The sequence below is a fragment of the Hesperophylax consimilis genome, chromosome 27, assembly GCF_061612785.1.
Source record: "Hesperophylax consimilis isolate HC1 chromosome 27, BYU_Hcon_1.0, whole genome shotgun sequence".
NCBI lineage: Eukaryota > Metazoa > Arthropoda > Insecta > Trichoptera > Limnephilidae > Hesperophylax > Hesperophylax consimilis.
Genome location: NC_142862.1, coordinates 939,312 through 1,011,400, shown reverse-complemented (window position 1 = coordinate 1,011,400; position 72,089 = coordinate 939,312). Strand labels below are relative to the sequence as shown.

The window sequence follows — 72,089 nt, the reverse complement described above, 5'->3', positions numbered from 1 at the left end:
CAGAAAATAAAAGAATAACATGTTTTCGAAGTTTAGATGTTGCACATCACAACCTAAATTATATTGTTCAATAATCCCGCCTCCAGTTGAAATCTCACGAAATCCGTCAGTCTCTGCGTAACTTTAACATTAAACCCTAAACCTAACTATATAAAAACCTATAAAAACCCTTTCACGACAAGTAGTCACTTTGTATCGAACAATAAATTTTTAAAAATTAAATAGTTTTGTGTCATTGAAGAAGAAGATAATATGTACTAATAAATCTAAACAAAACATGAAACAGAAAATATATAGATATCGTTCTCAACTGGGAAAAGAAACCAGGATCTCTGTCTTACCGGGACAACATCTTTAACCACTCGACTAGTGGGACCTAAATATTATACCTACGTCATTTTTGTCGATTACATATTTCAAAATTCAGAATTAACAATTAACTAACTTTAAAAGACTTATGGAATAATTTTCCAATTCTAACTGTTAACGACAGCTATTCCAATAGTTGTGTCAAATATTGTTTACAGTTACATTACCACAACCTGATTATATACAATATTTGCGACTCCAATACATAATTCCGGGTAGGTTCTAAATAACATGTCAATATAAAGAATAATACATTAATGAAATAAATTAAAACACTTTGTTTTTACCACGATAATCTTTATATTTTAAAAATTAACATGTTTCGAGAACGATGATATTCTAAGCTCATCCCCTTTCCACCTCTCTTAATGAACCTCTCTCGAAGAACCGCCACTGATGCCGAAATAAATATCCCTATCAAAGTTTTCACAGTTAAAATAATTTTTTAAGGCCAGCCAAAACGCCCTAAATCTAAGGATGTCACGTAACAGAGAATGAATTTTATCGGTCAACAGGTTAATAGTCAGCAAAACAAACTGAGCATCCCTCCTAACATCTCTGAACCACCGATTTAGGCCCTTCTTCTACAAGGATACGCAAGTATCCGATACTCAAGTATCTTGGCAACTACCGCTTGCACAGGCACACGTTACTGGCTTTTTGTAAACTCATCGGCGACGGCACACAGTGGGCTGAAAATCGCCTTTCATAGACATAGAGACTTGAATTTTTAAGGGTATTTTTTTGGCCAGAAATGGATTCTGCTGATAATTAGGTACTATGCTATAAAATTTCGTACGAAGCAATTGCGTGTACAAATGAAGGAGTTATCATTTTTTAAAGAAAAATTTGTATGGCACTGACATTAAAAATGATGCTATCTCTGGAATCATAAGGTTTGCCATTCTATCCTTACACACAGATATACTACTATTTATTTGTATTTTTTTGACATACTTCTTATTGTGGCGCAACTTGCGATTTTTATTTTAAAACCTCAAAGTTGAAAAAAACACTTTTTATTGTTGATGATTCATTTTAATGCTTTACATATGAGTACGCTTGCAGTGTAAATAAAATATTGTAAGCCAGACAAAGCATAATGGTCAACCTTATGATTCCAGAGATAGCCTCATTTTTAATGTCAGTGCCATACAATTTTTTCTTTAAAAAATGATAACTCCTTCATTTGTACACGCAATTGCTTCGTACGAAATTTTATAGCATAGTAATGATCAGCAGAATCCATTTCTGGCCAAAAAAAATACCCTTAAAAATTCAAGTCTCTACTGCGACCAGGCGGGCAGGGTTTTCGCCACTAACGGATTCGAGACATTAAACATGGCGTCACTTTTGTCAGACATTTTGTAACAATGCGTGTGCTTTAGATCAATGCTACGAACAAAACAGTCAACAAAGAATTAGAAGAAGAAAGAACCTTATTGTCTAAAAAATAGAACGTTGTACAGCTGAAAAATAACATCAATGTTTTATTGAATTATTTAGTATTTTCAATGACAGTGTTCAATATTACTTAAATATTATCTTTACGTTCATCCGCTCGCTCTTTCCCGAGAGTGATTCTGAGAAACGGTCTATTTTTATTTAGTTCTGTTACTTTGTTTCGCATCTTGTCTGGGTTCTAAAAGAGTTGTTTCTCTATTGTATTGTAATAGATGTGTATTAAAAAGAATAAGTACTTATTTCTCCAGTTTTATGATTCCCAATATTATATTTCTGTTGTTATGAGATTTTCTCTAAAATATTACATTGTAGTTACAGGTTGACACACTAAACTTTGCAGTCGCAATACGAATCTGTGGATTTAGTTAGTTGGTTAAAAATTTCTGCCGATTTATAACGAAGTTCCTAAAAACATATGTGTTGTTTTTGAAGATGATATATTATATACATTTTTAAAGCCGAAGCGGTAATTATATGAAATTACCTCCATAAAATATTCGCCAATTATGCTCCGAAAATTATTAATTACAGTGTATCTTTAAATGCAACTTAGGTATTTGTAGAGAAATTTTCGCTGTATTTCAAGTTATTTTTTATTAAATATTTACACATTTTTTGCTTTATTATTATCATGTTTTAATATAAGCGCGCTCCCTCTAACAATCGAATTTACATACCTCCCTTTCAAAACATTTTCTTCTTTTTTTTGAACGCCTTCTACCTGTAAAGTTGATATCTGTTTGATTTGAGCTCTGCTATAATATCTATTTGTGTTAGGTTACTAGTTACTAATTATTCTGATTGATGATGAACAAAAAATCAGATTATTTGAAGGTGATAAAAACATTTTCTTTTTGCAACTGCCCATTAATAATGGGTTAGATTACCTATTAACGCTGGAGAAATTATGGAATACAGAAATCAAATATTTCCTAAAATGTGTCCGTGATTACCACTACGTTGATAAAATACATTGTCATCGACAACGAACGAGACTATCTGCCGAGTTTCGGCTCGATCCTGTGTGGATCTAATGAAAAAAAAATAGTAAAATAAAAATTACTGATAAAACCTACGTTGCGTAAACAATTAAATATGTAAAAATGAGTGATTTATTACAATCAGGTAGAATATTACTCAGTTTTGTAAGACTCGTATAAAATACAATTGTAAAAATAAAACTATTTAATTTTTTTTATTTGAAAAAATCAGTTACGCTATTCTTATGAACAATTTACATCTCATTAATAAAATATCTTATAGCTCGGTAGGCGAAAACACTAAGTACTCACCCTTACTTAACTTAACCTAGGCTAACATTATCTAACCTAACCTAACCGCCAAACCACAGATGCCGTCAATTAGATTTATATATTTCACTTCCTTTTATAATTTATTAACAAAGCCAAGTCGATAGTTTCAAAAGAGTTCATATTAAAGTTCTTATATAACAGTTTAGGTAGGTACTAAGAATTAAGTACTTGCCCAGTGCCAATTGAATCGTAATTGAACAGCCATAAAAATGCACAAAAAAACAATTAAAAATGGCCGCCCCACAACAGCTGTGATCGCTCATTGTCATAATTTATAACAAACAAAAAATCTGAAATCCATTCTCACCGCCACGCCCCCTTGCGGCGAGCTTTTGAAACAAAAGCGGGGCGACCAATAAGGAATGGGAATTTAAAAATCTTTCTCATTACAAAGGATCGAGTAAAATAATATTGGAATTATTAAAACAATGGTAGGCTTGGCCAACTTCTCAATTTTCCGATGGGGGACGATGGATTATTAGGGGCAGGGGTATGAAAACTATGCGACGCGTACCGCGCTGGTGCGATGGGTACTTACTAACGGTATGCGTGTTACTGCTAAAGGAATGCTAGACCGTGTAAATTGGTATGCGAACATTATATTACAATAAGTGATGTTCAAATTGCAAAGCATGAGCTAGGTTGAACCACGGGGGTCTATACAATGGGAAATTAAAGAAATCATGCTGCTCAAAATTAATATTGAATGTGGAAGATTTAAATGTATTATCTACTTTTATTTTATTAAGATATTTCGTTGCATGGATTAAGTGTGGACTATGGCATCCCCAATGGGGGTTAATTTGAAAGGAACTGGCTATGTAGATCTGGTCACTAAACACGGCTAAAGCTGTTTCAAGCAACTTCGCGATACTTTCAGGTATCTGTCGTTCTGGAATGCTCTGGGAATATACGGTATAGTATTTTATATTACTAAAATGTGTAATAACACTTTTTTTATATTAGCTCCGTACAGAAGGCCCTGAGGAAAATAATTCCTCTCAGTGCCTATGTCATCTATAGGCTATAGGGATTCAATATGGAGGGTATTTTCAGGAAAGATAGGAGAGGAAGTTCTGGGAAAAGGTAGGTATGAAAGGGTGGGTAGGAATCTGGGGGTCAGTGTGTCCAGGAATGACAGACGAATGTATCCTTCCCACTGCGGTGCAAGACGATGTTCCGAGAGAGTCCTGCTGGAGAGATCAAATGGTCTCCCTCAATCAGTCTCTACCGATCCGGCCTGCCACGCAGTCGGTGGGCAGATACATCCACCGCAAAGAAGCGGACAAACCTAAACCCCACGAACCCGAGGATCCCTGCTAAGTCACCAAACATAGCGATCCACTTGGGGTGACCTTGGCAGAGTTGTTGCTTATCCTATAAATGTTTCCCGGGGTGGTGGCACCTATACCCAAATAAAAACGTTCGAGCCGCGACCTCTGCATTCGTCATTAATATGTATTCAAACTAAATCAACTTAAGAAATTCACAAATTAGTAAATAATAATTTTATATTCAACAACTTGACAGATCTCTTCCGACTTTCATTAAAAAATTTGTTCATTTTAGGTACAAACATTATTTTTTGAAATTATAATTATAAGTAGCTACCTACACCGATGCTCTTATTGGTGGGATAAAGGGTATTTTAAAGTCTAACAGAGAGAGATATAAGGTTTATTTGAAATGTGATTCATATAAGATTCTTATTAGCATAATAACGCTTTTCGGAAACTCACCCTGGAAAAGTTTTCCTACCCCTGCATTTGGAGCATAGAGTAGATCCTTTTGTCTATGAGGCGATTGATCCGCGGACAATTGGCCATCTGTCGGTTGGTGATCGAATTAAAAGTTGCCATTAAAATGGCGGAATTGGGTTGCGAATATCGGAACAGGAGCGAATGTATGGGCAATTAGTTTACGTATGAAAGCGCCCATATTTGAGCACATTGGACGAACGAATTAATGTTATCATCGCATAACAACGGAATAGAATACACAAGATGAGCCCAATGACCAGTTGAAGTTACATCAAATTAATAGTACCTACTCAACTACTGCTGACCCTGTAAGTATATATCGCAAGTGCGCCCCACTATAGAATTTGTCAGCCAACTTCTGTTTTGAGCCCCAAAATACTTGAAAAAACCTTTGGCTCGTCCGTTTGATAGATTCCCGGATTTTAATGCTATCCTTGTTTGAATGACTTTCTCATTGATCCTTCGGCATGGCACCGGTGCACAGCAGGGAAACACGTCAAACGCGCGCTAGACATTGACATTTGTACATGTTTAATGCTAAAACGTTGACATTACTGATCGTTTGTACGATTTCTTCTCGAGTTCTACAGCTCGGCTGTGGAACGATTTGCTAGCCTAAGCCCCCGCATTCCGAATTTCTACCAATTTATAACATATTTCCCTTTAACACTTTAATTTTATAAACCCTAGAATAAATGTTATTTTTATCTCCTTACCTTTGCCGAGTAATTCCGATTATAATCATTAAAACATTCGCGTTAACATATCTCCCTTCCAAAGCATATTCTACCTCTTTTTAAATGCTCACTACGAAGCCTTATCCCTCTTCACAACGTTGCACAACCGGGTGGCGAGATAGATTCCCTGTTATTACACTGTACAGAGGGGCGTTCTTATGAGGTGTAACATAAAATAAATAAACAGAATTTTTTTAGTCAATTTATGGCTCTAAGGGACAATCTAGTCTATTATAACTAATACCACTTTGTTAGTAAATGAATATGATTCTAGAATATGAAGCTATGTACTTACAAGCTGCGCTAATATTTCCCGCAAAAGGATATTTACTGTTCAATGTGTGGTATCGTTTAAAACTCGTAACTTTTCAGGTGTGATACCACACAAGAGTTCGGCTGGCAAGATCCAGAGGGTCTATGGCTTCCCTCAAAGGGGCGGAATGAATTTGGGGCGGGGGTAATGGTTATTCTGTCATATTTTGTTGAAGAAGAAACATGAACATGAAACAGAACAAGACACAGAAAATTTAATGTATTTATTGTAAAGAATGTCAACATGCTTAATATTACTAAAATATACGGCTTTGATGGTAAAGAAACAGAACAATTATAAATGTTCATAAATGTTTGATTAGGTAATTAGTGAATGTAAACTAAATATATAAAAAACAGAACTAAGTAACAAATACAAAAATGAAAGTATAACAAATGTAATAATTCTATATAAATGATGTAATGCATTATACAACAGTATTATGTTTTTTTAACTATACAGGACAGAGTGGGAAACTATAGTTTCGGGGTTGTGCGGGATAGGAGAGGAGATGGATGAGGGGATGTTGCCACACAAGTAATGAAATAAACATAACTAATAAATTAATAATAAAAAAGGTACAATTGATTTAATCATCATGCATTAGTGTTGTTATTCGCACGTAAAATTTGATACAATAACTTCTGTAACGGTGGTAACTAGCAGTGAATAGGTATGTCAGAACGTATGTCTATATTTGAAATTTCGTTGTTTGTGCCAGTTTCAGGTTCTTTTCATAAATTCATTTTGATTGGAGTTGGTATTGCATCTGTCAATATAGTCTAGGGTTTTCTGTCTGCTATATCGAAGCGATGTGTGGACATTTATTTTGTTTATCAACTCCGGCCAATCTTTCGAGTAAAGGAGCATCTGATCAGCGACAAGCCTCGTGTTGAGTAGTTTCGTATTGAATGATTTCAATTGAGGAATTTGAGAAATCGCTCCTAAACTCTTTCTAACCAGTTAACATAAACAATGTAGCGTGGATTCCAAACCTCTGAACAGATTCCAGGTGTGAACGAACATGTGAATTATAGAAAATCAAATCTTCAAAATCACGTCTTAGGACGGGTTGTTTCGGAGAATTTTAACAATTCATCAAATTTCAACGTGCATATTCAAGTCCTGCGAAAGAATTTTTCAAGTTCTGTTTTTATTTCAGTTCTTTTAAGCAACTAGCCTATAATGATGTAATAACAGAACTTGAATAGAACTTTCACGGAACCCGTAAATGAACGTTGAAATTTGAACCTGTCCTTAGAGTTGTTGAAGAATTGAAGTACAAAACCTAGACTTTTGGTTGCTTTGATGACAATTGGATGAACGTGTTTATCAAAGGTAAGTTGAGTCCAAAAAAAACCCAAAATCACGTAAATAATCTTTATTAAAAATAAAAACGTAATGGTCTCAACTGGGAACCCAGGATCTCTGTTTTTCCGGGACAATGATATATTATAACATTGATGGATATAACCTTCAAATGTTGTTACAGTTAAAAAAATTGAATATTCATTTAGACTTTTACAAAAATTCTATTTGTATCCCATACAAATAAAAATCGGATATGTTTATCCGAGACACTATCCAGGTTACAAATGATTTTTTTTGAAAACTGTCAAAAATGTGGGAAAAATTAGATAAGATAGTATGATTTATTCTGAATTTGAAATATGAGGTCAACAAAAATGTTATATAATAAATAGGTCCCAATGGTCGACTGAGACCGTGTCTTTTTATTTGTCTGAGACTTTTCTGTTTCATGTTTTGTACAGATTCATTAGCATTATCTTCTTCTCCAATGATATATTATATTGATGAGTATAACCTTCGAAAGTATTAAAGAAAAGTTGTTCCAATAAAAAAAAATATAGGTCTTGTTTCACGTGATACCAAAAGGCATTCCAAATAGCTCGGGGCCAATGAGAGTAAGGCATCCCAAATCGGAATGTGTTGTGAGGCTGAAGGGAGTTGAGGAGGGATGGAAAAGGGGGAGTAGAAGGTCACGAAAAACCTAGACGCTCAAATCTGGTCACCAAATACAGCTAAAGTCATTTCAATCAACTTTTAGTTATTGAATGGTGGACTTTCATCAAGGCGATATTGAAAGAATCTAGGTACCACTCTAGAATCGCAGTGGAAAATGTGAACGAGCATTATGGAAAGTTCATAAGTGTCCCCGACTAATCAAATCTGATTATTAAACATAGCTTAAGTTACTTCAGTCTCCGCTTCAATTCTATATGCCTGTCTCTCACCGGTGGCGGGGGCCAGGGCGATACTGAAAGTAGTTTGTTCTGAACAATTATTTAGATAGGTTAGGTTAGGTTAGGATAGGTTTAATTAGTTGTTTTATCACTTTTCAGTGATTCCGTTCATCGAGGAACAAAATAATTGTCTGCAAAACGGATGTGACCTGCGTCCTGTTAAGTAATCTCGTGTAGACAGTGACCTACCTCCTGTTTAGAAATCTCATGTAGACAGTGACCTGCCTCCAGCTTAGAAATACATGTAGACAGTGACCTGCTTCCTATTTAAAAATGTTATGTAGACAGTGAACTGCCTCCAGCTTAGAAATACATGTAGACAGTGACCTGCTTCCTATTTAAAAATGTTATGTAGACAGTGAACTGCCTCCAGCTTAGAAATACATGTAGACAGTGACCTGCTTCCTATATAAAAAATTTATGTAGACAGTGTACTGCCTCCTGTTTAGAAGTCTCATGTAGACAGTGACCTGCCTCCTGTTTAGAAATCTCGTGTAGACAGTGTACTGCCTCCTGTTTAGAAGTCTCATGTAGATAGTGACCTGCCTCCTGTTTAGAAATGTCATGTAGATAGTGAACTGCCTCCTGTTTAGAAGTCTCATGTAGACAGTGACCTCCCTCCTGTTTAGAATTGTCATGTAGACAGTCAATTAGTCAAACCCATCATTTGGCAAATAATGTTACATGGCCGTGATCGTCTAGTGGTTAGGGCCCCACGTTGGGCGCCATTTTGTAACATTATTTGCGGGTGATGAAATGATTATTATAAATAAATTAATGATGGATCCTAAGATTGTGACATTAATTTGATAATACCATTACAATAATCAAGTCATCTCAACCACGCGCACTGACAATAAATGTATGTGGGTAGCAAATGTAATCTGTGAAGGAAGTTCTAAATAAAAGAAGGTTTAATTATTACAAGTAGCTAATTTATTGAAACAACAATTGTTATAAATTTGATCAATAAAACGAACACGAGACTCTAATAAACTTTATCTCCGGGCGTGTCAAGAATGCACGTACGATAAACGCCATCTCGATAAAATATGACTGATAAGCCGATAACATGAAATTTAAAAAACTCTAAGAATCTTGTAAAGAAATGTTTGAGTGGGCGCCAGCATAGTATTTATTAACTATGCAAGAAGTTAATACAGTAATCCCTATCGGAAATTTAAATTAAATATTTTAAAATATAAGTTAAAAGAAAAGACCTTTCGTGAATTGCAAGAAAGTCCCTCATGTTCAGCGTCGCACGAAAACACAGCGCAAGCTCACGAGTCCAGCCACCAACTAAACCAGTCGAAATACGCTCGGCACCGTGATCTCGAAAACAGGAGCGCCAACAGGAGAAAATTAACCAACTGATTATTTCCTGTTTAGAAATGTCATGTAGACAGTGAACTGCCTCCTGTTTAGAAATGTCATGTAGACAGTGAACTGCCTCCTGTTTAGAAATGTCATGTAGACAGTGACCTGCCTCCTGTTCAGAAATATCATGTAGACAGTGTCCTGCCTCCTGTTTTGAAGACCATGTTTCCCGGGTTAAGTTAAGTTTATTTCATATTGCACGTATTGTTTCATACAAATTAAGTGTTAAATTCCGAAATACAAATGTTAGGGCGGACCGTTTACATCCGCACTGTGCAAGATCCTGTGTGGAATAAATATCAAAATGAACACAAAAAACCTCTCTCAAGTTTTTTTATTAAATATTGAAACGAAAAGCAATCACAAAAAAGTGTTTTCCAAAGTAACCTCCGAACAAAATCATTTAAAACAAACGAAAATATTCATATTGCGTGGAGCGGCGTTGAATCCTTTCATTTTTAATGTCGACGCGGATTTCACTGTCACCGCTAATGTCGGCTGCTAAATTTTTTCAGGAAAAGCGTTCCACAGATAGCTAAATTTAGGGATGGTTGTTTGACCTGCCGTCACATTTGACATCATCGCAAATCGACTCTCAACGCCATTTTTATTTTTTTTATATTTGAACGGTACCTTTGTCGACCATACAGCGGTTTGTAAAATTTTACGTTGCTTGATCAGGCGGCCGTCGACCAAAACGTCATCTAACCTTTAAACCAAACAATGACAGGCCAAAAATCGACTGCAAATGTATGTAGGGTAGTTCGTATCAGTCGTCAAGCATAAAAGTCATGTAAAATTAACCAAAAGCTGACAAGCCGAAATCAGCGGCTTATGGGGACTGTTCAAATATCTAATGATTTAAAATAGCGTTGATCGTCGATTTGTGACGATGTTAAACATAGCAGTCAGTCCAACGACTGGCCCTAAATCTTTTTGCCGCTAAATCAAACAAGGCTATGTCACCACTCTGTAAATCTAAAAAAATGAAAACTTTTCGAATGGGTATACACTTGATGTTCCTTTTCTCGCTAGTAACAAAAAATAGAGGTAAGCACATCATGCTGTTTCTCGGAGACATTTTGAAAGAGTATCGCTGTCGAAAGTATGTGTACATTCATCCCATTAGAGTTGAACTGTGAGAACTTAAAATAACTACAATTTGAGGTCAACGTAAAAACTTCAGCCGTCATTTTTCATTTAAATATCCATAACTGCATAAAATGGTTCAAGGAATTATTGGTTGTCATTGAAACAGAAAAAACAAGAGGAACCCCTCAAAATTTATTCACAGGACTTTGTTGACAGATTGTTAAAAATACATATATTTTTAAAATACCTACTTATGACGTTTTTAATAAAAGCGAAATCGAAATCGAGAATAATCCAAATAACAATCCAAAAGAACTTAGTACAAGAGAAAGTCTGCTAAATATCAAACTAAAAATCTCACATATATAGAGAACCAAAATCGAAGGCATAAACATAATTACTATAAAAATAAAGATTTTATATTAACCAAAGAGCCGTTTCGTGAAAGCACCACATAAAGAGGGCATGTTTGTTTTCCTTGGTTGTGCTTTATTGACACTAAACGATAATATTTTTTGGCTTGACAAATAACGTAATACTTGATATAATTTCCATTCTGACAACAGAATAACGACAATAACATTCGACATTGTTTGAAGTTTGTTGATTTTACTGAAACAGAAATATTTATATCACAAGCCGATAAAATCAAAATTATTGAAATTTAGTACAAAAAACAACTATTTACGTCGGGAGAGATGAAAAATGCAAAAAAATGGGTTATTATTTTGAGTTGTTTAAATAATTTCTGTGGGTATATATTGAACCAGAACCTTTCAAATCGAAGAATAAATTCGAAGCCCAATACGATAGAATTAATACTATATTGATTAAAGTGGTCATCTATGGTCAGTTAGCGATATTTGCGAGCACTTATTTATATCACTTATTTAAATGTTCCGACGGCCAGCAGACAAATTTTAGCGCGTCCTCCGTAGTATAAGATAAACTTTCATTCTCTATAGTATAAGTTAACTATCAATATACACATTTTTTTAATATTGTCGTTCGTTATTCAAAATTACTGGCTTATTAACGAACCGAGTTCAATGCAATGAACAATGCTCTTATTAAAAAAAAAATATTTACGCGCTGAGTTGAATTCTTTCGAGCTTCGAGAAACCAATGTTGTTCACATCACAAGTTTTTGATAAAGACTTCACTAACTAAATAAGTCCCTTCTGAGTGTAAGAAAGTAAATGCGGACTGCCAATGCATTTTTAGGTTAGTATTTCATTTCAACACTGTCAACGTGACGTTCCGCAATTTAAATACAAAGACAATCCCTCCAGTGTTGCCAGCGTATACCGATTTCTTATTTATTTCACTATCAATATTGATCTGGCTATCAACAGCGTGACCGTGCTCGGAAAATCGGCTTACGCCCAGAAACAAATTAACTATCATGGTGTCTAGCACAGTGAAATCAATAACATAGAAAGACTTGACAAAAAAAATTGCTCGTCTATAACAATTAGTAATTTTGGTTGATAAACTAACTAGACTGGTTTTTTTTGTTGTTTGTTTTTGGGGTGTTATGCCGTGTTGCGCTAACTCCTTCTTTAGCCGACGTTTCGGACAGCGTTGCAGTGTCCATCATCAGGGCAGATCCGGTAGATCCGAAGATGTGATCGGATCTACCGGATCTGCCCTGATGATGGACACTGCAACGCTGTCCGAAACGTCGGCTAAAGAAGGAGTTAGCGCAACACGGCATAACACCCCAAAAACAAACAACAAAAATGCTTTTGGCCGTGAGAATCTAAAAGCTTACCTAACTAGACTGGTTATTGCATTATCTACCGCAAAGGCCCATCTTGCATATTCTATGTTCATATATATGGTCATGTCGAAGCTGCCACCGTCAATCCAATGCTAAAATAATAATTAATAACTCCAAACAAACTTTCCGTCGACTAGCACTGGCTTGACGGGTTGTCTGGCGAGGGGGTGGGAGAGGGTTTCTGTTGTAACTGAAGCAAAACTTTGACGGTATACTGTTGTGTCTGGTTAACAATACGTTTGGAAATTAATGGGAAATTCATAGACCATTATCACCATTTTGTAACATGTACAGGGTTAAAACATTGTCAAATCAAATGAATTGTGTTATTTTTTTCTCAAATACATACATTTGAATTTCACTTTTGTTTTCGATAATGAATTAATGCAAATCTTGGAAGCGGAATTCAACCTGTTTCCCTACATGCGGTCGAGCTGAAACTCGGAATAGAGACTCGTTGTGGATGACAATACAACTGTGTACACACACGCGGACATGTACGCATTTCTCTGAAATCGGATACAATTACAGCAGTTAGTATCCGAAATAAATGTCGTTCCTACCCAATCCGGATATGGCTCAGTTGTTAGGTTGACTCCTGTCCCTAGGAAGGAAGGTTCAATCTTCACTAAAAAAAAAATTCAAATACATGGTATTAAGGCGATGCCATACGTAGTAATTCAAAATCATGTGTTTTTGGTTTGAAAATTTGATCGCCTAGAAATGTTTCAGATGCTTTAATTAAATACTGCGAGTAGAATACATCTTGGCCTTTGAAATAATCGAGTATTTTTTAGATTAGTCTTTTTATAAGCCCAGAAAAAAATAATCTATAAGGCCTATGAAAACTGCTTCAAAGTTCAAAATCTCCTACTTACGAACCCATTTTCGGTTATGATTTTATTGTATAATGTAGAAAATTAAGTTATTTATAAAATGATCGAAAAAAAATATTATGCCTGAACATTCACAAAATAAAATAAAAGGCACTTTTTGGCCATGTTTTTTTTGCGTAAATCAAAACAGGCTGATGGTGTTAAGCGGGAATTTAAACCTTATCGCCATCTACGTAAGGGTTGTTATTGATGGCGGCTCAATTTAAAATATTACACGACGTAGTGCATCGCCTTAATAAAAATAGATGTATTAAAGTTTTACTCACTTCATCATCGGTACTTTTGTCAATAATAAGATATGTATTAATATCTGAAGTTTTATAATATTATATTTAATTGTACCTACACAAATTAAGAAGATGGTGATAGCAGAATTGTTATTTTTATTAATTATATTTCACCTTATTTTCTTTCTCCATGTAAGTACCGTTTTACATTTTGTTCTAATAATCAATGGTCACCACCTCACAGTAGACAAATTGAAAATAGAGTTGTGCAGTAGGTACCTACCCGACAAGGCAACCATAGTGCATGTTCACTTGGCACAACTTTCAGCGCCTCTTTAAATAATTCAGTACCTACCTGATCATCTAAATGTAGTAACGAGTACCTACCCCCCTCGCCTTACCTAATAATGGCCGATGTCTACTTTCTGCTAATGAATACATGCAGGGGTGGCTACTGGCCATTGCTTTATTCAAGTGTCTAGATTTGTAGATATTTTTAGAAGTTGAGAATAATTACACTCCTAATTCTTGACCTCTCGGCGTAGGAATAGGTAGAGATAATAATTATTGCAGACCCTTGGGTCAAGAGTATTAAATATATATTTCTGTCTCTTTCAGTTGATTGTATGATTTTTTTTGTTTGATTGTCTATTTCACGGCCTCTGTGGTCGAGGGCTAGAATAGCAATTCGAAGGTTCGTGTTCAAATCCCGGAGTGCGCAAGTAAATTTTATTTTATGAATTTGTGTTATTTGGTGTGAGACCACCGTTCAGAATTGAAATTTTGCTTGAAATAGCTTTAACCGTGTTTGGTGACCACATTTCTCTTCTCCATCTCCTTCCCCTCCCCGCCTTCAGCCTCACGACACACCCCAATTGGGGATGCCATAGTCCCACTGGCTCCGGACGGTTGGGAGCAGTTGGGATTCTTGTGCGGCATTCACATTCAAAATATATATTTTTTAATCAGCTATCAACATCATTTCCATCATGAGCTACGGAACGTGGTATTTTTGTTGAATGAGAAAAAGGTTTGACCAATCAATAATTTGAACTCCTACACCTCATCGTACAAAATCGAGCCATTAGGTAGAATATATTACTTTGCAACAATAATTCCGGGACTAACTACCACAATGCAAATCTATGGACAAGTGAAAACAACAGCTGATTCTGACAGATCCATATTTAATGACAAAAGTAGTGAAATTTAAGCAAATTTAGCAAATAATCAAAGTTGAAACATATAAACTAGTGAAAAATTATTCAAAATAATAGTGTATTACGTAGTGACAGTGCGAAACCACTTTACATATTGCCTTGAAAAATTACGCATATCGAATTCACTGTCATTGTAAGCTACAACCAAGACAATTTATGTTTTTGAATTTTTGAAATCTTTTTGAATTTGTGAAGAGGTTTTTTTTTGTCATAGACAAATAAGTTCAATTATTTTTAACTCAATAAGGGGTAGAACAACTCTAAGAAACCTACCTACAAACTAAGAAATAAATCAACCAAAATGTCTAAAACTCGCAAGGTTTGCAGTGCAAAGAAAGATACATCTTCACCTTTAGCAATCACGTCTGGCCCTATTGATTCACCGTCGGCGCATCAGTCAATGATTAACATTGACACTGACTCATTAATCAATTTTTTGAGTCGAAACTTGAAATCATGCGCACTGAAAACAAGAAAGCTATTGACGCTGTTCAGTTAAAATTAAATGAGCTGTCTAACGAGTGGAAGGACCAATACACAAAAATTCTGGGATGTGTGAGCGTTCTCCAAGAAGAAAACTCAAACCTCCGGCAAGAAGTCCAGTCACTACGAGATGCACAAGATGAGATGGAGCAACGCAGCAGAATATGCAATGTAGACATCCATGGGATTCCCGAAGCAAAGGGCGAAAATTTGATGACATTAATAGAGAAAATAGGATCCAATATTAACGTCCCGCTTCCAAGTAGCTGTGTGGTTTCTGCGCATCGCGTCGCTCGCGGCCACTCCTCGCCCTCCAACCGTCCACGCAATATAGTGGTCCAGCTCTCCACAAAGCGACTCCGTGATGATGTCATCGCTGCAGCAAGGACTCGCCGTGGCCTTACCACGGAACAATTAGGATTTGGTGCTCCCACCACCAATTTTTATATAAACGAGCACCTTACATTGAAAAATAAAATCCTATTTGCCAAAACACGAGCCGCCGGAAAAGCTAACGGCTTTAAATACATTTGGGTGCGGAACGGCAGTATTCTGGCGAAGAGGAACGATCTCTCTCGGGTTTTCACCATCCGCCGTGAGGGAGACCTTCAAAAGATAATCACACATGATCAGCAAAACATGTGACTAAAAACAAAATTAAATGACTTCAAAAGAAAAGGACTGATTAACTGCATGTATATGAATATCAGGGGAATGAGGACAAAAATTGATGAAATATACGAAAACGTCCTTATCAACGACTATGACCTAGTAAGCCTAACAGAAACATGGTTAAAGGAATCTATCTGTGACCAGGAATTAGTAGATAACCGGTATGAAGTATTTCGGAGGGATAGAGTTCACAAAACAAAAAAAGATGGAGGAGGAGTCATGGTTGCTGTATCGAGAAAACTAGAGGCGAAGAGGATGGCGCATTGGGAATGTCAAGCGGAGGACTTGTGGATCCAACTCAATATAAACCATAATAACAGGAGTATCAAACTGAATGTTTGCACCGTATATCTTTTTTTTTTTTTTTTATAGTGAATACCTCACAAGAGTCCCAACTGCTCCCGTCTGGAGCCAGTGAGACTATGGCATCCCCAATTGGGGGATGTTGTGAGGCTGAAGGTAAGTGGGGAAGGGAAAGAGGAAGGTGGGGAAGTACCTGGCTATTCAGATCTAGTCACTAAACACGGCTAAAGCCATTTGGAGCAACGTTTCAATTCTGAATGGTGGTCTTACACCAGGGCGATACTGGTAGTATCTTCCACTCTGGAACGTGCCGCAAATATACTATATATTATTTTAATTAATTAATTGTGAAATAACACAAATTAATCAAATAAAATTTATTTGCGCACGCCGGGTTCGAACCCGCGACCTTCGGAATGGCAGTCCAATGCGTTACCACTGGACTATGCCGGCCGTCTACCGCCAACTGAAGAAGAATCTATTGTAAGCTCATTTTTAAACAATCTTAGGAATGTGTACCTAACAACACCAAACCAACACATCATAATATTTGGCGATTTCAATAAGTCTAACATTCATTGGATTACCGATGAAGCAAGCAATTTATTACCTTTCACCACAAACACAAATATAATAAATGACATAAAAACTACCCAAGGTCAAGTTATCTGCGGGCTTGTTTCTAAGCACTTTCAATCTGTTTATAAACCTCACAATGCAAACTATTCACCACAAATATCTGAAGATTTCTGTAACGAAAGCCTTGGTATGATCACTGTTTCGCCCTTAACGATATTAGTCAAGTGTAAGAATTTGAGAACCAATAAGGGATCAGGTCCTGATGGTATCCCGCCAATATTTTTGAAAATGTGCAGAGATGTTCTTGCCAGACCACTTAGCCTTCTTTATAACAAATCATTACAAGAAGGTGTTTTTCCAGTCAAATGGAAAACGGCTTTCTTAACACCTATATTTAAGAAAGGTTGTAAGAGCGATATAAAAAATTATAGACCTATCTCTAAACTTGACTGCATAGGAAAGTTGTTTGAGTCAATAATATATGACTGTCTATTAGCTCATGTAAGTAAATATATTATCACTGAGCAACACGGGTTTTTCCCTCGGCGTTCCACAACAACTAACCTTCTCGAATACTCCCAGTACATCCGCGATAGCATCGAAAAACGTTTACAAGTAGATGCCATCTACACGAATTTTTGCAAAGCATTTGACCAGTTAAATCAATCATTACTCATCAAGAAGCTGGAAAAGTTTGGCATAAATGGAAATACTTTGAAATGGTACGAAAGTTACATTACAGAAAGAAAACTGCAAGTGGTTGTAGGAGGGTACTCCGCGGATCTTTTTACTGCAACGTCGGGAATTCCACAGGGCTCGCATCTTGGACCTTTGCTATTTTTAATCTTTATAAACGACATAATTTTAAGAATAAAAACATCAAAATATCTTCTGTTTGCCGATGACCTTAAGTTGTACAAAAAAAATACTTCATTAGAAGATTGCACCGATTTGCAAAAAGACTTATCATCACTTCATGAATGGTGTACACTAAATGATTTATTCTTCAATGAAAACAAATGTGCCGTAATTTCATTCACAAAGAACATTAATAAATTCTCAAACACATATCACATTAACAATATCCCTTTACTAAACACAACTTCAATCAAAGACTTAGGCGTGACATTTGACTCGTCACTTAGCTTCAATAAACATGTAGATACAATTTCAAAAAGTGCATCACAAGTATTAGGATTAACGCTAAGAATCGCAAATTGTTTTAAAAGTACAGAATTAACTTTGACATTATATAAATCAATTGTGCGAAGTATTCTCGAATATGCATCAACAATTTGGTCTCCCAATTATGAGATTCATAATTATAGGATTGAATCCATACAAAGGAAACTAACCCGTGTAATTGCTTATCGTGAAGGTTTATCTGGTCAATTTGGAACTTATAATGACCGAATTTTGCACTACAAACTACACTCACTGACGGTCAGACGTAAACTTTCTGACGTACTGCTCCTACACAAAATTATACACGCATCAGTTGATACACCAAACATTTTATCCCAAATTAACATCAATATTCCATCAAGAAAATCAACAAGGAGGATGAACGACATTTTCTATATTAAAGCCTACCACACAAATACAGGATATTTTTCCCCTGTACCGCGAACATTAAGAAATTATAACATTATACATGGCTCTAATAATGTAATAGACATTTTTAATGACCAATTTAAACACTTAAAAAAATGTATTACCTTTAATCATATTAAGCTGATATTGTGATGAAACCCTTTTTTTAATGAGAAGCAACATTGTACCTACCTAATCATTGTCTCACCAGTACAGGTGTGACAATAACAAATCGTTTGTGAACATATTTGTATTTACCTTTTACCCATTCTTATTTGTTATTTACTTCTGCATATTTAGTTTATTCATATTGTTACTATTTTTGTTGTTATTATGTATTTAAACATCCATGTATGTAAATTCTTGGGCACCATGCCTGTTTTATGTACTTAAATAAAAAAAAAATAAAAAAAATATGTGCACCTATAACATGTACCTATTTCTTGCTTTCACATACTGTGTAAGAGAAAAACTAAGTGATCTTTTTTTAGCAAAATATTTTTTACAAAACAAATTCATTAGAAATATGTGACCATTCAAAAACTTAGCTGCCAAAAATATGTGAAAAGAATTACTTTGATAATATTGTTAAATCTTAATTTTAAATATGAGATCAACAAATACATATAACTAGGTCTAATAACTAGGTCCCAATAGTCGAGTGGTTCGATCAAATCCTGGGTTCGATTCCTAGTTGTGACCGTTATGTTTTTTTTGTCTTGTTCTGTTTCATGTTTCGTTTAGATTTGTTACTATTATATTCTTCTTCAATAATATTACATTGATGGGTATAACCTCCAAAAGTTAAAGAAGAGTTGTTACAATCAAAATTAAAATTGAAGACTGCACTTTTTGTATTGTTCACTTGTGAATTGTGTAGCATGAACTTACAATATTATTATATGCCATCTGCAATTTAAAAATTGGTTTTTAAATTTTTCTTTCTCTTTTCTCAATGTTTTATAAAATACTATGTACCTACATTTAAGTGCAACTATATATCCACCATGCCTTAAAATGTTTTTATTTAACTTTTTGTTAACTAAACATTAAAATCTCTTGTTGTCTATAAAATCCTGTAAAAACCCAATCAGGGCGTTTTTGTTGTTTGTAATTGTTACATCCGTAAACTGTTAATAAATTCATCTGTCAATATAGTTTAGGGCTTTTTGTCTGCTATATCGAAGCGATGCGATGCGTGGAAAATTATTTTGTTTACCAACTCTGGGCAGTCTTTTGAGTAAAGGAGCGTCAATCAGCGACAAGCCTCCTGTTGAGTAGTTTCGTGATTCGAATTTTTTTCTCGATTTCGTCGTAAGAGTTATATATATTGAATGATTTTAATTGAGGAATTTGCGAAATCGCTCCTGAACTCTTTCTAACCAGTTAACATAAACAATGTAGCGCGGATTCCAAACCTGTGAACAGATTTCAGGTGTGGACGAACGTGTGAATTATAGAGAATCAAATCTTCAAAATCACGTCTTAGGACGGGTTGTTTCCGAGAATTTGAACAATTCATCAAATTTCAACGTTCATATTCAAGTCCTGCGAAAGAATTTTTCAAGTTCTGTTTTTATTTCAATTCTGTCAAGCAACTAGCCTATAATGATGTAATAACAGAACTTGAATTGAACTTTCACGGAACCCGTAAATGAAAGTTGAAATTTGATTAAATTTGAACCCGTCCTTAGAGTTGTTGAAAAATTCGCATGTGCTCAGTACAAAACCTAGACTTTTGTTTGCTTTGATAACAATATGATCAACCTGTTTATCGAAGGTAAGTTTAAAGCCCAAAAGAACCCCAAGATTACGTATATAATATTTATTAAAAATAAAAACATAACGGTCTCAACTGGGAACCCAGGATCTGTCTTACCGGGACAATTATATAGTATTACATAAATGGATATAACCTTTAAAAGTTGTTCCAGTTAAAAAATTGACTATTCATGTAGACTTTTACAAAAAGTCAATTGGTATCCCATACAAATTAAAATCGTATATGTTTATCCGAGACACTATCCAGGTTACAAATTAATTCTTTGGAAAGCTGTCAAAAATATGGTAAAAATTAGATAAGAGCACACACAGAACTTTTTCCAACATTTTAGTGTATTTTTTATCAATATTGATCAAATTTCAAATTAGAAAGCGCAAAACACCGCCATACAGTACTAAAAAAAATTAATTTGCCTACACTGAAAGGAATGTCAACGTCAATATGCTACACTGACATCACTAGCGGCCAGCGTTGTTGATACTGCCAATACTGCCGATATTCTACTGGAGTTGGACGTATTATTAATATTATTGCTGCCACCACTATAAGAAGAAAATGTTGCTTGTTAGTTAGAGGAGGTAAATCCTCGACGCCTGAGTGGGAATTCATAGCTTTGGACCTTTCAGCTACCTAACTATATTAGACAACTCATCAGCAATATGATTTGATACTTCTAGAAGACAATATCGTAATATCATTATTAGGCCAGCGACTATGACTACCAAACTATTCCGGTAAATAGCCGGCGTCAAAATCTAATCTATGTGAATAAATATGCACGTAACAATATTTACCTACAAAATATTTATTATGTAACTACTAACATATTAGACTGCATAGTTGACTGGGACAATATGAGTGGTCCACCCAGTTTAAACGGCTACACGTCGCACAATAGATTTTGTCAAAAGGGATGACAGGACATTATTTTATGCGGAAATTAATTATGTCTTTGTGACGGGAGGGAACGCCTATGCTAACGTCATTATTATTATCATAATACGCGCGCGTAATTGAATTACTTTTTCGTGTCTATTCCAATAGTTCTAAAACTTTGTAGGATTCACTAACCTATAATAAATTTATATTGATAAAATAAAAATAAAACATTTACCTTTACCGGTTTCAGCCTATTATAGCTATAGCTGGGATAATTACTGCTTTGCTTTGAATGCACAATATTTGGAGGAGGGAGTGGCGGTTCATAGGGATGGTATACAATCATTATACAATGATTTTATTACAATTATATGGATTCTTCCATCTCCGTTGCTATGTGGTATTTCACACCTCAGTTACCAATTATTTAGTTATTACCAGCTGGCCTAGTTACCTCGGTTTTATACATAGATTAATTTACGATTTATTTGGGGAATACCTCACTTTTATACAGTTGTTTCACCCAATTAGTACACATTTGGGTGAAAACCAATAACGTAAGGTATTCCCTAAATAAATCGTAGATTAATCTATTTGTCTTTACCTCCATCCTTGTATTATTTTAGAATCAGAGTGTATAATTAAGTACAATTTTTATATGAGTTTAAAAATGCAAGTGCAAAAGAATATTTTAAATCCAAGTGCAAAATAATATATTCATTTATAAATTGTGTAATTCGAAATAGTTCGAAATGATAGCGGTATTTATGAATTATTTTAAACGTTTAAATGCTCATATATCTCCAAATCGACATTATGTGGCTTAGTAGTATCTTGCGGTGACCGGATAACATTAGGTGGCTTAGTACTATCTTGCGGTGACCGGATAACATTAGGTGGCATAGTATTATTTTGCGGTGACCGGATAACATTAGGTGGCTTAGTATTATCTTGCGGTGACCGGATAACATTAGGTGGCTTAGTACTATCTTGCGGTGACCGGATAACATTAGGTGGCATAGTGCTATCTTGCGGTGACCGGATAACATTAGGTGGCTTAGTACTACCTTGCGGTGACCGGATAACATTAGGTGGCATAGTATTATTTTGCGGTGACCGGATAACATTAGGTGGCTTAGTACTATCTTGCGGTGACCGGATAACATTATTTGGCTTAGTACTACCTTGCGGTGACCGGATAACATTAGGTGGCATAGTACTATCTTGCGGTGACCGGATAACTCATCAAAATGAAAATTTAACAAACCTTTAAAAGGTGATATAAAGTCTTGAAAAGTAATGAAACAAAATCTAGGTTACGTAGCTTAGGTTAACATGTTAGTTTTTTTTCTTTTGACAATAAAGGTGAATTTTCATTGTGTTGAGTTAAAATACAAAAAATCTTGCACGAACCACTTCAATAAAATTTCAGGAAAAATGTGGTTTGTTGTTTTGCGGCTTTCAAAGGGGGCCCTTGAACTTAGTATGCTTTTTTGACTACTTCTTTGTTCCTTTCCTGTAAGCTCTATAAAAGTTTAGTAAGTAGAAAATAGAAAACTGAAATGATCTATTTTTTTATTTATCTGCTGCTACGTTAATCTGTGAAAATTAGTTAGTGCTTTCTGCATCCGCTGCTACCTTTATGCTGTGAGAATTAGTTAGTGTTTTCTGTATCTGTGTTTTCTCGGCTCACAGATTGGGAAGCCATTCTATTTATTCAGCTTACGCGCCCTCGTGAAAATGCGTATTTTATTTCACATTTTCATATTTACTGAACCTTACTTCCGAGCAGCAATATGTAGATTTATATATTGCTTCTTGGAAGCTAGGTTAGGTTATATATATATTTATTAAAAAAAACAATATATATTGTTTTTTTTTAGTCAACAGATTTTCCTGTAAGAATTTATTATTTTCATCCTTTTTTGGGACGAGCATATTGAATGATAATATAGAGGGTGTTAAGGATCGTATTCGACTTATAAACAGTGACTCCTGACATTATTTGGAGTAAAAAATGTAAGCGAAATTTTGTCCACAATGATTTTTTTTTCAAAAATATATTTTTTAATCTTCTTTTTAAATACGAGACGAATAATCGTCAATCACATTTTATTTGAATACCCTAATGATGTTTTTTTTTTAAATGCGATGTTTTAGATAGGTACCTAAATAGTTTATAATTTATACTAACTGGCTCCTGATGTTGGGTTGAGGAAATTCTTGTCAGGTATAAACTATATTAGCAACGCCACCGACTGAAAGTTAATCATGTCAAGCTGTAGGTATCTTATTCCCTGCGGCCCGCGTATAAATTGGAATTGGATAAATTTGCCCTTCTGATTAAAAAGGTTTTGCAGCACTCAGGGCCGGTCCTGAGCAGGCGCAATTGGAGCAGTCCGCTTCAGGCGCCGACTTGCCAAGGCGCCAAAGAGCTAAGGAGCCAAGGCACTGATAATACCTAACACCTTATATATCACCCTTACCTACCCGGATAAAATACAGATAGGGCAAAGGGGTGTATTAGTTCTTATTTTAGGTTACCAACATGTTATTATTAAATTAATCATGTTTGCTAATTAGCCTAATGAATAATGCTATCCTAAAGAATTCTCATAATATTTTTGAAGAGTCACATTTTGGACCTTACTTATCGGAACCATGGATTTTTCTTATTTTATATTTTTACTCTTGCCACCCTAAAGTTCTACCAACATACTGGTGATTCCCATTACCTACTAACTTCACTTCGTGTCTTATCGTTCAAGGTTCAAGTGCTGCCAACAACAAAACGGAACACAAATTTTAATTATATATATTCGTTGTGCGTACTGCGTGAGGGCAGTGCATTTTGTATTTGACATTTTCTAGACTTTTCTATAACAGGTAATTTTTACTATTTTTGTAATTTGAAACCCTTTTTCCATCTACTTTGGGTTGATTCTATACTTTGACAATTATTATGGGACGCATGTTAAAAATATGATAAACATGGCCGCGTTTTTATAGTCGAATTTTATTTTCAGTTTACTTCTTAATTAGAGTAAATGACACACGAATCATGAAAATACGATCGATTTTGGGAATAAAACGTAATGCTATCATGTAATTCGTGTGCACAGCTATATTTAAGTTGTTTCTGGAGTTATTTAGGCTTGTTTCGCTTCCTAACCTTATTGTCTGAAGTCCGCTGAAACGCAGCGGATAAACAAATTAATTAACGCATTTTTAAGTGTTCCTCGTGATTTTCGTATTGGGTCAATCATAATTAGATCATTTTTCTTTCATTTAGTATTCGTTTGCACCATTGACAATTGCAATATGGTATAAAATCTAAAACATTAACGCCTAATTTTTCCTTGCCACGGTATTTTCGTAATATTTGGCCTAATGCCTTATTTCAAGGGAGAGATTCGATTGATGAAATTATTCCAGGTGGAATTTGTTAGCAAACATTAGTCAACATGTGTGTCATGATAGGCAGCAACAGTAATGCCCTGTTATGGTGTCAAAATATCTTGAGAAACATGTGATTAGGTTATTTATATCTGTCAATACTAACTGAACAAGACCTTGTAAACATATCTTCTTTCTGTATCAGTAAGGCATGCCTAGTTCTAGTACCACAGTTATGTACCTGCAATCTTAATTATTTTGCGACACTGGAAAAGTAATAAAATTAAAGAAGAAATGTTTTCTTCTAGTGTCTCTTCTTCTGTAACTGATACATATAATTAGAGGTTAGGACATTCAATGTTGTGGTTATTGTAATGAAACTACATTTTGTTTCAGCATCATGTCAGGTCGCGAAGGAGGTAAGAAGAAGCCACTGAAGGCCCCCAGGAAGGAGGACAAGGAGCAGGACGATGATGATATGGCACACAAGGCCAAGTTGAAGGAGCAGCAGAAACTTCTTTCCGTAAGCATCTCCATATTACTATTAATTAATAACTTAAGATAAACAAGATCAGTGAAAATGCATTGTGTGTGCAGTGTCATAGCCATGTACTCCTGTTGACCATTTGGCCTATAAAATAGCTGAGTAAAGGCTTGTAGATAGTGACTAGTGATTGGTAAGTTTCCGGGAATTCATTCTTCACAAGGAATATTGCGGGAATTTTCATCTAAATGGCGAAATCCCCAGACTAACCTATCTTAACAATGAAATTTCGTGTTATTTACAAATGTATCATATTAATTATACTATATTATACTTTAAATATTATATTATACTTTATTCATATTATATTATACTTTAAACCTACATAATGTACAAATTTTGCTATTGATATTAATAAAAAAATAAAAAAATTAGAGAACGCCGAGGACAGCCAACAGTGTTGATATTTACAGCTGGCCGATAAGTGTGTGATGTCTCAGCAGTACTGGGTCAATCCGCACCAAATCATCCAGGCCATGTCACCCACCATCTCAGATTTTGATGAAACTTTAAATTTTTAATCCTTCCATATAGATAAGAAAATATACCAAATTTTACCTTCCTACCTCAACTCGTTTTTTTTTTATGGGCAGTTGAAGTTTGGGCAAAATAAGCGTTTTTACATATTCCGAGCACTCCGGAAGAGCTTGTACCTTCAATGAAAAAAAATTGTATCTTTGTCATTTATAGTGCAAATGCAATGAAAATTTTCAATATTATCAAGAAAACTATGCTGATTGCAGAAAAAAATAAATAAACCCTTTACATTTATCTACTTGACTTTAAAAAATTACCAAAAGTAATTTTTTAAGTAATTTTTGGGACGGAAAAGGTACTTTACAAAAAAGCAATATCTCGGGAAGGTACAGTGTTAATGAAGTAATTATTTTTTTATTCATATCTACAAATAGCATAGAATCACATACAAAAATAAAATTCATGGCATTTTACTTGCTTCAATAAATAAAATCCATTTTAAACTTTTTTCAAACTTTTTGTAATTTTTTTTTATTCTTATCTACAATAAACATAGTACAACCTAAAAAAATAAAACTCCTGGTATTTTGTGTGCTTCACAGTGTAGAAACGTTTTTAAAATAAGAAATCTTTATCATACAGAATTGTTCTAGGTTTTTTTAAATCTGTAACCGTACAATTGAGTCATGGTACGGTTTACTAGGAGTCGACGAATACAGCTAGAAAATAGCTAGCTCAATTGTATTAACTAGTGCGGTTCATCGCTACTTCATTCAAAGCCACACTGCAAGAATCCATTTTATTCCATCCAACTTTAGATCACATATGCAACATCCGCCGATGGATTACATATGCGACAGCCGCAGAGATAAGATTAAAATTGAAAAAAATACTAATTTTTACTCTCTTTTTCCAGGATGCCAAGACAAAGGCCGCACAAAAGGGACCCCTTGTGACCGGAGGAATTAAAAAATCCGGCAAGAAGTGACGTCAGAATCTGAAAAACAAACAATCCTCACTTATAAATAATATATTTCATTGCGATAAACACTTTTTTGACACGGCCATTGCGTGTTTAACTAATAATCAATAAATTAATTAATTAATCGATACAACTAAACTGAAATATTCTTTAATATGGAGATTCAACTTTAAAAACATATTGATACAATTTAAAATGGTTATTTGTCATTGGGGAATCAAAAACATTAAATTTTTAGGTTCAAAGAACACCCTCTAAATTACAACTTTGACACTTCTCCACTCATATTATTCCATCGTCATGAAGCATATATTAGTTTATTAAAAGTCATTCATAATCCTAAAAGGTAAGGATTATTGCCAAAAATGCGCGACAAGACTGTAAAACATTTTTGAAACCATTAGAGTGCGCACACATGACGCTGTGAACTTATCTATATGTGATTATGATGTTCTACATTTGTAATTTTGATATTTTCAATAAACGGTAACCAAAATAAGTTGTTATAATTTATTACACTTCTTCACCGAACAATGACCGGAGAATGAGAAGGTGTTTTTGTCTACCACATTCTGTCCCAACTGCTCCCAACCGTCTGGAGTCAGTGAGACTGTGGCATCCCCAATTGGGGTATGTTGTGAGACTGAAGGAGATGAGGGAGTACCTGGCTATTCAGATCTGGCCTTCAAACATGGCTAAAGCCATTTTAAGCAATGTTTGAATTCTGAATGGTGGTGATCTGGAACGTGCCACAGCCTATATGTACTATACTGTTTACTATTTAAAATTGGGAAATAACACAAATTCGTCAAATCAAGTTTACTTGCACACGCCATGATTTGAGGTTGTTGGCCTCATTGATCCCTTCATCATTGACTCGCGCCAAACGTTTTATACACAGTTAACAGTCACATGAGAATGGGTTGCTTCTACGGTTGTTTAACAGTTTGGCTATGGAATGATTTGCCAGCTTCTGTCTTTCTTCCCTTCTGCAACACGGATCTCCTCAAAACCCAAGTTCATTCCTTTGAAAGACCCACCGCACAGCATCTCCAAAGATGACAGGCCAGTTATAACGTGTGAATCTATGTTGATTTGACAAAAACCTATGTCACCAATAAATACCTTTTGACTCCTAGACCAGACAGTTGAATGAATTGATTGTTTGTTGAAGATATAATTTTGAGCACAGACACACCCCCGCACCTCTTCAATGGGCTTCTCTCTTCAGTGTTCACAGGTGTAGTACATATTGATAAGATACTTATGACTTATTGGTAACTAGCTGATGTGTACCCCCCATTGCTCGAATGCTTTGGAGTAAAGTTTTGAAGTTGTGAATTCTAGTGTACCTAGTGATGTAGGAATATTAGGAATATTCCCCGACCTGAAATAAATTCCCGAACACGGGGAATTTATTTTATTTTTAATAAAATGGTTTCTACACTTCTCTTGGATGCTTTATTGAGTGTTAGCATGTAAAGTAAGCCTGCAAACATTTGCAGTAAACGAAGCTGCTTCATCTTTACCTCGTGATATGAAGAACAGCCTGTTGGACGATGATGTTTACTGGACAAGAGTGACATCATTAGCCGATGTTCTGCGACCGATTGTTTCCTGGATTACACAGCTAGAGGGAGACGATCCACTAACACACAAAGCATTGTATGCTTTTGAGGATATTGAGAGCAGTCTAAGTAAAACTCTTCCAGCGTCTCTACTGTCACATGCCGAAGAGAAGCAAATACTGGAAAAGGCGGCGCAGCGCAAAGAATTTGCTATTGCTGCAATACATCTGGCTGCTGCCCTACTAGATCCAGGTTCCCAAGGACATCTGCTAAGCCACGCACAGAAACTTGAAGCACTTGAATTCATTGACCAAGTAGCAAGTCATATGGAGACTGTTGATAATGCAAATGTTCTTGTTGATTTAGCCAATTATAGGGCTAAAGAAGAATCATGGAGCAAGGCATTCCTATGGAAGTGTGTCGATAAAATCACGCCAGTGACCTGGTGGAAGGGGATGTGCGGATGTTCTGGTTTGTCACAGGTTGCCATAAGAATATTGACTGCTCCCATTACTTCAGCAGCCACTGAGAGATCTTTTAGCACGTTTAGTCGCATTCATACAACACGGAGGAATCGTCGAACAACTCAAAGGGCAGGGAAAATAACATTTGTGGCACACAATTGGAAACATCTTTCCTCTGAAAGAGGCCCTCAAGTTGCTCCCAAGAAAACCCTTTCTTCCGTGGATGAGCAGATTGCTTCGCATCATAACGTTTCAAACCTATCTGGTACTCGCAAACGCAAATATCCAATTGACTGTGCTGAGGAAGAAGAAAACGTAGATAATCCCGAGTCGGCAACAACTTCGTCCGGGTCGGATAAAGAAGAAGAAGAATATTTTTTCTTATTTTTAAAAGAAAGACAAACATTCCCAGGTTACGAATAACCCAACAATGTTTGAAAATCTCCTACTACCACCACAGAAAGCCGAAAATGTTGCTTGTGTTGTGATGGGGGCCGAGGAATCGAACACGCGACGCTCGGGTGAGACCCAAGCGCTATGCCCACTCAACCACTGACCGGTCAAAATATGAAGGTGAAAGTGGAAGCAAAGTTGATAGTGTCAGTGTCCAATCGGTATCATCAGATGAACAGTAACGATCTGTGAAGTTGTGTCATTTTTACAGTTTTACGATTGATTTTTTATATGTACCGTTTACTAGCATAAAGTGTATATAGGCTACTAATACTGTACAGTATACAATTATATAGAGATACTACTTACTTTAAAATAATTTTGATTGGTGTTTTTTTTTATTTTTCACTTGGATCCTATTCATATATATATATATATATTTATCCCCTCTCCACAGACATAGGAATTAATAGACGAGAAGATAATGGCGAGGGGTAAAATCAACTGTTGAAGAACGAAGGGAGTGAAGCTGACTGTGATTCGTCAATAAATCAATCTGACAGTAAATAGGCATCTCGCATTATAATATCACCATTTACTTCTTAAAAGTAAAATCTGCTTTTGAATGAATAGACATTTTTACATGGGAGCGCAAATTACTCGCCACGTTATGAACTAATTTGCGAAGTCCAAATTCGGCAAAAAAATTCGGTTCTATTTTCAGAGTCGAATATTTCGTTTAAGTATTTAGTTAAGACACTTTTATAAATGTTCATAATTTACTTCCCAGCAACCAACCAGCTTTGTGTTTCGCGTCCAGACGTTTCTCGATGTGATAGTAACAACTGATTCATATTATACAATGTGAATATGCTTAAAATAAAGTAAAATAATGCTTATATATGGAATGTAATACGACAATTGGGTTTATTCTCTTTTTCACATCTATTTTTACAAGTTTTCATAGTACAAGTCAACATTTTGCCATGTTATTTCGTAAAATGAACCGATGATGCCTCGACCATAGTTCGCACAAGAATGATGACGTCACGTTTTCAAATTTCACTTGAGGCCATACGCGAGCACAGCCGGCTCCAATGGAACCGGTATGGGGGTGGGGATAATACGCTTTTAATCACTTAGGGCAGGTCTACTAATATTCATATGTCTATGCCCCTCTCGTACTTTGCTGATCTCGCGCGACGGTACGCCAGGTATATGTTGATCCGTTTGCATTTGTTGATCCACCTCGGATATGTTGATCCATTACCCAAGCTGGCATACATATGTAAATCCCTACAGATCAACTTGTGTCATCGAGATTTAGCTGTAAGCCACGCCCATTTTTCGGTCGCATATACATTTTACACGATTTATTTTGTTGATCTATATATTTCTGACAAACTTGACGCCTTGCATGCGTTGTAACTTGTAACCGCCAATTTCGCGCGCATTGTGGTACTTATTAGATTCTGTTAGAACATCCATATTCTATGAAAATGACTTTGTACTTAAAGAGGATAGACTGCCTCACGCGTATTTATATTGAAATGGAACTTTCGCAAACGTCAAATCCATGCTTAAAAAATCTTTTGAACTTGATTAAACAAAAATGTAACTTTAATGCATCATTTACTACGTTTCGTGACTAAGCAGGGGTGCCCGGGTTCATGGCGTGAGGTTCATTGAGTCATTTTAAAACAGAAATTTTGAACATTGATTGAATCAAATTTTATTTTAATGTATCTTTTACCATATCTCCCGACGTAAGTTTCTTGTTTTTTTTTTTTTATATTAACTCCACACAGGAGGCCCTGAAGAAAATAATTTCCCTCAGGGCCTATGTCATCTTTGGGGATGCTGTGTGGAGGGTCTCTTTCTGGAGAGGAAGGAGTGAACATGGGTCTTGAAGAGTCCCATGTTGTAGGAGGGAGGAAACACAGAGGCCGGCAGTTCGTTCCACAGCCGAGCTGTTGAACTTAAGAACGAATCGTAGAAGCGACCCGTTCTCATGTGACAAATGTCAACCGTGTACAAATGTTGGGCGCGCGTTTGGCGTGTATCCCGACTACGCACCGGTGCCGAAGGGATCAATGACGCTAGTTCCTCAGAGCATCTTCCATTGTAATACCGATAGAACAAGGACAGCATACCTACCTGACGCCTGTGCTCTAAAGATTGCAGTCCGTTTGTTAAGATTGGGGAATCTATCAAACGGACCACCCGTTTTTGCACAGAGTCAAGGGTTTTTTTCAGGTATTTAGGGGCTCCGTACCAGAGATGGCTGCCAAATTCGACAGTAGGGCGCACTTGCGATTTGTACAGGGTCAGCAGTTGTGTATTATTAAAGTATCTGCGGGCCCTGTACAGTACGCCCAGCTTCTGAGAGGCCAACTTTACTCTGGCTTCGATGGAGCCCCCGTACCTGAGCTGGTCACTTATAGTTATACCAAGCATATCAATGGAAGGCCTGTTCGGAAGATTGCTTCCGTTGAAGGAGACTAGATTATCATTTGGATCCCTTTTAGACGTAATCAGACAGGATTGGGTCTTTGAAACATTAAATTCGACGAGATTATTTTTACCCCAGGAGGAAATACTCTCGAGATAACCGTCCATTCTCTGCTTCAAAGCCCTCCGGGCCGTTGGAGTTTGTGTGCCCTTTGGGGGCTTGTCAAACAAAAAGCTATCATGAACTGTACTGTCATCCGCGTAACAATGAATCGGTGCACATGTCAAAAGGTCATTGATGTGCAACAAAAACAAAGTCGGAGACAGAACTGATCCCTGTGGGACGCCAGCATTTATGGAGTGCGAGGAAGAGGTGAAACGTAATGATTAAGTTGAAACAAAGCGTAATATCCATAATATATGCCTATTAAAATTGCGGTGATTAGATTGGTGAGAATTTAATTTTTCAAATTTTTAATTATAATTGCTGAAAAATTTATTCCAATTTGTTTTTTATTAAACATGGCTAAAGTCATTTCAAGTACCTACCGATTCCAACCAACGATGTTTTAGTATATGTTCGTCAATCAACAGGAGCCATAATGTCTGTACATCAGAGCCCTCGAGAATTATTACAATTATGTGTACCGCCGCCCCGGGAACCATTTATTAGATAACCAATACCCCTACCTTTAGTCACCGCCAACGATTTAGCGAGATAGTTGTTTATTTTTTGTATTTTTTTACATCGTCTCCACACAGGAGGCCCTTAGGAAAATCGTAACCCTCAAGGCCCATGTCATCTTTGTGAATGCTGTGTTGGGGGTATTTTGAAATAAAGGAAGGACAGTGAGTTCTGGGAAGGAAATAGGTATGATGGGTGGGTAGTAATCTGGGGGTCAGTGTGTTCGAGTGATAAACATAAGAATCCAACTCTCCTACTGCGTTGCAAGGCGATGCGTTGAAAGAGGATTAATCGATCAGACCCACCACGCATTTAGTAGGCAAGCGCATCCGCCGCCAAGAACCGAACAAACCTCACCCCATAAACCCGGGCACTCCTGCTAAGTCACCAAACATATCAAACTACTTGAGGTGGCTCTCGACTAGCAATCCGAAGGTCGCGGGTTCAAATAAATTTTATTAAAATTAATTTGCACTATTTTACAATTAGTGTTTGGTGACCATATCTGAATAGCCAGGTACTCTCCCACCTTCCTCCTCGTCATCTCCTTCGAGGTCTCCTTTGAGGATGCCATAGTCTCACTGGCTCCAGACGGGAGCGGTTAGGACTATATGACTCTGGTGCACAAGTTTTTATTTGTAAAAAATGAAAACAGAAATATTGACAATATTATAATCAGATATCATATTTCCTAAAAAAAGCTACAGCTAGCTTCGTGAAGTTGAATAAAGTATTTTTAGCACAAACATGGCAGAAGATGAACGAACACACATGCAGTTTATAGTAATACCAACTAAAAGATAAGATAAAACACTTCAATATATTTTATTTAAATTTTGATAATTCCTTCATGCTTCATATTAGTGTTTCATAAAAAAATACAAATCATATCACACCACATCTTAACTAAAAAGCCGATATGTTTTTATACACAAAAAAGGTTTATTTGGATATTCTCTGTATGAAAACTAATTTCGTTAAAAAATAATACTGTATTGAAAATGTGATCAGACCAAAACTTCGTTGTTAAGACAATGCACCTGCAGACTGGCCGGGATGTGACAACACCCCGATTAGAATACATTTAACCCATATAATAATTATAATTTAATTGTTTTGTCTGATAATCAACGGCTATGGAATTCTACGTCTTGCCACCGCGTTTCTGGATACTATTGATTACTAAACATGGCGAAATATTTCAAAACGACTTATTAACGATTCCAGAATGTACTTTATTCACAATTGTTTTAAGAATTTATCTGTTTCTTTAGACAATTTTTTTTTAAAAGTGCTTACAAAATACATTTTATTACTTATCCACTGGAGCGATTTCTGCCATATTTTGCCAATATTGTGCAATATCTTAGTTTTACCTCTAGGTACACAATAGAGTGGGTACTTATGGAATCTAAAAATATGGGATTATTGATTAAATCTAGGTGTATTCGTTAGCTTCAACCTTTTACCCGCTAAAAAATTATACCTAAGCGGTTGCCTCCACACGGCACATTTTTTGTTTATGAATTTTTTGTCGAATGTTATTTTCATATCGACCATTTTATGTAAACAAAATCATAATCTGAATTATTAACTATCATAAAATCTTCCTCCAACATCGAAGTATCAATAAACATTCACTTGAGATAAACTGAAATAAAGATAATGCCATAATTGTGTTAATATAAACACACTTAGTGATTCCAACCGAAACAAAGAATCCCTCAGATGGCCGACTATAGCGACGTACGATGTAACATATAGGTACCTACCTACTTGTGTAGAGAAATACGAGTCCTTAGGCGGGCCACTGAGCCGATGCTCTGGTTTAAGTTTATATTTCTTTTTTCACTGACTTCACTTAGTTTTTCTTTAGTTGACATTTTATTGACGTTTATGCTGTGAAATTATTATATATTGTTTTCACTGCGATAAATTTGCAATAATATGAAGGTACACTCACGACAATAGTAAAAAATATATACAAAAATACACTTATAATTTTTAAAAAGTTTTAGTAGTTTTTTTTTTCGTGGTAAATACGGAAACATGGGTAAACACATAATGTCACATTACACTCTGAGCACATATATCTTGAATATTTTTTTACTTTAGTTTTCAGTTTGGAGTTGGTACATACACGACACAGCCGACATGGGTTTGCACGTTTTGCCGTTGAGGGTATTATGTCTGGCATGTGTTTCGCTAATCCTTTGGCTGACAAACGGAGTGGATCATCAGAAAAACGTGACGTAAATTGAGATGGTTCACTGTATTTTTCTATTAATTGTCTTATAACTTTCAATTGAAAATCTGCTAATGTAGTATTTTTTCCGGTAACCTTGTTGAAGAGCGTGTGCGAATTTAATAAATAAAGATCTATTATATAGAAAACCACTTTTTTGTACCATTTTATTGACTTCCTCATGCATTTCAAACTGCTCAACATCATGTCGGTTTTGTCGACTGCGCCCATATGTAAATTGTAATCCAAGATACATTTTGGTTTAAATATTGGTTCATTTGTTTCCCTGTTAACTCTTCCTATTGGAGATGAAGAGCTGTCGTGTATAGTTGTGATCATATGAATTTCACGCTTATCTTGCCATTTTAAAGCTAACAGTGGTCCATGGTGTTTTGCCTCTATTTCCCCCTTTTTTAATTTTTCGAAACTTGGCATGGTCTTTCTATTTTTGCGCACTGTTCCACAAGCATTAGTTTTCTTGCTATGAAGAAAATCAAATAGTTTTGGGCTGCTATACCAGTTGTCGACCCAAAGATTATGTCCTTTACCTAAATAATTTTCGAGCAATGTCGTTACGACAGCTCCCGAAACGCCAAGGCACTGATTGTCTGTTATGTCTGTACCTTCACCAACGTAAATAATAAAGTCTAAAACAAAACCAGTCTTACAATCGCACATGACAAACATTTTTATTCCGAAACGGTGACGTTTAGAAGGTAAATATTGTTTAAAAGCTAGCCTACCCTTAAAAAGAAACATGCTTTCGTCGATGCACAAGTTTTCTTCGGGTACCAATGTCTCTTTGAATATTTTTCTGGTGTGATCAAATAACATTTTAATTTTATGCAATTTGTCACCAGGGATTTGTGTTCTAGAATCACAGAAGTGTAACATTCTATGTAAAATCTCGTACCGATCCCTTGGCATGGTTTTTCCAAATATGTTATTCGACATCAAAGGATCGGTAGACCAATGCTCTTCTATCATCAGATTACGATTTCTGGTCATTAACATAGTCAAAGCAAAGTAAATATACATTTTTTTAACCGATGTCCCCACCCATCTGTTGAGGCGAGAATGTTTGGATGGTGGTCCCTTTTCAAGAACAGCCAGATAAAATTTATTAGTCTCTTCAACAATTTTCTCCATTATCTCATTATTTAAAAAATATTCAAAATATGCAACTTCTTCTGAATTATCTGAAAGTAATCTAGACGGATTAACTCCAGACAAGAAGTCATCAAATTCATAAACAATTGGTATAAAAGGACCTGTACTCCAATTGTTAACTATTTCTTCAGGAATAACATTTGATGTCTGTAATATATGGAAGTGAGGCATGGAACTGGCAGAAGAAGGCTGAAAGTAGACTGAATACTGTAGAAATGAGATCCCTGAGGCATATGTGCGTAAAACCATAATATTATTCTTTTTGAGGTATTATGTTGTTAAAATCAAAATTCCCCGTCCAGGGGAATATTCCCCAGAAATATATTCCCGGGAATTTATACATCACTAGTTATGACTAGAGATGGCAAAATTTAGCATTAATTTTCAGATTTTTTAGCATTAACAATTGGAAATTTAGCGTTTTATAGCATTTTGAGGCATAATTTAGCGTTTTGTAGCAAAATAGAAAAAAATATATTTTTTGAATTTTTTTAGCTCATATTAAGTATTTTTGGTAAAATATAGGTTTAACCTTCATTTGCAAGTATTTCCATGTGAAAGATTATAAATAATTAATTTTAATATTAAATTAATAAGGAAGGAAACTCTAAGTACGGGTCGAACACAAACACAACAAATGCAGATTGCGATTAACATCAATAGGCGTAATTTATTTCGCACAAATTGTGTAATGTCAAAAAGCAATTTTAGCCTATAGTACAAAAATATTAAATATTTACACATAAAATAGTAACAATATTATAAAAAATCGTAGGAAAGGCTTCCAAAAATGAAATAAAGTAGGCATAATACTTTTCCCTGCACATTCACATGAAACTACCTTCCTTATGCATTTTTCTCAATTCTTCTTTAGTTGTACTGGACTAAATATTACTGTATCAGCTTCTCCAATTTGTATGGTTCTTTGACTTCTGAAATACGCTATATTCTCGGAAAGCGTTTAAATTCAGCGTACAGTATAAATTAAAAATATTAAATATTTACACATAAAATAGTAACAAAATTGTAAAAAGAGGTAGGACAGGCTTCCAAAAATGAAATACATATAGTAGGCATATTTGAAATACAGGTAAATACAAAAAACAATGGAAAAGGCACTTTACTGATTGAATGATAGCATTGCGCACGTTTCAATAGTGGGCTCCTTCATTCTCGTACGCCTGTCAGTCAATACCCTGTATTTTCGGGAAATTCGCGCCTATTTTTCTAAATAGAATAATTTAGCTGAAATACGGCCAAAATAACGTTTTTCGCGTTAATTCGCGAAATAGAAATCACTGGAAACACTTTCAAATGCCTTGAAACGCAAAGAAAACTTATAAATGCCCTATTTTCGAACCATAAATATTTTTTCGCGTTTTTAGTTAAAACGAAATTTTGCCATCTCTAGTTATGACACATCAAAACTGAGATAAATTATTCTTTACCTAACATAAATAAATAATCACATTTTTTTCATGTGAATACGGTGCAAAAGTCCTAACTGCTCCCATCCATATGGAGACAGTGAGGGATGCTAGCATCCTTGATTGGAGTATGTTGTGAGGCAGAAGGGGTAAATTTTCTTTACTCCGCTACTCACAAATTATAACAAAACTTTGTTTCAACTTAATTACCACAAGAAGCAACTATTTACATCTGGAGAGATGGTAAAAGCATTTAAGTTCCATTTTTCCAATCAAGTTCATAGGTAAAAACAAGTTACATATAAATAACAATATTTTGTTATTAATATTTCTATTTTGTGTTTGATGTCAAGATTAAGCGTTGGCAACACGTAATTTCATAACGAACCACTCGGCCTTTTGCTTCCGATTGACAAACGAGAGCTACAAATCGATGGATATCTCGCTAATATTGGATAAACAATATATTAAAATCCGCCAAAACTAGACAACGGTGTAGTTCGAGATCAAAATATCAAACCACTCACAGTTTTTTCCAAAGACATCCAGAGTTTTCATTGGTGGATAGGCAACAATATGATGTCACAAGCCATGGAGATTACCGTGTCTTTTCTACGGTTCCAATTTTTGATCAGAGTTATAAACCCCTGCTCATCTGGTAACTCCAGGAAAATTTACAGGAAATGAGGTTTAAATTCTTCAGCTGGTACAGACTTATCTGTATGGTTAGCGCCTGTTTGGTTACCAGTACAAATATATTTAGTTCCATAGATAATGGAAACAAGGAAGATGGGTCGTGATCCATTGCAAAAGTGCGCACACAAATACATGTCGCCAACGGTCCTCACCGGTACTACTGCAAGTCATACATACCAAATGCATAACTTTCATTGGCTCCGCCGCTTTTAGGTCCGTGCAGTTTGGTCATAATTCGGCGACAATCAGCACGCTTCGATGCCACATCTCCCTTTGATTACATTATCTACGGAACTAATTGAAAGTTTAATAGTAAATAATAATACAATTTATGTTTTCCTTTTGTCAGTTTTATTTTAATTCGAGGTTTTATACAAGTAGTAAAGTTTTTGATAAAAAAGTCTTCAATTATAACATAACGTGAAACGAAAAACATTCAAAATTAGCCATTCCTTCAGTCTTTATCAGTTCAAGGCCAACAGTGACCATATAAAACCAGAAGATATGGTCGGACAGACGAGTTTACGCGAATGTTCGCAATCATCAAATATAGTGCACTAGAGATGGGCGTTTCAGTTTCAAAATAACCAAAACTTTTTCAGTTTCACAAAAGAAACGGTTACTTGAAACTATATAAAAACAATATGATAAATTCTCAAACACAATCCTTATGTTTTAAGTTATTTCAGAAAACATCATTTTGAAATAATTTTTATTGCAATTTTTTTGTTCCTACAAAACCTATAAACGTAGCTTTATAATAATACATTGACCCCATAGCACAGTTGGCACGCTTCATTGCAATTATTGAAAATACATAATTCATTTAACATGTTCTAAAAACTGCTGATTTTCTCCCATTTCGGTTTTAAGAGTATTTTGGCATTGCATAAAATCAAAATAATTGGAATATTTCTAAATGTATCCGAAAATTAAAAAGTGTTTTTGAAAGGTGATGGAATACGTTTTCAAATTTAAATACATATTTTTTGAAATATTAAAATTTTGATGGTAAACTTAAGGTGTACATTGTAATTCTTCTATGGTTAACTTCTAGATTATGATATAAAACATGTTGTTTTCTCTTTCCGACAGTAAGGTAGACAACAATCTCTGTGAGACCATATGACTTGTTCCCAAAAGTGAACAAATAGCCTGAGGGGTTACATATACTAAAAATGTTCCTTTTCTTACGTTTTCGTTTTAATGATGCGGTGTAAGATTGCACTGAAAGCGTTTGGTTGTAAAAAGTTATTAAGGTGTTTCGCGTGTACGGACGGGTGTTAATTTTTATTGTAACAGTTTCTAAATGCGTTGTTCATGAGGGTTTTATTGACGGTTTGCGGAGGATTTACGTTTACATCAGCATGAATACTTTTATAAATTTTGTTTAAGTCAGGACAAAAGAATGATTTTTCTCGTATGTGAATACGAAAATGTACGAAAAAGAATTACTGCAGTCAGAACACGAGAATGGTTTCTCTCCGCTTTGAATGCGAAAATGCATTTTTAAATCAAATTTTTGTGAATAGCGACACGAGAATGGTTTTCTCCGCTGTGAAACTGTTGCAACCATTTTGGAACTTAAAACTGTGACAAATAAACCGTTTCACATTATTTTACCCATCTCTAATTTACACCAATGCTATCAACAAAATTGTACTGTTAATAGTTTTGAAATGCGATGAGTAACAGGTAATATTTAAAACTGCTGAAACGGTTTAAAAATAAAACATTACATTTTTGATAATTTCTTTTGTAGGAAAAATTAACCACAATACAACGTCTACATATTTATTAAAAAAAAATAAGGAAATTTAAGGCCTTCCCTCTTGTCTTAAATTATTTTAAAAAAAAACACTCCAGGTGGGCAGTTGTTACATAAAAACGAGATAATTAGATGTTTGCTGATAAACAGGTAGGGTTGTCGCATTTGATCGAAGATTATTAGCACTTTGAAATTTGAACAGTCCCCGTTAAATGCGGATTCACTGCCTGTTTCAGTGTTTAGATCAGCCGTCAAGCATAACGTACATGCTGTTACGGTCGATCACGATGATCAGAATGTTTATCGATGGTTAACGGACACGGTCCAAATGCCACTAATCAATCGTTGATCAAATGTGACGGAGGTTCAAGCAACCCGACCCTAGAATAGGAATTGAGTTCTGGTCGTTAGAATTAGTCATTTACACCAGTCAACTTACGGCCAAATTCCTCGAAACATTTGTCTGTTTTTCTCTGCCCACACTGTAGTGGTTCTTATTTTATGTACAAGATTAAAGTATCGCAATAGAAAAATCTTTTTAATTATGTTGACGTCGGTCCTCTCATTTAACTTTATCCTTTTTGGAAGAATTCGCCAAGTCGGGGGTTTTTGATGACTGCAAAAAGAAGAAAAAATTATTAAGTAGGGAATAGAGAAATATGCAGGAGAATAATAATTTGCACGAAATCCATATTGCCGATCGCTTGGGATGTTGTTATTCTTTAGGTATGTGAGCAACTTTTTATCAACCACCCTTTCCAATACCTTTAAAAGTGTGGAGGTGATGGCTATGGGGCAGTAATTGGAAGGATCGGAGCGGTCCCCTCGGAGGAATTGGGTGGACAATGGCCTTTTTCCAAACATCTGGCACCTTTAAACTTATGAGTGAGAGTTTAAATAATTTTGAGGGCAAGTTTATAATGAAATTGGTTTTTAACCTAGATAGTGTCTCGGATAAACACATCTGATTTTTATTTGTATGGGATACATAGTTGTGACCGTTATCGTTTTATTTTGTGTGCCTTGTTCCGTTTCATGTTGTGTTTAGATTTATTAATATTATCTTTTTCAATGATAAATATGCATTCAAAAACCTTTAAATAGCTCTAAAAAAGACAAGATACACAAAAATTAACAAAGAATCATATTTAGGTGTAATACATACACATTACTACGCATAGATAATAGAAACAAAGCGGGCCATGAACCATTATTTGTATTGCATCCAGTGGCGGCTCGTGACTTTTGGGTGTTCTAGAGTGCTAATATTACAAAAAATGGCATTATTGATGTTGTTGTAGCTGAAAACCATTTTTATTTTTTTCGAACATTCGATTTTTTGTATGAAGATTGTCAAGAAATTTCAGTTTTGCCGTGCGCTGCATAGATTTCCTGAAAATCTTCATACAAAAATCGAATTTTTGAAAAATAATAGAAAATGGTTTTCAGCTACAACAACATCAATGATGCCATTTTTTGTAACATTAGCACTCTCATCATCATCATCATCATCACTTTTGGCTCTACAACCCCTGGTGGGTCTTGGCCTCCTCAAGAGTCTTCCTCCACTCATCTCGGTCCCGCGCCAGATCTCTCCAGTTTCGAAGCTCCAAGGCAGACAAATCTTTGAGGAAGTTGTCGCTCCATCTTAACCTTGGCCTTCCCAGGCTCCTTCTCCCTATCGGTCTTGAGCTCAGCAGGGACTTTGGTTCTTGATGCTCGGTCATTCTCTCCACATGAATATTAGCACTCTAGAATACTCAAAAGTCACGAGCCGCCACTGATTGCATTGTGCGCAGTCTATGTACACATCAAAAGCATAACTTTCATTGTATACTCGCTTTGATAGTTTGTGCAGTTTGGTCTTAGCTCGCTGACAGTCCACACACTTCCATGGCATATCTCCCATTGTTTCTATTATGTATGGCTTTATTGTAGAATACTTTAAAAAAGTAAGATAAAATAATGCCGAATTATGTACTTATCTGTTCCCTATTTTGAGATATTAAACATGAAAGATTCACAGCACTCAGAACAATATAGCACTTGTAACAAGAGCGTGAAGAATTTATTACCTCTTGGATGGCATTTTCAGTAGACTCTGCTGCTAGCGCATCTGCGGCAGCCTTCATCGTCAGGAAGTCGGGTGTCCAAAATCCTGGAAAAATAAAGTCACAATATAAGTAAAGACAGATGTACCCTATGTGATATAGACCATTATCATCTCTCCAACACGCAGATGACTGATTCACGTCCCACACAGTTCTGCGAGAGTGGTAGTTAATCATTGCGAAACGTTGCTTAAAATGTGTACTTCCACAACTCCTCCTACCCTGGTAATGTGATGATAATGCACGGTTGGTTTTGACTGAAGAGCCGTAGTTTGAATGGTACCGACCTGAGGGTTCCTCGTCCAGCTCCAGTAACTCCAGCTCCGTTAGGCCCTGGGTGCACTTCTTGAAGCGCAGCACCAGGTCAGAGAAGTACTCAAAGAAAGTCTTGCCCTCGTCCGGAGTGAAGAGAGCCTGCAAAAATAATATAGTTAACATTTTTAATTGAACAGAACTAAGTCATCTTCTGTGTGAAGAAATGTAGAAAACGTCTAATTATTACTCCAGGGTTGTTGGCATGTCTGTGTGTCCAAAGTACAGTAAATTTTACGTCAATTCAGGTGAAATTGATCAAAGATGACGATTAAAAACCATAATTATTTCTTGAACAAATGATCAATTCCGTTGGTCTGTCTGTGGCTTGGGAGTCGAGAGGTCTATGTATGTAAATTGGGACATAAGTTTTCTTTCAAATAGGAGTAGATCACACTTCTAGGGATTAACTGTTCTGTTGCACAAATACATTCAAGCATGTGCTCATTCTGGTATCTTCCGTCTTTCCGATTTCATACAAGATGCGTGAGAAGAAAAATTTTAGTGGATGACGTGCGTTTGACCTCTCTCTTGGACGGTAACCGACATTTTGATCGTAAGCAAAAAGATTGTATGCATAAATTGCATATAAAAAGGTTGTAACTATCATTTGATCGTAAATTTCTATTGGATTGTATTATTTGCCAATGATCATTTTGCTTAGGATCATTTAATTACAATCATTTTGTATCCAATAATTTTGTTTACAATAATTTTACCAATGTATTTTATAGTAGTCCTCTGGGACTGTGACAAAGAGATGTGGTGTTCTGTGACAAAGAAAGCCTTCTGACTGATCTATTTCATAGAATGAGCCATTGCCCAGATAAATTATAGAACTGCTGCTTGAGAGCTGCCGGGCTAGGAACTAAAGCGGTCCCCTCTTCCTCTGCTCCGTGCCCTTCTCCCTCCCTCGTGAGTTCTTGCCAAGGTTCTTGCCAGGTCGTACGGTTAATAAGAAATACTACAAGGAAGTTATGCAACATTTGCGTGAAGCAATATGGCTCAAACGATCGAAATTGTGGAAAAATAAATCATGGATTTTGCATCACGATAATGCACCAGTTCACACATCAATGCTTGTTCGTGATTATTTTGCCAAAAACAACACCGTAATCATGCCTCAACCACCGTATTCACCAGATTTGGCTCCCGGACACTTTTTCCTATTCCCGAAACTGAAGAGACCAATGAAAAGAAAGCGTTTTGCCACAATTGATGAGATAAAGTCAGAATGAGCTGATGGCCATACTGAAAAGAAAATTCCAGAAGTGCTTCGAAGATTGGAAGACGCGCTGGCATAAGTGCATTATATCTGAGGGGGATTACTTTGAAGGGGAGAAAATGGATATTGATGAATGTGAAAGGTCTTAAGATTGTAAAAGGGTGGTTGGTACCTTGAACTTGTTGTAGCAGTGATGACCCTTCTTGCGGATAAGATGCGCCTTTTGCTCAAAGTCCACGGTCTCCTTCTCGGACAGCTTCCACTGGTTGGGGAGGCCGATATAGCGCCGGATCCGCTTCACTGTCTCCACGGGGCTCGGGTGCTTTAGCAGCATCACCTGCTTGACTTCCAACTCTAAGGGACCAAAATAAAATGGTTAACAAAACATATAATCTGACTCCTTACAACTATTTGATGGGTGAGAAACACAAGTTAATGTCCTAATCATTTTAATTTGAAATTTTTATTTTAACTTTAAAATAACGCAACTAACTAACCATCATCGCGTTTCTGGGTAGGGGTAGGCAGGGAGGACAGACCGTCAAACAACTCGGTCTTGGCACAAACTTCTTGCCTCATTCACATTCATACATCGTCTATTTTTGTGACTTGTGACATGGCAAATGTTCAGGAGAGGAGAAAACTTCTATTTATGTATGTTTAAACTTCTTTGCAAAAATAGTACAAATTTATAATAATAGTTTATAAATTTTATCAATAAAATGTATATATATATATATATATATATTTTTTTTAATAAGAAATACCAAATAGTGTAAAATTGCGGGATTATGCCATGGTACACTAGCGCCTATAGTGGCCAGAGTTGCCGGCCAATACAAGGAGTTGGATGTATCATTCATATTTGGTAATACCTACTCGTATTGTGAAAATATACTTATATACATTGACAGCAGAGGTTACAGTAGAACCCCTTTAATTCGAACCCGATAATTCGAAAAAACGCGTATTTCGAAATTTTCGCCAAAAAAATATCTACAGAAATTTTTTTTCATAAAAAATGGTTTTTTAATTCGAAATTCGTTAATTCGTAATTTATTTTTGTCCGCACACGAAAATTTGTTCATGTAATACGAAAAAATTCGATTTTTTTCGAAAATAAATCATAAAATTTCGTAAATCTGAATCTAAAAGACAGCCGTGTCGGTAAAATGCTGAAAAATGTGTTTTTACGTGGTTATACATCGTCCTAATGAGTATTATTATTTTGTAAATCTGAATTGATTTACACCGGAATGTTGTATTTTTTCCCGATTTATTTCAAATATCCGAGTTTGAAGGGCCGAGAAGATACGTTTTACGCGGAAATATGTCGTAGTTTTACGAATTTACACCAAATATCTGAATTTAAAGGGTCGGCCGCGACGAAACTCGGCCGTGAAATCTCGATTTACGCGTAAATATATCGCATTTTTACGAATTTATTTCGAATATCTAAATTAAGAAATAAAGGAATAATTCGTATTAATACAAATAAAGAAAGTATCCTAAGATACTACCTGGTTTTGAAGGGGCGACCGAGAAACTCGATTTTCGGTGTCTTTTTAAAAAAATTTTTATTCCTTAAATTTCGAATTACGTGGGAATTTGTTAATTTGAAATTTGATTTTTGGTGTCCCGTGGATTCTACTGTATATATGATTTTATAAAGAGTACTAAATGGCTATAAGGAGTCACCTTGTGCTCGTTATAACCAAGTTGACTGTATTCATATTATTATACAACAGATTGGCTTCAATGCACAAAAATTAATTTGCAAAATATGTTTGAATTGTCAAAATTTTACTCGGAACACCATTGTATAAAAAACATAATGTTGCATGAGCTTTTTATAAATAACAAGAAATGCGCATCGAGTTTCGAACAAAATTTGTGTTTTTACTCAGAACGCACATAATATTAAATTAGCTTTACATAATATGCAATCTCATCACATTAATTCATGACACAGTGTCATCAGATTTAGGATAGTGACTTTAATTGATGCAATGCTCTAAAATTGATTGATAAAGATTGCAAAACATGCAGTAAAAACTATTATAATCATTTTTATATTCTTAATTTTTTTTAAAACAGATGAAAGCGAATGTGCATGGTAGAAGAAGGAAGTGCATGGTGGAAGCACGAGGAAGACACGAATGTGAATGCAGTAAGAATGTTGGGAGGAAGATGGGGATAGCTGCGTCGCCCCTCAGCGGCTATGTGAGGGTTTACGTAGGTACGTTGTGAAGCTGAAGGTAGTGGTAGTGGGGAGGGGAGAGGAAGACTCACCAGCTATCTGCGTCAGCATCTGGATGCAGGACTGCAGGTCGGGGCTGTTGTAGCTCAGCGCACCTTGGATGCGCTGATCCAAGTCCAGGAGTTTGTTCTCTGTTTTGAAGAAGTCCAGGCGACTCCTCCGGATGTCTGCGGAAGGTATTAGACACAATCGATGATAATAGAAACATTATTAGTATGAAAGCACATGCACAATGCGCGTCTCTGACACGGTTCATCCATACTGCGGCACAGCGGTACCCCATCTTTGCTTCTGCCTACATACCAATAGCACAACTTTCATTGCATCGCCACTTCGGTCACAGATTGACGACAGTCGCCACATTTCCATTCCATATTTCCCTTTGTTTCTATTATCTATGGAATTATATTTAATATTTCATTTTATAGGAATATTTGTTTCTTCTTGGGAATAATGATTAATAAGTAGTTATGGTTCAAATGTTGTTACAATATACTGTTAAATTACTCATCTGGTAACTCATCAAATCGTCGCATTAATTCGTAGAATGCGTAACTCCCAAATGTAAAATTTTACAGGAGGCACAAAAAACCTCGTAGTGAAAAAAAATGAATATATTTGGAAATTTATTTTCATTCATTAAACTTTTGTAAGTTAAGGCTTTCTATTTCAAATCGGAGTTAGGAAGTTTATGTAAAAACCGAGAATGGAGATACGCATTTTACAAAAGATACATACTTTTCTGCGAACAGTTTTATGAACAACCTAGCGGAAAATTTGGGAGATAGGAATTTTACATTTACAAAATAAAACACAACAATGTATGTGTATGTCGAGGCAGTCTATTTAGATGCATTTTAATGATTTTAATGATGCGGAATTAAAGGAGTGGTAATCCTTTTCTAATGTCTGTTTTAAGTCTTGTAAATGCTGGTACTTTTCCTTCCTTAAGGGATTAAATCTGACTCTCAAGTGAAATCTTCAAACTCTGGAGATCATTACAGATTCGGCGACGGTTTTGTGCTGGGTGAGATCTACACTGACCGGGAGTAGTCGTGTCAGAGATGATCGTTAAGTGACGCTTGGAGTTGATGAAGGAGATTGTAGAAGAATTTGATCTGACATTGTCGATCACCCTTGTTGTCCTGTAGAAATAAAACTGATGTACTTACTAGGGTTTGCAAGACCCGGGCAAAGAGTAGCCATGACAGGAAACGTTGTGAAAGAGACTCCTCAGAGTGTGAAGATAGGTGGGAGAGACTTGAAAGTGGAACTGGTGAGCAAACATGTGCTTTAAGCGTAGAAACTCTTCATGCTCAGCATCACTTTGGAGTAAAGTGAACGCTTCATCTTGCCCGGCTGATCGATCCCGAGGCGAGAAGAAAGGACGTCGATAGATGCGTGCGTTCCTGCGTACAATGCAGGACAATTGAACCTCCACCATCATCCCATGAAGCGGGTAATCTTAATGTTGTGACAACCTGGAGTCGCTTGGCAGTTGATGTTACTCATTTCGGTAGGAAATGTTTACTCACATTTATCGATTGCGGTCCAAGTAGATTTGCCGTGTGGCGGGAAATCGAGTCAGATAATGCAGCTTCGATTATCAGACATTTGGAAGAAGTGTTTCGGGAAAGAGACTCGCCCAAAGTAGTTCTCATGGACAATGGTACTCCATTTTGTTCCTACAGTGTTACAGATAAGTGTAAGAGATGGAATGTTCGTCAAAGATTTTGCGCGGCATACCGACCAGCTGGAAACGGTATAGTTGAACGACATCATCAAACAATAAAGAGAACTGCAGCCAGAAGTGGAAGCGATTCCCTGCAGGCAGTGTTTCGGTACAATCTTTGGCTGCAAAAAGTCAGGATGATCGAGGTATTGCGCTGTCTAGTATAGTTCACACTTCACACTCGTGGAGACACCCTTCTGCGCAAGTGAATATAGAAGAGGAAGTATTGACTGAGCTCTAAGTGGGCGATCTTCTTGCGGTTAAACCAGTAGATGGGAGATGCACATCGTGCATGGAAGGGTGACAGGACTTACTTCAGTCAACAACATCGAAGTAGATGGCATACCAAGACATGTGCTTGACCCGCGGAAGATGCCTGACAGAGAACGGACTGTGTCTGAGGAGAGACGAGATGGAATTGCCGCACGTTCCACCGTAAATATTTTGGGTTTGTTTGAAGAGGACAGTGAAGAACCGGATCCGGATATGCATCAGGAGGAGATCCACTTGCAAAGAGATGGTGACCTTGAAGAAGAGATAATCACAGAACAAGGACCTATTAGGTATTTACGAAACCGCAGAGGCACATAAAACAAGAGAGCTACGGCAGAGCGTCACACGGTGCAGAAGACGTCAGTTTAGACTACAGATACAAAACACTATTCGTGACTTCACAATTAAAATTAAGGTTATAAAATGTTCAAAATTGATTAATCAACTTATCTCAGTTAATTTCACGGTAAAACTATTACACCGTAAATAAATTTCCTCAGTCAAAAATACAACAAGCGTGCACGGCTCACCGGCCAATACTGAATTAAGGAGTTACAAGTATTCGCGAGTAAAAATGGCACCATAATTTTACGCAGTTTCCTAATTTGTGTTTATCTAAAAGGTTAATATTTTTTTAAATTTTCGAGTTTTACTAGTCGATGCGGGTCTAATTTTAACACCAGATGGCATTAAAAACGTATTTTCGAAAAATTTGGAGTTACGCAGTCTACGAATTAATGCGACGAAATACATTATTTTTTCTTTCTTTTTGAAATATTTTGTGTTTGTATGTAGTATGACTTTATGTTTGTGATTATTCTTTGCTTCACTCAAATGTAAATTGTTAACCTTGAAACAGATTTAGTCCTAGTGAGGTTGATTTTTATGAGAAAAAACGTGATTTATGTATAGTGAGAAGCAATAAAAAAATAAATTTCAAATAGGTATGTAGGCATTGAATTTTTTATTTTTATGTGAATTTTAAACTGTTGTAAGTTCTAGCAGTTTTAGCGTCATGAAATTTGTCCAGCTGTTCCTGTTTGAAATTTTTAGATCAACCGAACTATTTTCAACACTATAAAGCTATGAAGCTTAGAAATATCCATCAATCAAATCACGTATTAACAAGATGACACTTGCGGGTAAGAAGAACATCTGTAAATACCTACCGTGTTCTCTCTCCTTTCTTAGCATGACAAGTTCATCTTCGGTCAGCTGCAAATCAGTCTCCAGTTGTGTGGGAATGGTCTCCGGCTTCGTCTCACCACTCTCTGCAAATAACCAAATTATTTTACGTCGCAGCAGAATTTCAGCTGCTCGGAGCCAGGGTAACTATGGCATCTGAATTTTCCCAGAAACATTGCGATGCTGAAGAAAGCAAAGGAGGGGAAGGAGAAGCAAAATAGAAAGGTCACTAAACATGGCTAAAGCCATATCAAGCAATCTTCCAACTTATGTTTTTTTTCAATCTTCCACTCTGGAATGTGCTGCAAGTATACCTTACATTATTTTAAATGCTTGAATTGTGAAATAACGCAATTCAATAAAATTTACTTGTGCATGCCGGGATTTGACCCGGCGACCTTCAGATTGCTAGTCGAGAGCCGTACGTACCCCTCGACTGCGGAGGCTGTCAAACAAGCTATTATTTATCAGACGTAAAATAAAAACTATTCTGAAGAAACTTTGCAAATAAACTGTATTTAAATTAGGCACATAATTTTTTTTTTTTTAATTGATTTGATTATGATTTGAAACCAATGATAATAATTACCTAATTGCCGTTTAAGCCTGAGTGAATTTCTGGCAGTGTTGTTCTCCCAAATTTGTCTCGCAGAAGGGGTGCCGAAAGTTTCGGGGCGATCCTGTAATTAAATCAATCATTTATATATACATATAGATAACTGTAGGATTGTAGTCCGGTCGGTTGCTGAGTTGACAAATGCGTGGACCAAGAATAGGCCTTTAACGGGGGGATCTTTCAAATGTAAAAAAAACAAAATAACGCTGATTGGTTATTTGATTTTCTGTGAAGCATCACAACCACGGGCTTTGACAAGCTTTTTATGACAATCACTTATTTCTATCAAGATTTCCGTATTGTCGTGTATTGCCTATTCTCGTTGAAGTATTATTGCCTTGTTTTGATTTTTTTACACTAGCTCCACGTGGAAAATTCCCTGGGGAAAATAATTCCCATCAGGGCCTTTGTCATCTTCGGGGATGACATAGGCCTGTATGTCAGCTGTATGGCGGGTTTTTTAAAGGAAAGGACGGAGAGGAAGATCTGGGAAGGAAAAAGGTATGAGGGGTGGGTAGGAATCTGGGGGTCAGTGTGTCCAGGAGTGACGGACGTTTGAATTCATCCCTCCCACTGCAGGGCAAGGCGTTGGGTCGAGAAAGACCTGCTGGAGAGGTAAAAAGATGTCCCTCAGCTACTATTAACGGGCAAGACAATAATTGTTAGACAATAGGCAATAATAGGCTATTTATCTTGCTCGTTTACCAGCACCTTTAGTCTGTCCCAAACAACATGTATTAGAGGCGTTTACCAGCACCTTTAGTCTGTCCCAAACACCATGTAGGTATCAGAGGCGTTTACCAGCATCTTTAGTCTGTCCTAAACACCATGTAGGTATCAGAGGCGTTTACCAGCACCTTTACTCTGTCCCAAACACCATGTACGTATCAGAGGCGTTTACCAGTACCTTTAGTCTGTCCCAAACACCATGTAGGTATCAGGACAGCCCTTGACTGAATTTGAAAGCGTATTTCATTGCCTTTCAAGAACAGTTTTTAGTTAACGAGTAAGTTCAGAAATATGTATTCAATTTATTTGGATTTTACTGCAAATCGGAAATACTCCAATCTTCTGACAGAATATGCTTGAGGGTTAAATGATAACGGGAGCTGCATACCTATAACTTCAATTTTTTTTCAGCAAAAGGAGTCATATCTATCACTCCACGATACATCGACTTCGAAAATTGTACAAGGCAAACTAACGATCACATCAACAAAGCCATGATAATGTCGATTAAAGTTATTTTTTAAAACACCCTGTTTGCAGTTTTTGCCATCACATTACAAACCTATAATTCAACAATGGTTCTGGGTGGTCATTTTTCAAAAACAAACTAATCGCCAGAATTTGATTACTATTAATTTTTAACAGATTAAAAACTTAAAACTCGCGATAACCGGGCGCAGTGCTAATACCGAATTCATACCGACAAGTTTGTATCTAGATTTGTAGCGCTCTAACATCCAACATTGTTAATTAATTCCAAACTAACTAATCATTCCAAACATTTGGTATACGCATGTGCAACGTGTTGTCATTGACCAAGGATGGGTATTCGTTTGCGCCGTGAATACACGCGCTGAACAAATGTCTTCACTGATCTAACAAATGAATTGCCATTATGAGAGTAGTCGTCTCCCTCATTTCACGGTTTCAGCCACTAGGGCCAGTGCCCACAGTGAAAGCATGTCATGTGACGTCACGTCTTCGGCATTTCGAAATATGCACGACGCGAGGCTAGTACGGAGTTGCTAAGATTTTGTTTCTATTACTTATATAAAATCTTATGTTACCATGAATGTGCGTCAGTGCATTGCACAAATGCACTAAAGCAGGGACCGCCTCCGGTAGGTATGATAAACAATATAATTTCACTTGTGATTTAATGAGATTATGAACATTCTAAAATTCAAGCATACATAATTCTTATTGTTTTAAGCACACATGTACTTATAATGAATTTATGCCACCGCTCTTACAATAAATAGTTGGTATCGTAATGGTCAGCATAGTTGCCTTCCAAGCAGTTGATCGGGGTTCAATTCTCAACTGTGGTAATTACAAAAAAAAAAATTTAAAAATTTTAATTTTTATATTTAAAAATACATTTATTTAAAAAAAAAAAACTAACCTGGAACAACTTGATTCCTACAAACTTCCCGGATGGCAGCAGGCACAGGAGGATACTCTCTTTGGCAGGTGTATTTTCTGCAACAGAAAGAAAAGTATTACAAAATAAAACAGACCATTCAGTCTGTTCATAGTGCTTCAAAAAATTTACCAAGAATACATGGCACAATAGTGGAACATACTCTCAGTATCGCCCTGATGTAAGACCACCATTCAGAATTGAAACTTTGCTTGAAATGGCTTTGGCCGTGTTTGGTGTCCAGATTTGAATAGCCAGGTGCTTCCCTACCTTCTCTTTCCCATCTGCTTCCCCTCCCCACTACCTTTAGCCTCATAACATATCCCATTTGGAGATGCCATAGTATCACTGGTTCCACTCGGTTTGTAACAGTGTGTTTAATTATTGTAATTCATTTTTTTTAATAAATTTTTTATCAATATATATCATTGAAGAAGAATATAATACTAATAAACCTTAACGAAACATGAAACAGAACAAGGCATAGAAAAATAAAAAGGTAACGATCTCAAACGGGAATCGAACCCAGAATCTCTGACTTACCGGGAAAGCGCCTCTAACCACTCAGACAAGACAGAGATAGATCATGGATTCGATTCCCAGTTGAGACCGTTCCCTTTTTATTTTTAGGTGTCTTAATCTGTTTCATGTTTCTTTTAGATTTATTAGTATTATCTTCTTCTTAAATTATATGTATGTATGTATATAGTTTAATTTATACACAAGTGGAGGTAAAGTAATTTTTGCTGATGAAAAAAATTTCAATGCTTATTTAGAAATTCTAAGAAAATTAGGATTCCGAGAAAATATATGAATTAATTTTGTATTTCGTACGTAGTTACGTTGCAATTTGCTGTGTTAACACATTGTTTGCGGGAGACGCTTAAAAGCGTCTTTTGCGTACTGTTGGTAGAGAGCGGGAGACGCTTAAAAGCGTTTTTCGTATTTGTACACTATTGGTAAAGCGCGGGAGACGCCAAAATGCGTTGTAGGTACACTTAGAGTAACAATATATTACGAACTTGTGTTAATATTGAATGTAACTAACGTTAGCTAAAGAAGGAGTTAGCGCAACACGGCATAATACCCCAAAAACAAATAACAAAAATGTAAGATAAATGTTTCGTTTTTTTTAAATCTTTATATTTCTTCGGTGTTAAAGCGATATTGTTTCGTTCAAGACGTTCTCTATTTTCTTTTCTGTCTACATTCCGCTTTAAAAATTTCTTACAAAGTATTTGTGTGCTGTGCTCGAAAATTTATTTGTTACATAATAAAGGGATATTTTTTCATAAAAAATACCCTATAAAATGGACTACGGTAATGATAATCGATTACAATAAATATATGAAAGGCATTTACCTAGCAGACCAATATCTTTCGTATTATTCTATTTTACGAAAAACCACCAAATGGACAAAAAGGCTAGCGATGTATATAATAAATTATGCATTATTCAACTCATTTCTGTGTACAACTCCGTAAAAGAAAGGAAAATAATATATAAAAAAATTTTTAAGGAAATCGCAGAGCACTGGATGGCTGATCAGATTTCGTCAGATAATAGTCAAGACCCGGAACCAACACCATCAACATCTGGTATCCGAAAAAAATCTTCAAAATCTGATCCTCCAGGAAGACTATCGATGGATATGCGAAAACATATATTGGAAAAGATTGAAGGCCCTGGTAAAAATAAGAATCTGCGAAAGCGATGTCGTGTGTGCGCGGTACACAAAATACTTAGCGAAACCCGGTACATGTGTAAATTCTATGATGTAACTTTACATGAAGGGAATTGTTTCCAACGATTTCATACTTTCAAACAATATTAGTGTTTAGTGGTGTGTATTTAAAAAAATATATATACTATGTTGAATGTGCATAAAATGACTAAATAGACAATACGACAAAAGTGCAGTTTTTTCAATTTTTTTTTTAATTTAAACTTATATATCGTAATTGTTTCTTCAAAAATATAAAAATTTGTGACCAGATCATAATAAAAAATTTCGAATAAGGTAAAATACTGGAAATTTTATTTAAATTTGATCAATAGTTCAGAAGTTATAGCTATTTTACATGAAACGGAATTTTGCGCGCGAACATGATAAAAATTGCCCGCTTTACGGCGTAGATTGATTAAAAAACCCCCCGCAAACATTGTGTTAAGACAGTTGTTTAATTAGCTTAAGTGTGTTCAAAAATATGCAAGGATTACATTTTTATCATAAATATCAAACACAAGGAGAAAATAATGTTTTATTAAACGTTTAAAAAAAAAGTTAATCTTTTAAATATTGAATAGTGAAACTTACAAAAGTACAAAAATTAGTTTTAACTCTGTCTTGATATCACACATCCCTTGCTTCATTATTACATGTTCTGACATGCATGTAGTGCACAAGAGTCACAACCGTCTGGAGCCAGTGAGACTATGACACCCTCGTTTGGAGCATGTTGTGAAGGAGAAAAGTAAGAGGAAGAATAAGTGGAGAAGACCTGGCTATTCAGATCTGATCACATATGAATTCCGTGCCTTGCGTACTACTAAAATAAGCAACAAATTATATGAATTAAACCTTGAGATAAGCTCTTGATACGGTCTCCAAGAAACTGGTCCACCTGCTGATTTCCTTTTTCAGTTTCATCTCCCAAAACCAAATTATCTTCCGAATCGCTGGAATCGTCTGCAGTCATATTATCGGGGGCCATTTCAGGGAGAACATTAAATTCCCCGCTGGAGTGGCTGGATTCACTTTCAAAATCAGACGGGTGGAAATTGCTGCTGGCGGCACTGCAGGAGGTCTCGCCCCAAGCATCAAACTCAGGGTCGTCTGATATCAGGGATTTTTTAATGTTTTTTCTGGCCACCGCAACGCACGCTCGTTCTGGCATCACCTTCTTGATTTGTGTGCTCTTCAATGTAGAATTGCGTTTAACCTTGGTTTTGAATCGCTTCAAGACATTGACGCGTTTGTGTTTACGGTTAGGTCTGATCTTTACGTCGCTCCTTTTAGATGTTTTGATGGCATTCTTGTACCTGAGATTGAACCTGCACGTAACGGTCCCTTCATCTTTTTGCTTCAAATTCTTTGCTTTTAAGACACCAGACTCTTCATCGCTTGTCCAGTTAAAAGAGTTGTCTTTTAACTGGACAACGAAGTTTACCTGAGAATCGGGTGCCACTTCCTGCCGCTTAAAAATTTTGAAACATGATGAATAGTAATCTAAAGGGACCCGGTGCCAGGGTATAACCCAGGCAGTGTACAAGACAAGTTCGGCTTTTTTTACTATGTTTGAAAAACTTTTGTCAACCGAGTCATCCTTCATTATTTCAGCGACTTCATTTGTTTCATTAAGTAATTTTTTTGTATAGTCTTTCCGGACAGCGTAGAATGGACCATCGAAGATATCACTTTCATCCGAGTATATATCTGTGTTGAGTTCAGAGCTTATATAATAACAGTATACTTCGGGATCTACGTTCCCTTCGCTGTCACTGGAGCTATCTGACGAAGAGCTCAAAACATCCTTTGACTTGATGATTTTTCCTTTATTGAGTAAATGTGATAAAAAACGACGAAACTTCCGATTTTCTGCAACGTATATGTTGAGAAGTTTTTTCTTTATTTTCTCATACCTTACGGACTTTTTAACTGATGGAAATTTTAAAATCGTTGTTCGCAATTCAAGTGAATTAAATGCTTCATAGTTGTCTTTAACATTGCTTTCATCAATTTTTAAGCGATTTTTGCGAACTATGGGCAGATTTCTGGGCCTTTTCTCTACACTTTTAACATCGGACATCACCTTCCGAGTGGAATAAAAGCTGAATCGCGGTTCAATGACTTCCTGATTTTCAAATGCAGAGTAGTCACATAGCTTTTCTTTCAAGTGTTTTTTCACAAATAAATTAATATTATCGACAATTGATAGAAAAAGACGATGTTTAGTGGATTTCTTCTTTAAATTACCAATATGACGATGCGTGGTAAGTTTTGGTTCAATTAATGTCTGATTACTCTCCGGAATATCACCGACTTGATTATCATCCGATGAAAACAACAAATCTTCTTGGTTTTCAGTTCTTTCAGCATTTAAGGGAAAAATGATGGTATCTCCGAAATTGTCCAAATCACAAATCAGATCAGTTTCAGTAGAGGAGAAAGATGATACAGTTTTTATATTTGGTTGGTTAGGTAGACACACCATATCGTAACAATTCATCAAATCAACTTGAGAGAGGCTTACTTCATTTTGTAAAATATTGCAATTGGCCACCAGCAGACTTCCCAAGTTCGATGGCATACAGAAATCTTCATTTTGTAAGAGCTGAGAATCACTTTCAACGATCATTGAATGATTAGCATTATATAAACAATTGTAATCTGGATGCTTCTCCACAGAGCATTGTTTTCCATTTATTGAATAGTCACTAATATTATTGACAAGTTCTGGGGAGTTTGACGAGGTATGGAAACCTTCATTTTGTAATTGCTGAGAATTAATTACGTGAATCGGGAGATTCATAATATCCAAACAATTGTTATGTGAAGGCTTCTCCACAGAGCATTGTTTTCCATTTATTGAATAATCACTAATATTATTGACAAGTTCTGGTGAGTTTGACGGGATATGGAAATCTTCATTTTGTAATTGCTGAATTCCCAGATTCTCAATTCTCTGAATCGGGAGATTAATAATATCCAAACAGTTGTTATCTGAAGGCTTCTCCACAGAGCGTTGTTTTCCATTTATTGAATAATCACTAATATTATTGACAAGTTCTGGTGAGTTTGACGCGAAATGGAAATCTTCATTTTGTAATTGCTGAATTCTCAGATTCTCAATTCTCTGAATCGGGAGATTGACAATATCCAAGCAGTTGTTATCTGAAGGCTTCTTTACATTTTGCGGTGCATCTTGTTGGTAAAGAGAACCTTGATATTCATTTTGGCTGTAGAAAAAACTTGGATCGATACTCATTAGGTCATAAATTTCCCTGTCCACTGTTTCATTGCACAGTACTTGAGCTATTCTGGATGTCAAATCATCATCAACTTCCATATCGGAGTCTAAATCGACCGTAGAATTGGGCACAACATCATCGCAAAATTTGTCAACTCTTGAAGAATTAACCTCCATTTCCGTATCAACAATTTCCATTTTTAAATCATCAACTTCCAACAATTTTTCTGATGTTTTAGGAGTAGATGATGCTGCAACATCTTCCTTATTGGGATCCATTACAACATCCTGCTGTGAAAACTTTTCATAATGGGTCTCAAAAGTTTTTTTTTCATCCATATAATTTATCACAGCTTTCTTAAGTTGGACAACATTTTTAACATCACATTTCTTCAATTCAGCACATTTTGCGCCCAAACCATCATCGAATTTATGAGGTTTGATAATTATATTAACATTGTTATAATCCTTCAATGAATCTTCAATGTTCACTGTATTTTTTTTAATTCTCATGTTCTTTTTACCATTGTTGACCTTTCTCGTCATTCCTTTATTTGCTCCTTTCACATTGTATATACAACCACTCCTTAAAACTCTACTAACTTCCATCACGAAATCTTTTTTTATACTTAATATTTACGAAACCACAAACGACCGAACTTGCTGAAGTTGAACAATCAATTGGAGGGAAATTAACAAAGATTTTCCACCAGTGTTGCCACTTTTTTCTTCAGTGTTGCCAGCAAAATAAATCAAAGACAATTATTAAGTACCCACCCACTTTTGTGGGGATAATTATACAAATACCTCAAAACGATGGCAATAAAAACTCATGACACAAATATTTTATAAATAGAATTACTGACCTTCTGCATTTTTTCTTTTTAATGTATCTTTGTCTTCCAGTTCACTCTGAAACATAAACAATTAATTATAATTAGATACACAATACTAGTAATTCTGTGAACAGTAGACCTCACGTCCAAAAAAGTAGTTTCTAATTTTCTCTTATTATTTAATATATGTAAATCAGAACAAAAATTTGCCTGAAATCATAAGATTTGTAAGAACGTACTTAAATACCTATCTACTTAATTAAGTACCTAATATTTTATTTTATTTATTATAAACCATATATTTTATGCAACATTATTTATTTCAAATAATTAATTAGTCCATCCACTCACGGGGCAACTGAAACTTAACTGAAACTGGTTGGCAGTTGCCAGTTGCAACCTGGTCGGCAGTGGAGATTCTCTCACGGCGCAACTCAAGTTTACTATTTCACAAACATCTAAGCTTTTCACAATTATCTAAGCTTGTTTAACCAAAGAATGATGAAGAACACTTCAGCTGTCATTTGTCACTATCATTATTTTCTTGCAGAATCAGGAAGCCTATAGTCGTAAATACAAAAGAATTTTTCAACCTCTAGAAAAAATTTAATGTTTTTCTCCTTGCACATATCTTAATTTAACAGCTTTTGTGGCATGGACAAATCACAAATTTCTTCAAAACTGAGATATCTATGGACAATTGGCAACAGAAAATGCCCAAACGATTAGCACAGTGAGTTGCGAGTGACTGGTTTTGTCGCCGTTGAAAACTGGTTTTTGGTAAATTGCGCCGTGTGCGGACCGCCACTGAAATAGACAGGAGCGGGACAGTTCCCGAAAATTCCAGAATGTTCCGGGATGTTCTGGAATGCTCTCAAATACTCTTGAATGTTCTGCACTGTTCTAGAAATTTGTAGAGGGCGAAACATCCAGCCTTATATAACAAAATCAGAGACATACGGATCCATAGTAAAAATACTTGACAGCATATCTCCTTGTATTATAGTATCTTTTGGCAGGTGGTATCAGATGGTACCAGCACTCCATGCGCCGACCGTGTTCAGTCCTTCCATCTCCCGTAAACATGTGATATAAATATATAACCTGTTTCAAGAATTCATTATTCACAACTAAATTCCATATTGTTTTTGTACTCTCTCTTTGAAACATCATAACTTTAGTGTATTTACATTTATCAATCAATTTATTGTGCTTGTATAATAATTTTTTTTTAAATAACATAACTAACCGCATTGACGAGGTTGAACCTCTCTTCGAGTTTTCTCGTATCTCCGTTCAACTCCTTTCCTTCCTTGGCTTTCTTTCCCTTCTTCTTGGTGATGGAATTGCCCCCCTCTTTAGTGTTGCCGCCCGGCAGTGGTGTTACCGCCATTTCGGAATCTGGGTTTGGAGTCGCCGCACCAGTCTGCTCCGACTCCTCGGTCTCCATGGAAGTCGCTTCTTCCAAGGATCCAGGGGAGAGAAGCTTAGGGCGTTTGGCTTTAGTTCCCTCGGGAGAAGAATCCTGGGCTTCCATGTCCATATACCTTAGAATGTACAATTTGAAGGCTATAGATGTGTCCGTGACAGCTGTTGTGCCTGCTGAGATAGCAGAGCACTAAATGGCAGAGTTTCAACTGCTCGGAGGCAATGGAGCTATGGCACTGTTGTGAGTAGAGGAGGGGAGGAGGGGAGGAGGGGAGGGGAGGAGAGGTCAGAGATAAGTATAATTTAAGTATCGGTATCTGGATATTATTTATATTTTACTAGCTTTACCCGCGGCTTCACTCACGTGATATCAGGAAGAAATTACTGTACAGAGATTTTTCAAATGGGAATGAAATGTTTTTTCCCGAATGAAAAATAGCCTATGTCACTTCCCAGTCCTCCAACTATCCCTTTGCAAAAAATAACGATAAACAAACAAACATACTTTCGCACTTATAATTTTAGTTGGGATATTTCATTTAGAAAGGTGATGTCGCTGAGGTACAAATATTATATTGCAGTGAAATCTCCATCGAGCGTATTTCGAATAATCGTTTGTTTATTTCTTCCAGTCCCGAATTAATTTCATTCAAAACTAGATTGCATCGATCATTCCTTTATGCATCATTTTACCGAATTAATTGTTTAAACATGCAATTTTTATACTATTTCATTCGATCAATCTCTGCCGTCCGGCGGCCGTTTCTGTTATTATTTACCGGTTATCTTTTTACCTTCATAGTTTTGAGCCTTTCAACTTTCCAAAATGAACTGTCAGGTGGAAAAGTAGTAAAAATTGTTAAAAAAGTGGAAAAAAAAATTGCCGAAAAACGCTTTGATGTAGCTTGACATTTTATTTTACTCGACATTGCGGCATTTTAATTACATTTTCATTTATATATGAAAGATTATCATTTTTAGAAAATTAAACATTAAGTAAGAATTTTTTCAATATTCCCGCACTTGGAAATCAATAAATATAGGTTTCACTGTACATATTTACATACACATTAGAAGTATTCTGTCGTTTAAGTATATAATAGTACTGCGGTATCCGGGAAGGCCTGTCATCAGGTAGTAGACATTGTTGTACCGTGGGCCAAGTCCTTCCTCGCTACTCTTTTTTTTTTTTTTTTTCTTTTTATTTAGGAAGCAAACAGTCTTACAATAAAAAATTATAACAATAAACATTCATATGTTCTAGACCAATTAAGTTCCATTGAGTTAAATGGCAAAAAAATAAACATAATAAAGAAATACATAAAATTAAAAACAAATACAAAAAATACAACTTTTCGCATAGCTATACTATTCACTACGGGTGATAATAATGTAATTTTCACAACAAAAAAATCGAATAAAATAAAAGTATTTTAATTTATTAATTTATTAAGCTGAATTTTATATGATATTAAGTTATGGTTGAAAATGTCTACATCTCTAGAGGCATTGTGAGTTTCACAGATACGTACTATTACAGAGTTTTGTGCGTATTTGGATTTACAATGTGGTATTCTAAATAAATCTTTCGATCTGATGTTTTGCTTGGGGCAACGAAATGCAATCCTTTCTAACAGATATGATGAATCAACAAGGCAGTTCACGATTTTGTGTAAGAATAATGCATCAGAGATTTTTCTGCGTTTATATAAAGTAAAATCGATGGTCACTAAAACGATATGATAGGTGTTTCATAAATTTGTTCTGAATATTTTCAATGCGATCAATATATGTTTGATATTGAGGATTCCAAATTACTGAGGCGAATTCTAAATTCTAAACTCTTCTTGAAGTTTTCTCTTCCCAAAGCTTGCATTTACAATAAGCGCAAGAATAGCATCCTTTTGACAAGTGGACTGCAAAGTCAAAGCCCTCCACTGAGCATTTTAAAATTTAATTCGAAGTCACCATTACTGACAATTACCTTTTGGGTTTTATCTTCCTGCCGCTGCGGCTGATGGTCTCAGGATTCACCACGGGCGTCTTCGGCTCTACTTTCGGAGTGATGGGTTCCTGCTTCAGCGACCGACGGGGCGTCTTCTGCAAGGGTAAAAGAGGAATGAGCAACGGCATACATAATGATAAAGTAGTGACATATTGTTTTGTGTGGGGTATGAAAATACATTAGGACCATAGCCATAAGAAATAGTAGATATGCCATAGCACACATCTGAGTATGATTTTGATTATGATTGTGAGCTGGGGGCAAACCACGTGACAATCATTTTGGCACCAGGAGAGTTCCCGTATGTCTTTAATAAACAACGACATCATTCGTACATTGACTGCCGGCGAGCGAACATTGAAAAAATCTGACCTTGCACAGAAAAGTAAAGTTCTGAGACATCAAAACATTGTAGGAAGATGATGAGAATAATAATTTTATAATATAATCTGATGTTACGATAACAGTGAATTGTAAATAGTTGAAAAACATTAAATTAATCTATTGTTAAATGCATATATTATGTTCTTCATGGAGAGTTCAGTAATTTGTTTGCTTACCAAAATTTGTTAAATTTCCCAAATAAATTACCAAGCTAATTACAATGAAAATGCTAAATAAACAGAATTTTATTGTCACAGAATACATTTTTTATAGATTAAAAATATTAATATTTATGTAACAACACACACCTGTTTATCAGAGTGATGTTTGTGCATTTACTGTTGAAAAGAAATCATTTTGTGATATGATCATTAAATCACAATTTATTGTTGTAAGGCTATTCTCACAAGAAATTACACTGCCAGTTAACAAATGTATATTAAATTTGAAACCATGGAAATACGTAGAACCAGAATGTTTGACGCAGGAAGAATGCCCCAGAGAGGCCAATGAAATATTTCAATAATTTCACCCAAAGATAAATAGAACTTACTTCTGGCACCGTCACATTAACAAAGCACAGCTGCTACTTGATCTCTTCGGTGAGAAGTTCACCTTCACAGTAGTACATTTAATTCTATTTTTGCACGGCAGGGGATATGTTCCACAGACAGGGAATAAAATGACATTGTCAGCATTAAATTCTAATATTCGCTGACGTATAGTAGATGATTGTTATATTTTGCAATCTGCAATGTATTATATTGTTGGTGCACTATTAACTCTTTATTTCTTAGTATTTATTCGTTTTTGTAAAACGCAAAGTCACATAATTTATGAATAATTAATTTTAATGTTAAATAATCTAAAATTGACATCAAACGCAGGACTCAGGGACTTGTGTTTGATGAAAAGTTAACATTTATTCTGCACGTAAATGAAATACACAACTAATAATCTTTAAAAATGCTTGGTTTTACATGCAGAACTGCAAGTGACTTGTCAAGTCAATAGAATGTTTGAAAACATTGTAATTTCGTTAGTAGAGTATATCTCGCCGTTTTGGTTCACAGAGTACATTCAAACAATATAGAATGAGTACAGGGGCTCGATTCTTCAATAGCGAAGTATCAATTATGCGCCATCTATAAATGAAAAAATACCCGTTGTTCGACAAACTTTCTTGAATGTCGAAGGGTTGAAAAGATATTAGCAGCCCTGTGAATATTGTCTGTGTTTCTGATGTTTTTGACGTTTCTATGGTGATAATTTGAAATGTCATAAACAAAACGTCACAGCATCATCACTCACTTTGGTATTATGAACAGAAACACAATGACTACCAGCCGACGTACTAAGGCTTTGTTAAGTCTAAAATTTCTGATGAAGTCTTCACCTGTCAAATTAGGGAAAGAATGGAGGCTCTGGCGGCAAGTTTTTGTTGGTCTCAAAGCAGCTGCTTGAGATTGCTCTACATTATGTATTGCAGCCAACATCGCTGGTAAATCAGCTATTATATGGGACCTTAAAACAACTTGCCCTTCTAAGAGCGCGCGAGAATCTATCTTATAAAACAGACAAGATTTTGACAGCCGTCCAAGTCAAGTCGGTGTCGACTGGTGCAACCCACTCGTTTGAGTGGAATGACTTTTGACATTTGGTGCTTAAGTATGTACCTTCGACAAGACTTGAGAATAAGAAAGTCAACCAATTTATGTAATTTGGACGGCGATTGCAAGCGGCCCCGGATTGGAGAATTAGTCCCCAGCACAGATTATGTTCCTAAATTACGCTGTCTGACAGGCGGATCGTGTTCTATTAAATAAAATTATTAACCTTCGAAATGCTGAGCTCCCGCGACCTAATACGTTACCTCTGTAATGTGCCGAGGGTAAAAATCCCGCAAACATAAAGTATTGTTTTCAGACTACCAGTCTGCGCTGTCAACACGCCGGCGCTTAAAGAATATAAACATTTCGTATCCAATGGGTACTTTTGGCACTTGAGAAGTTAACGAATCCCTGAAATTCTCGCCAGTATAAAATCATATGTACCGACCAGAAAAATCATATGTACGAGACAAAATGATATATTTTTCTTTGACATTTTTAAAACAAACTATCAGACTCTAAGTTTCCTAATAGATTTGGGAATGTTGATGACGTATTTAGAGATTCCGTAATTAGTAATGAAACAAACTCTTCATAAATACCTGCTTTGCTGATATATACTAGTTTACTAGCTTAGATGAAGTGTTTATTTTATTATTTTTATTTTTTAAGCTGGCTGCCACAAATGATTAATATTTATTAATTTTATGTAAAAGCCCACTAGGACGTAAATACATAAATAAATTGGTCTACAAAAAGACAGTGTAAAAACAGAATTGATTGTATTACTTTCCCGAGATGTTAAATTAATAATAATAAATTTATGAAGTGAATATACCACTGGTGCAGGGGTGGTGGGTGGTTTCTTTGCCACCAGACTTCTCTTTGCTCTGCCGGTGGTGGGTGCAGCGGACTCCTCCACCTCTGCTGAAGCCGTTGGCTCTTCTGATGCAGGTTCGGTGGCTGCCGGAGAGGCTGCTGCTTCTGGAACTAGAAAATACTAAATTTAAATACAAGAAACTTTCCCAACAATTCTGTTAACACCCTGGTTAATGTTCTTGTGGTCTCCAGATTGGATGACTGCAATAGTTTGTATGCTGGTCTGCCTAATGCACATTTGAACAGTTGCAGGCGAGGTTCAATACAGTACCTCATTTTATATGTCGTGATACCAAATACTATTTTATCCAATGACCAAATAAAATACTAAGAGCGGACTTCTGTCCAAAAAGTAGCACAAGAATGGCTGCCAAGATGGTGGCAACGGTTATTATTCAGAAACATTTGGGGCAACAACAATTATTTCTTTCTTATCGTCATAACCTATTCCGTTTAACAAAACACATAGTTGTTTGTACAGCAATGTATTTAAGTACTAGCTGTACCCTGCCACGCGTTGCTGTGACTCACTCTGTGCAGATAGAGATACAATAGCGAGTGTTGATTTTACGTCCAACAGATGGCGCCGTATTTCCAAAAAAACCATGTATGTCCAACATATGGCGCCGTTTTTCAAATGAGCATGTTTTTACTTGTCACAGGTGACATCTATATAATACAGGGTGTCCGGAAACTCGTAGTACAAGCGGGAAACTGGTGAATCTACATCACATTTGGAGTCGATTTTGTAGTATATTTTTTTTTTATTTCGTTATCAAGTAAATCGAGTTTGAAGTTGATTTTTTTTTTTTTAATTTTTTTTTTTTTAATCAAATTCTTATAAATTATTACTGAAGATCAAAGTACCCAACTAATTAAAACTATTTGAAAGTAAAACAAATGAAGAAACTCGGATTTGAAGCATTATTTTGAAATCACCCTTCATTTAACCCGGTGTAATCATAAAATATTTCTGCTCTGCAGGGTTAAAACATCTGTTATTCAACCCTAAACACCAGAAAAAACTTTAACCCTAAAATAGCCGAAAAATATTTTTTTTTGGTTTTTTTTTTTTTTTGAAAATGCTCAAATCAAAAAACTTTGTTTTTTTGGGTTCCCCATGTGGTGTAGATTCTCCAGTTTCCCGCTTGTACTACGAGTTTCCGGACACCGTGTATAGGTATATAAAAACACACGCGTATTCAAAAATTGAGTTCCTCGGCCGCTCCTACAAATTCAGGTAGCATCTTTGGAGTAATTTCATAATAATACTAATTATACCCGTGTAAATCGAATTTCAATTACGTCTGCAGTCGGTTCTTCAAGTTCAGTGATTCAAAGTAAATTTGTAAAAATATCACACATTTCCGCATAAATTCCGCGAAATTTTAAATTCGTATATTCAACATAAATTCGTAAAAATATGTATAGATAATAATTTGTCTGGCAAGTCTAGGACTCAATTTTCAAAACATGGATACATAAGTTTTCATAACATATTTTTTTTTTGCTCCATAATATAATTATAATGACATATATATAAAGTTGTGGACACTGCTTCATCCACCGAGATGAATTCAATTTTCTATTGACGAAACGTTCTTCTACCAAAAACCAAACAACCTTCGCTCACCTTCATCTGCTGTTTTGGAAGCATTGTCAACATTTCCTTCCTCAACATTATTGCCTTCAGTGGACTTGTCCGCCTCCACATCTTCTTTGGGCTTTTCAACTGGAGACTCTTTGCTGCTTTTGTCTCCATCTTCCAACTAGAATGTAATCAAAATAATACATAATTTAATATATAAAGTGAAACAGCGGGAGTGGACTTTCCTAGAGGTTGGACGGCCTCCGCGGTTGAGTGATTACGATTTTACGTAATCTGGAGGTTGTGGGTTCAAATCCTGGAACGCACAATTAAATTCTATTTAAATAATTTGTGTTATTTCACAATGTATTAATTCAAAAATAATATATACATGGCATGTTCCAAAGCGGTAGATATTTTCAGTATCGCCCTGATCAGAGAGACCTACACCACCTTTCAGTTTGGTGACCAGATCTAAATAGTCAGGTACTTCCCCACCTTTCTCCTCCCCATCGAATAACGGAACGTACATTATAATCTACATGTTCATAGATGGCGCTAATTTAATTATTTTATTAAATTTTATGAAATACACTTTTAGCAAGTTATGCTTTAATTATTTGATTAATTATTTGTTTGCGCGCGTACATACGGAATGTGAATACTCAAGTTTTGTATGTATAAAAGTCAATTCTTTCAAGACACGGATTTATTAATATGCATATCATATGCATCGAGAGAAATTTTTAAACAATTTAACGTGTTCAGTATTATAAAACTGTACTCAAAAAATGTACTACTCAATTTTAAAGAAAAATATGAACACCTTGCTGAACAACACACCTACACTACAATAACGAAATCCTCAAATCTACTAAACATTCCAAAATTAAATACATCTTTCGGCCTGAAAAACCACTATTTCCATGCTATAAAATTATATAATGCCCTTCCTAATGAAATAAAAAACACCATGGATATAGAAAAGTTTAAAAAAGACATCAAATTATTATGGCTAACTAAACATGAAGATGACGAAATCATTAAATTTATGAAGTAACCCCAACGCAATCTACAGACAGCAAACATAAATACTTTTTGCAATTTATTTTATATTTTGTGGGAACCAACAAATTAGAAGATCAGGAAATCATGATCAACACAAATACAACAAACTACAGTCCGCCTCGGAACAGGAATACCTAGTGAGGAGGGCTGAGAACAAACTACATCACTTTATATCTTTTTTTACTTAATATTGTATCATTTTTACTTTACTTTATATTGCCGTTAAATAAAAAAAATAAAATATAGCGTATGTATGGGCGCAAACAAATAATTCCTCTTCATATTCTAGGCATAACTTGCAAAAAGTATATTTTCATAAAATAATGAAATTAACGCCATCTACGATAGCGTAGATAATAATGTACGTTACATTTACCCTTAAGTCAAGTAAATTGGATTTAATTCATTCATTTAATTATGTTTACCTTTACCTTTTCACTTTCTGCAGTATCGTTTTGATCGGTTTGCTCTTCAGCTGTTTCGTCCGCATCCGCAGTCTAAAAAAAAAAAACTAAAAAGTTTTTAAAAATATTTGCGTGAGGAACTATCTTCCTCCCCAGGGACTGACTTAAATGAGTGAACATCGCTAAACTTCACCAATTCATTCAATTTCAGAGAAATGCAAGTCTGCATGGGTGCCACCAAAAGTTGATAGAATGCAATGTCATCGACAACGAGTCTATAAAGTTTCAGCTCGATCGGATTTCGGGAAGTGGGTTAATTTCCACTTTTTTCCATTTTCATTTATTTTCAAATTAGTTATATTCTAAATGTATCCCTTTCTTTCTGTTATCTGTGGACTGCATAGGAAAAGTCCTTACCGAATCGTCGACTGGGGGTGCTACGATGCCGTCCTCTTCTTCACCCTGGGATGGCTTCAGACCACCTATCTCCGCCTCAATCTGCTCCAAGCCAGCGTTGTAGTCCTTCCGCTTGATAATCTTGGCCGTAAAAGTCTTTTTGTTCTCCAAGTAGTCAAACAGGTCATTCGGTGGCAGGTTTCCTCTGGAATAGATTAGATAAACTTTCAAATATGTACAGTTTGATAAAGTGGAACAAAAGTCCAATATTCGAGATTTTCACGGCCAAAAGTATTATGGTGATTTATTTTTGGGGTATTATGCCATGTTGTTGGGTTCTGTTACCTATCTTCCCTGATGATGACACAGTAATGCTGTCCGAAACGTAGGCTAAAGAAGGAGGTAGCTCAACACGGCATGATACCCCAAAAATAAATCACTATGCCGGTGTCGATATAGTACATAGATTCAAATGTGAGGTTAAATTATTCATGACGTATACCGCGGGCATCCCCGATTTCTTCTACCATTCAAATCATTCTCTTAACACTCCTGGCACTAATAAGAACAAACTTTGAAATTTTCAACAATATCGGTCTACTACTTCTCGAGTTTTGGGGGCTCAAACATACACAGGCTGTAGCTGACGTGTACACGGCGTTGCTGGGGTTATCCTTAAAAGATAGACATATACCATCACAAACTTTACTGTAGGCTTTTTTAAGATATTCAATTCTGTAGTATTATTTTGATGTATCTCATAAGGTTTAGCCAGCGTTAGCAATGTAAGCGCCCGAAAATATTGTTTTATGACTTCATTACAAAACATCGACTTTTTTCTACTTTCTATAAATATAATACGCATGTATTTTAAATATAAACCTTCCCGAAGAAATTCTCTAAATGATAGTGAAAACCCTATCAAAATCCGTTGCGTAGTTTAGAAGAACTAAGCGCACAAACAGACAGACGCGGATAGCAACTTTGTTTTATACTATTTAGAGATGAATAAATTAAATAAACAAATAAAGGGAAAAGCTTGAAGCGAAGTTAGGAAGACAGTTAATTTACCAGGTATTATATTTGTTTATTTTTTATATTATTGCACAGTATGATTCCAGTACCATGAAGTACCAGTAGCTGCTTCTGGTGTAGGTATAAAGAAAATAGTTTGTTAGGTTCATCTCTGAAGATTGCATATTTATTTGATTAAGATCTCGTGAAGGTGGTTTTGCTTCTGGGTCTGGAATACAATTTGAATCGTATTGAAATTATTGTGGATTGTACTGAATAACCCAAGACCTTATTTTTAGACGATTCCGCCTTCGTTGATAATAATAATAAAGAATGGCGTCTTCATCATCACTTGATTCTGTAGATATTTTTGAAAGCAATATGACAGCGATAGATGACAGCTGAAGTGAGAAACCAGCTGAGATAATTAGTGAAATCGTAAACTTGGGTTGTGCCGTGAGAGAAGCTCGATTGCCAAGCAGTTTGCAATCAGCAGTAGCCAATCAGTTTTAGTTTGGTTTCGATTTCCCCGTAAGAGAAGGGCCTTAACCGTTTGATTGCCAATCGTCGACTTTCGTCGATTCGTGTTTTAACGAAGATTGCCGATCGTCGATTTCCGTCGATTGCGTCAGTCGTGTTCTGATACGCGCGTACGTCGGGTGTGCTGCGGCGTTGGTAAATATTATTCTAATATTATCTTAATAGTTGTAAGATCGCAGTAAACCGTTTAAATTTCAGATTCATTTATTATTTTTTTTATTTTAGTTAATTGAAAAAATATAACGTCGAGGGCGTCCTCTGAAATGTCTGACAGCGGGAGTGACGATTTCCACTCCTCTAATTCAAGTTCGAGTAAGAGTAGCTCTGATGAGAGTGATGTCAGTGATGTCATACCTGTGTTTCCCAACCGCAGGATGCGAATTTCCAGTAATTCTTCGGATCGTGACCAAGAAATGGAGAGTAACACAGGAAATCACTCATTTTCAAATGTACCTCCCGGAACCAATTTTTCTACCGAAAATTCTCATTTTTTCAAAACGCCTGGACTTCGGGATCCTCCTCCGCGTGATTCTAAACCAATATCATATTTTGATTTATCGAAATCCTTGAAAATTCAAAGAATTTATGGGGTTTTAAAAAAATATATAGTTTCATAAAAAATTATGTTTTTTTGGTGGCATTTTACAAGCAAATGTATGAATTTTTTGGCATTCAAACGGTTAATATGCACAAATTATTTATTTAAAAAACACTTTGTATCAGTTTAATAACAATGAGGAACAACTAATTCTGTTCACGGAGAAGCAAAATAATGCATTTTCATTAATGTTTTAATTCTTCATGTTCACTTTGACGCAATTTTGTTACAATTTGACATATTATAATTTAAATATGTCAAATCATAAGAAGATGGCCTCCAAGTGAAGCAATAGAATTTGTCGAAGAATGACGAATGGGTTTTTTCTTTATTTTTTTAATTGAACCCAAGCTAAGAACATAAGATAGCTATTTTGTAAATTAAGTTGTTAGCTTTTTCTTTTAAAAAAAGAAAAAGCTAGCCTAACAACCTATTCTAGAGTTTGGATGAGGCGTCTCTACATATTTACTGTAAATTCAGAAGTGAGGTTACGATTGACTCTCAATTTTGATTGTTACACTGAAATTGGATAAAGGGCATAACTGCGAATTTTTTTCCACAGAACTTTTTTTTATTTTGATTAATTACCGAACCCCATTCTCGGTCCTATAACCAGTGGCGGTTTTCTCTAAAGTGCGTTTGTGCGGCGAACCCCCATTAAAAATATGAGAAAATAAAACATCCTTGTTTTATAATAATATAAGCACATTATAGATAGCACGCTATTAAAATTTCGCCTTCAAAACCCGCGCCACCGAAAAATACGATGCCTATTCCAAATTTGTGCGAGTTAAAATCCGCGCCAAACTCTCCATACAAAATAATCTTAGCCGGTACAGACCCTATGACGGTGATATATACAAAATTTGGTCTTTCTTTGCAAAAATAAGACAAATTGTGTGCGCCGAACACGCGTTGTGATATCACGTGACCTCCGAACATTGACGAATGTAACCGAAGAAACCCGAGAACTTCGCGGCCGACGTTTAACCTTTGAACCATAGGGATGCAAGTTAAGTGTTATTTTTTTATGTTATATTATGGTATTTAACTTTGTAGTCATTTTTGTACATATTTTTGTTTTCTTGTTTCTGCATTTCTCCAACCGTTTGCTTATGGCATTTGTAAATCTACTACCTATTTTTAAATTTATTTCGTGCCACCTTTATTTGTTTTTTTGATGTTTTAAAATATCTATTATATATTCTACGAAATTATTCTTCTCTAAAAAACAATAATAATTAGCAACGTACCTACATTGAGTGCTATAAAAACATTAAACAATTTAATTCCTATAAAACTTTTCTCATTATCTAATAATTGTGTCTAGGTAAAGTGATTTAAAAACAATAATATGTAGGTACCCCTCCCACTAACTTTATTTAAGTTGTGTGACTGCTGCCGTATTCGACTATTTGACGTAGGACAACAGTAAGTAAATTTTGATTAGATATGTTTATCTTCTCTTGAATTTCTGAACCCCCTGTTAAAAAAACCACGAACCGCCACTGCCTATAACTGATACGGCCAGTGGTGTTTGTTAAGCAATATCGCACATAATTTCAATGACTTTAAGAATCACATCGGCTTTGCTTTTTTGATATCTGGTCATGGTACTGAATGTCAAATATAACTTTACTTGTATTCGGTAGTAAGACCCTTCTTAGGTTAGCAGGTTAGAACCGAAATAATGCTCATAGAACAAACATAGGATTTGCCATTTTGTAAACTAAATATTATCCTTACGTTTCTCCGGTTCCAAAGAAGTATATATTATACTTCTTCCCGTTTATAGCCACAACCTGAAAGAAAAAATAAATTATGTAGTAATAATTTTATAAAATATATTGAATTTTGACAGCGAATGTTTAAAATTAATTAGTTTAAACTTTTCCTTGCAGAATGCCTAAAATCATCTTTAAATATGTATTATTCAATAATCGGTATTTTAAGCATAAGATTGAAACTATAAAATTGGTGTGATTGTGTATAACGACAGTTATAAGAATTGCACAAAGCATTATTATAACAGAAAACTGTGTTGGACAAAATGACAAATTGAAAACCTATTGAACAGTTAGGTTAAGATAATTATGACATCCGATTTGATAGGAATAGAAAGAAAAAATGAATAAACAAATACCTTAGCCGGCCACGCAGGATACCCTTTAACTTTGGCGAAAACATAATCTCCCGGTTTGAACACTTTAGCTTTTTTAACCATTTTTGTATAAACTGAGACGGGTCGGATATTATGTATGTAGTTTGATGCTTATTTTACTGTCTTCGTAAGATATGTTCCGCAAAACTTAGTTATTATCGCATAAACATGCACGATAATTATAAATACACTATTTACAATGAAAATATGTATATCCTTGGTAAAAATAACATGATTTTATCTGATTATAACCTTAAAGCCCGCCGAGCCCGCCACAAAAATGCCAGCGAAATTGCATCGACAATAAACAAAACATGGCGGCCGATCGTTTTAAAAATATTTTTTTTGTGTATTAAGTTTGCAGTTCTTACTTGAATATTTAAAAATTATAGCCAGAATGGCACATTTATTATAAACGTTCATTGGTTTTTATACATTATAATATATATTATTATATTGACAGATACGGTTCAGCGTATATATTGGTATATATCTTATTCAATACTGCTTGTTTTCCTTGTACATTGTAATATTTGGAGAATATTTGGAGTGGTCTCGAAATCTGTATAAAATTATTAATTGGTGTAAAGCGCCCGGAGACGATCAATATAGATTGTCAACACTACGTCAATTTACGCATTGATGCGATTGACAGTTGTTAACTATTAATAGCTTCCTGAGGCACATGCTGCGATTGACAATAAATCGAGACTTCCCATTTTCCATTGGCGGGAGCATAAATAAACCACTCACGACGGGTGTTTGCTATGTCTAATGTCTATGTATTTTGATTGAACGCGTAGACATATATATACACTCCATGGCAGATTTTTGTTTGACAAGCCCCCAAAAGATATACAAACTCCAATAGCTCGGAGAGCTTTGAAGGGGAAAATAAAAAGTTATCTCGAGAGGGTCTCCTCCTGAGATATGAATAACCTAGTTGAATTTAATATTTCAAAGACCCA

At 35.7% G+C, this 72,089-nt stretch overlaps 2 protein-coding genes across 2 annotated transcripts; one reads left to right on the top strand and one right to left on the bottom strand.

Moving 5' to 3' along the window:
- Positions 1 to 23,856: 23,856 nt before the first annotated feature.
- LOC149410441 (translation machinery-associated protein 7 homolog) lies at positions 23,857 to 27,005 on the top strand. The gene is made up of 3 exons (XM_089647851.1): positions 23,857 to 23,993; positions 24,900 to 25,026; positions 26,441 to 27,005. Exons 2-3 carry the CDS (start codon positions 24,904 to 24,906, stop codon positions 26,510 to 26,512), a joined length of 195 nt encoding a protein of 64 aa, XP_089503977.1. The 5' UTR covers positions 23,857 to 23,993; positions 24,900 to 24,903; the 3' UTR covers positions 26,513 to 27,005.
- Positions 27,006 to 37,867: 10,862 nt separating this feature from the next.
- On the bottom strand, positions 37,868 to 71,427 carry Jasper (JIL-1 anchoring and stabilizing protein). The gene is made up of 17 exons (XM_089647714.1): positions 71,104 to 71,427; positions 70,707 to 70,762; positions 66,830 to 67,013; positions 66,440 to 66,505; positions 64,986 to 65,121; positions 63,312 to 63,463; positions 60,459 to 60,574; positions 58,296 to 58,593; positions 57,077 to 57,122; positions 51,222 to 51,298; positions 49,061 to 49,151; positions 48,456 to 48,557; positions 45,314 to 45,448; positions 43,194 to 43,375; positions 41,772 to 41,898; positions 41,449 to 41,531; positions 37,868 to 39,989 (listed from the first exon to the last, which is right to left on the bottom strand). The coding sequence occupies exons 1-17, from the start codon at positions 71,182 to 71,184 to the stop codon at positions 39,936 to 39,938; spliced, it is 1,986 nt and encodes a 661-aa protein (XP_089503840.1). The 5' UTR covers positions 71,185 to 71,427; the 3' UTR covers positions 37,868 to 39,935.
- Positions 71,428 to 72,089: the final 662 nt, after the last annotated feature.

Bases quoted from the DNA above. Each gene is read 5' to 3' on its own strand.
- LOC149410441 (XM_089647851.1), top strand. From the start codon at position 24,904: ATGTCAGGTCGCGAAGGAGGTAAGAAGAAGCCACTGAAGGCCCCCAGG. The intron at 25,027-26,440 runs GTAAGCATCTCC...CTCTTTTTCCAG, and splicing joins AGCAGCAGAAACTTCTTTCC to GATGCCAAGACAAAGGCCGC.
- Jasper (XM_089647714.1), bottom strand. From the start codon at position 71,184: ATGGTTAAAAAAGCTAAAGTGTTCAAACCGGGAGATTATGTTTTCGCC. The intron at 65,122-66,439 runs GTAAAGGTAAAC...ATTACATTCTAG, and splicing joins ATACTGCAGAAAGTGAAAAG to TTGGAAGATGGAGACAAAAG. The intron at 57,123-58,295 runs GTTAGTTATGTT...TTTATGTTTCAG, and splicing joins GGTTCAACCTCGTCAATGCG to AGTGAACTGGAAGACAAAGA.